At 43.2% G+C, this 70000-nt stretch overlaps 3 protein-coding genes across 5 annotated transcripts in view; all 3 read right to left on the bottom strand.

Annotated features, from left to right (window-relative positions):
- The window catches only part of LOC134462909 (ATP-citrate synthase), a 37264-nt gene extending 33863 nt beyond the window's left edge, over positions 1-3401 (bottom strand). For both annotated transcript variants that reach the window (XM_063216166.1, XM_063216167.1), the window contains exon 1: positions 3264-3401. The gene's annotated coding sequence lies outside the window, so the exon portion shown is untranslated. The remainder of the gene's footprint in view (positions 1-3263) is intronic.
- A 40222-nt stretch (positions 3402-43623) lies between these two features.
- cldn19 (claudin 19) lies at positions 43624-54238 on the bottom strand. 2 transcript variants are annotated; one of them, XM_063216165.1, is made up of 5 exons: positions 53346-54238; positions 49316-49480; positions 48462-48546; positions 47969-48115; positions 43624-45361 (listed from the first exon to the last, which is right to left on the bottom strand). In XM_063216165.1, the coding sequence occupies exons 1-5, from the start codon at positions 53566-53568 to the stop codon at positions 45325-45327; spliced, it is 657 nt and encodes a 218-aa protein (XP_063072235.1). In that variant the 5' UTR covers positions 53569-54238; the 3' UTR covers positions 43624-45324. The 2 variants fall into 2 exon arrangements, with proteins under 2 accessions (XP_063072235.1, XP_063072234.1); XM_063216164.1 differs by having other exon boundaries at positions 43624-44756.
- A 14035-nt stretch (positions 54239-68273) lies between these two features.
- p3h1 (prolyl 3-hydroxylase 1) overlaps positions 68274-70000 on the bottom strand; it is a 13022-nt gene continuing 11295 nt past the window's right edge. The window contains exon 15 of the mRNA XM_063216629.1: positions 68274-69385. Within this exon, the coding sequence (XP_063072699.1) occupies positions 68783-69385 (603 nt within the window). The 3' untranslated portion in view covers positions 68274-68782. The remainder of the gene's footprint in view (positions 69386-70000) is intronic.

Below are 70000 nucleotides of genomic sequence, written 5' to 3'. Positions count from 1 at the left end.
CTCCCCCCACCCCACACTCTCTCTCTCCCTCCATCTCTACAACCCCACTCTCCTCCTCCCATCTCCCTACAGCGCACACAATCTCTACCAACCTGACCCCACCCCCAACTCTACTCTACTCTACCCCCACCACTACTTCTCCCCATCTCTCTCTCTCTCTCTCTCTCTCCTCTCTCTCTCTCTCTCCTCTCTCTCTCTCTCTCTCTCTCTCTCTCTCCTCTCTCTCTCTCTCTCTCTCTTCTCTCTCTCTCTCTCTCCTCTCTCTCTCTCTCTCTCTCTCTCTCTCTCTCTCTCTCTCTCTCTCTCTCTCCACCTCAACTCCCAGCCTCTACCCTGCACCCCTCAGATGGAGATGGATGTGGCTGGTGGCTACTGGCTACCCAACCCTCCCTGTGTCACTCCAGGGCTGCAATGACAACGGCGCGCACAAGCACGCACACGGGCACCCACGCACGCACACGCAGCCACTCTGGCTCTTGGAGCAACAAAAATCAATCAGTTTAAGAGGCAAACACCCCCCCCCCCGCCCCCACCCCCCGCCCCCACCCCCCCCCCCACACACACACACACACACACGCACACGCGCACACACACACCCCACCACAACTACCTCAACCCCCTTGCCACCTGCCACCCTTTCTCCCTCACACACACACTTCCTCCTTTTTTTTGGTTGCACACCAACCCTCTCTCTCCTTCTTGCACGTGTGCGCACCCCCGACACCATTTCTGCCAGAGAGAGAGAGAGAGAGAGAGAGAGGGAGAGAGAGAGAGAGAGAGAAGAAGGTGAGTGCCTGGATGACAGTGTGTGTGCGAGCGTGTGTATGTGTGTCTGGATGAGAGTGAGATGGTGTGTGTGTGCCTGGATGACAGTGTGCGATGGCTTTTTATTAGGAGTGAGATGGTGCGTGTGTGCGCAATGGCTTTTTATTAAATGAGGATTCGAGTCCTTCCTCACAACTCTCAGCTGCTGCCAAGATTCCAATTAGACCAGACAAGTGTGACTCAGAGCAATCCATCAGATCACACACACACACACACACACACACACACACACACACACACACACACACACACACACACACACACACACACACACACACACACACACACACACACACACACACACACACCTCTAACCCAGAACAGAGTAAGCTCTTATCTGTTTTATGAGCATCACAATACAGAAGACCAGTCAGACCATGGCAGTGTGATTAAGAAGAAACAATCTGATCAATTGCAACACTAACCAACCCACAGTAGTGTACATCAGTGGTTCCCAACCTATGGGTCGGGACCCCCCTTATGGGTCGCCAAAGATCCAACGGGGGTCGCGGAGCCCTCTTGATTTTAAGGGGTTTCGTTTTAAATATATATAGCCCATGTTGAATAAAAGACAAAGCATTTAACTAATAAATGCATAGACGCAACAAATTGTAAGTGCTACATTAAACGTTTATTCTATATTTGACCAAAGACGAATTGAGGAATAAAATAACTAAAATAAGTTATCGCAGGAAACGGAGGGCATCTTGTGACTCCGTCTCGTGCGGGCGCTCGCGTGGTTGGGTCACCAAAGCTTAAAATAGTAAAAACATGGGTCCCCTAAGAAAAAGGTTGGGAACCACTGGTGTACATGACCAATTACAACATAACACATGGCAATCAAACGTTTAACTCTGTATCCCCTAAATCAGACTCGTCGGTCCACTTTACCACAGAAACATCATCAACTGAAAGCGGCTGCGTCATGGCGATTGCACTAGAGCTCATTATCAATGCGCATCGAAACTCAAGGAGGATTCTCGCGAAGTGCCGGCTGAGCAGGAATTACCTTTAAGGGGGAAACATGTAAAGGAAGGAGGAAATCTAAACCTCAATAATATAGCTATAAGGAAACGGATGAATCTCAATTGCAGCACTAAATCCCAAGTCTCCAATCGGAGTCTAAAGTCTACAGCTGACTTCAGTGCGCCGGGAATGGGCAAACTAAAGCATCTCTCCATCTCTCTATCTCTCTGCTCCTTCCTTCAGCTGTGCCATTAGACGTCGTGTCATGCTGCAGTCGCCCCGGGCTCCGCGCAGCTCCGGTACTCTCCCGGTAGAGAGCGAAAGAGCGAGAGGGGGAGAAGGAGATGTATTTCCGGGGCCTTTTTGTGGAGCGGAGTGCCCATTAACCGGACACGACATCCGTGTCGCTATTCATCAGTCTCCAGTCCCCCGGGCGTCGTCGCGTTGGCAAACAGCCGCCCTTTCAAAAAGCCCAACACCAAAGCAGGAAACGCAGACTTTATGATAGAAACATTTTGCAAACTAACTACCGAAACAAAAATGTTAGACTAATAACGACACAGCAAACATAAACACGGATGCGCCCCATCTCCAATTTGGTCACGCAAGTTCTAACAGGCTAGTGTGCAACTTGTGACCCCCAGTCTTTTTCAATTGATAGCCTACTTGGCCCTGATTTTTCTCTGGGCCATGTACAGTGACTTTTGACACTACTGGATACTTTTTCACCTCTTGACTGTTTGGCTGTTCTGTAGGCTACCACTCACGATATGGCTATGTGATGGACTCGGCTACTTCTCGTCACCAACCACAATGTGTGTGTGTGTGTGTGTGTGTGTGTGTGTGTGTGTGTGTGTGTGTGTGTGTGTGTGTGTGTGTGTGTGTGTGTGTGTGTGTGTGTGTGTGTGTGTGTGTGTGTGTGTTCTGTCTTTGGCTAAATGTATACACGCGTGTACAAGGCTGCTGTATGGTTAATATATGTGCAATTATTTGTGTAATGTCTTGAGTATTCTGTATTTATGCAGGTGTATGCTCCTGGACACTACCCACGGGTGTCATATTCTACGCTACTCTAAAATGAGACATTGTTAATCATATTACCGTGCGGGGTGCTGACCAAACTGCGGACACCAAAATAACGTGAAAAGTAATAATCGTGTCGTTGACGTGATATCAAAAAAGTTACACCACCTACACAAGGCGCAAGCTAACTACAAATCTAGCGTCAGCGAATTCTGCGCAGCAGAGAAATAGATTTCTGAGATGGTCCTTTTATTTGGGGGGAGATAGCCTCCCTCCCCGGCCGACAAGGGAGGGTGCTGCCTCATCGGACAGACAAATAGCCCGGGTAGCTAGCTAGCTTCGGGAAGAGCCGCTGGCTAACCAACCGGAGACAGGACACTCATTGATATGTTTTAAACCATCCACGCCCTGCTCAGTAGGCTACACGTTGGCCTATTCAAAAGTCTTACCGTTGAGCCGCTTTCTTCTCCGGAGGGAAAGTTGTCGTCTGGTCAGATGAGAGGCCGGTGGTGAGATAGAGTTTGCTATCTATCAGACGCGTCACTCGTCTTCAGCTGACTTCGCCAGAGATACTTCACCAACAGTCCGGGGCTCGGAGGAGTGTCGGTGTGGCTGATTCACAAGCGAGCTCACCTCACGGATCTCACCATGCCATCAGTCAAGCTCTGAGCGCTGCCATTGGCTGAGACGCCACATGTGACCGGCGCACAGGAGTCTAGACTGACATCTCTCACCACTCGACCAAGCGCGTGAGGAGGGCGGGGCTAGCCAGATCCACTGTGGAAGCGCTCCCATCTGGCGACGACTTGATGTTCTAGTTCTATGGTTAGGAAAATGCATTTAAAATAATAATAATAATAAATCTGTAAATATCATGCAATGGGCCAGGCACAGCAGCACCCTCTGAATAACAAACAAACAAGCAAACCGGATGATGTTTATTATACGACGTTTATTAAATCATATGTCAGCCTAGTGCATAGTAGGCCTAGGCCTATAATGGCTACTGTGACAATAAAGGCTTTCTCTTCTCTTCTCTTCTCTTCTCTTCTCTTCTCTTCTCTTCTCTTCTCTTCTCTTCTCTTCTCAACTCAACTCAACTCAACTCAACTCAACTCAACAGGAAAACAGATAAAAAAGAATTGATGGGCACTAAGGCTGCGGTGTAGTGGGTGAAGTGGGTATACTGTATTCGAGCATTTTTTGAAGTGGGTATACTGTATATATTTATGCTATTCTAAACAATGGATCAATCAATTTTAAGTGGGTATACTGAAGTCCCTAAAATGTAGAAGTGTATACTCTGTATACCTGCGTTCTACGTAGACTACACCACTGCACTAAGGCTAAACAATTTTGCATATTTACAACACAATCACTCACCCTCACACAGATAGAGTATTAATAGCCTGATTCTAATAGTGTAGACTAGAGTAGGCCTACTTGTCTCGAAGGAATTAATAGCCTTATCTCTAATACTGCCCCTACAAAGCAAAAAGGCAGTAATTATGCAGAATTTGCAACTGAGTACAATGATTTTTTTTTTTTAATCCTGAGATAATTAGTTTTAGGTGGATTATTGACATGTGACAGCAATCATTTTATTTAACTGTAATCATTCGTATTCAACAGCATAGCACCTACAGCCTTTATTGCTAATTGCTCTGCAGGGCAGAATAATAATACCACCAACTTACTTACTTACTTACTTAACCCCACCATTCGGCGCATAGGGCAGAAACAAAGTTGATCTGTCTGTAGCCAACTTCCTGATGGTCCCCCAGCTTTGATGGTGCTGCTGGCAGGGGCGGTGACAGAAATATTGGGCCCCATTGAATTTTGGGCCCCTTAAGAGCCCCTGTCAGTGCTCTCAGTGTTTGGGCCCTTGGAATCTATAACCCCCCCCCCCCCCCCCTGCGGCACCCATGTCTGCTGGAGCTCCTTCAAAGGTCTGTGTAATGCGGCTCTAGGAATTGTCTTGGGTTCCATTCTGAGTACATGGCCAATCCAGGTCCATCTGTACTGCATACCTTCTTGCTGAGTGATGTTGAGGAGTTTACCATTGGAGATGGTTTTGGGGCAGTATTATGTAGGATTTTGCGCAGGGATGATGTATGAAAGGTGGAGAGTTTTGCAGGTCGCCTTCTGTGGTTTTCCAACATTTTGCACCATATAGCAGAATGGATATCACACAGCTTGGTAGAGTCAGAGAGTATTGTTTTGATTTCCATATCTTTCTTCTTATGAAGCCTGCCTGCTTTGTTGATGCATTTCTGAATGTCTCAACTGGTTCCCTCATCGTTATGGATGGTCCTTCCCAGGTATATGAAACTGTTTGTGTTTTCAGCGCTCTGGTCCTCTATTGTACTTTGGTGTTGATGGACATGTCTGGTTTTGCTGGTATTAATAAGGAGCTCAACTTGCTTATTTTGCAGAAAATTGGCTAGGAACAGAGAGAAGTGTGATGCCTTTCCAGTTGTTATAGTCAGATTGTGTGCCTTTCTTTGGGACCCTTATGATTACTCCCCTTGTCCATTCTGATGGGATTTTTGCTTTCTCCCAGGTGTTGGTAAATAGCGGATGGAGGATGCTTGCAGATAATTGTGGATCGGCTTTGAAGAGTTCTGCATTCAGGTTGTCAGATCTTGAGTGCTTTGTTACTGTTTCTGTAGTAGCATACAATGCCGGGGTGCACATTAAAGTGATCGGGAGTTTTCCCGGCCCAAACCATCGACGTGGCCCACGGCGACAACTAATTTTAACTTTTTTTGTGTCACTTCTTGTGTCTTATTCTTGCATTAATATCAATTAAGTTGCAACCGCCAGCTGCATCATAGTGGATTAAATAGGTCCAGAGCCCCTTCCTAGAAAATCTGTGGTTCTACTACCATGCAGCATAATTCCCCCCGACCCCTCCCACGTGTTTCAGATGGTTTGGCCCAAAACTCGTCTTTTTAAATCACACTGGCGCGAAACAGAGCGTCAGTGATGGAAAGCAGAAAGAGGGCTAAAATAAAAAAGAAAGGCGGTGGCAGCCAAATGTGTCAAATTAACTGACATCTTCTCAAGACAAGCTGGTAGGTTACTGAAAGAGATATAGATAATTGGCCTGGTTGTGAATTTTATCATATAACGTGGCGAGCGTTTGCAACTGTCACAACTGTCAACTTACTGTCAACTTTTAAAAATGTCACAATGTAGGCTATAGGATTATCTATGCTTTAAAGTGCATTCCTATTTCCGTAGAAGAACTGAAAACGTGTTGCTTTACATGCCAGTTAACCATTTTGATTAACAGATTCCCAAACGCTTCATCATACTTTATTGTAGCATACCACCAGCGCGCACAGGTTCACGCAATAGACTCTAGCCTATGCAAATAGGCTATAACGTGGCGAATGTTTGCAATGTCAAATCAACTGTCAACTTACTGTCAGCTTTTAAAATGTCACAATGTAGGCTTTATGGCCTATGCTGTGGTTGAAGTGTATTCCTATTTTCATAGAAGAACCGAAAACGTGTTGCTTACATTAGGCTACATTCCATTTGATGAAGAGAGTTGCCAAACGCTTCATTACGCATTGCCTTGCATTACCACCGGCGCGCACTATCAGTTGTTAACGCAATGGATAGGCCTATATCAAACAGGGGGTATTACATGTGTTGTTAAATAGGCTATTTGTTTGTATTACCATGTTGGAAAACGATGCAAAATGTGAGGACATGTATGTGACTTTTATGTAATTCTTTTGAAAAAAATCAATAAACACAATTAAAAAAAAATATATATATAGGCTATTTGTTATTAAATGCACGTCAAACATGCTGTTTAAATCATTTATAAGTGCTGTATACCAATATTGCTCTTGGTTCGCGCGCACAGGGACAGTTTAGTTGTCTTTCTAAAAATTAATTACTGGAGAGTTTGCACGTTCTATCCGCGGAATCAGCATCGTGAAATCCCTCAGCGAATGACCATTCATTGTAATGTGAGCCGAGACCCTTCACGCTTGCCTACATCCCGTGCTTGCAGTGTGTATCCTCAACGAACGGAATCCTTACATTTGCCGTTTTTGATAGACAGTTTCAAAGTCGCCATCATGCTCTGCAACTGTAGCCTATTTCGTCTCGCTGTTATAGCGTGCAGCACTTCCACAGGTGCGCAAACATCAACTCAATATGAAATGTCTTCTTTAGCCTATGGAATGCTTTCTGGCATCAGCGCAGCAGATGATCCAGATGAGGGCAGGAGTAGGCTAGGGCCAGGTAGAGGAAGATAGATGTTATGATGATAGGCCTATAAAATATGGCATAGTCTACAGAAGAAAACCATGATATGTGTAGGGTAAAACGTGTAGATGATTTAACAAAGCCATAATTAAATAAGTAAACAAATAGGCCTAAGTGAATGAAAGGACAGGCTGTATGCAGAATGCAGTAGGCATGGAGCCCAGGACAACAGTGGAAACGGGTAGCAGGATTTAAGATGAACTAGGCCTAATTGCTGAAAATGCATCAAAATAAGACCAAATGAAACAGGCAACCACTGTTTAATCAATAATTGTCTATGAAGCCTACATTACTTTTTAATAGTTAATTAAAATATTTAGGCCTACATTTAATTTAATTGTTACATTTAATTAATAGGCCTAGGCGATTGGGAAGTCAGATGCTAAGAGGGAGGTGTGCATTTTGTCCTCCGTATCAGAGTGGCCTGAATTTGAATTAAATTCCCGGACTGAGAAAAGGGTCCACTCCGGGCCTGGTAGCATATAACATTTTTTACAGAATAAGGTTGCTAGCCTTATGTCAAACCACTGACCATACTGTAACTGGTCAGATGTGGGAGGGTGGAGTTGGTTTGTTAGTCCTCTTCCCCAAGGTTATTGCCCTCCAGGTAAAAGACTCACACCACATGAGTGCAGGCAGGTTTAGGGCTGTGTAAAAGCTGCCCCAGCACGTCAAGCCCAACTAACTCCTGCTACCATGTAAGTGGTAGTCGCACAGTGATCTACCACTACTTTTTTTTCAAACATTTCTTTATTGAACTTTTCTTATGTTACACGTCTCAACCCACACCCACCCCAAACCCAAGGCACACACACAAAAGCAAAATACAAATAACAGTAAAGGTAAAAGTAAAAAAGCAAAAACAAAAAACATAATAATCATCCCAAAAACAAAACAAATTCCCATTCAAATACCCACTGTCTCCCAGTAATCTACTGTAATATTATTACTTAAATCATAAAACACATATCTAATTTCCCCTGTAAAGTATAACTGATTCTTTCTAGAGCAAAATAAAAACAAATTCCCTTCACCCATTGCGCCAACACACACGGCTCTTCCGACTTCCACTGTCTAGCCAAACGGCGTTTGGCCTCCAAAAGACAGACATTCAGGAGGCGTTGCACATCGCCTGAGGGGGCAAAGTCCTCCGGGTATATGTGTAATAAGCATAGTTTGGGTTTAAGGGGTACCTCTTCCTCAATAATCTGGCTAGCAACCTCTAACACTTTCTTCCAAAATGATAAAGTATATGGACATTCCCACATGCAATGAAACAAAGACCCTTTTCCTGTTTACATTTGAAACAGGTGTCTGCAGGCTATATTGGGATTAAATTTATGTAGCTTGGTGGGAGTTATATAGTCTATTCAGCCATTTATATTGTAGTAATTTTTTAGAATTTGTATTTATGGTTTGTGAATGAGCTAACGTGTATGCTTCAGACCAGTCTTCCTCTGAGATATCCTCCTGTAAGTCTGTTTCCCAAGCTCGAACGATATTGTCTGATGATTCTGAGGATTTACTTACAAAGAGGTTATACAATAAGGAAACCCGTCCTGTGGAGTTTAAGAAGTTGAGAGTGATTTTTTTCTAAAGTAGGGAGAGGGGGCAGCTGTAGAAAACATCCATGATGACTTAGAATAAAGCTTCTCAATTGTAAATATTTTTATTTAAAACATTTTTTATTATTATTATTATTATTATTATTATTATTATTATTATTATTATTTTTATAATATTTAAAAAAAATGTTTGGAAGGGATTGCGTAGGCCTACATGGACTGAAGATCTTCACATGACATGAAGAGATTTCTATCAAATAGGTCAGCCACCTTGGCTGTACCTTGAGATGCCCAGAATTTAAATCTTGCGTCAGATCTACCAGGTTTAAAGGTATTATTGTCATAAATGGGGGGAAACTGTGATAATGCTTGTGGCTCAGCTAGATGTGCACAAACTATAAACCAGACTAAAATGGTATTTTTAAAGTAGGGGTTCTTAGTCTTGCTAATTAATATGTTCTTACTAGCAGAGTACATATGCCTATATAAGTTTGGAGGGATGTTGATTTGATGTGATTCAATTGAAATCCAAGATGGAGGATTATCTATTTCAAAATAAAACATACCTGCCCTGATTTGAGCTGTCCAATAATACCATTCAAGATTTGGAAGTTTTAGTCCACCTCTATCATAGGGTGTCACAAGAGTGTCAGTCTGAGCCTGGGTCAGTGATCTACCACTACTGGCAGCGCGAGACAGACTACCATCAACACATACATCTAATTCTAAAAAAAATCTAATTTCAATATCTAACTTCGATATCTAGTTCCCATTTCACTATAGTATTGAATATTCATATGATGAGTTCAGATGCAAAACCCCCTAAGTGCCTTTTCAGAAACAGTTCTCAATTCATTTTTATATAATACAAATCTATCAAAATTGCATATTTTTTATTTTATTTATGTAATATAACTATTTATATGTATTATCAAGTACATAAATGTAAACCAAACCAACAACGGGGTTCCTTAAAAATACAGAAGTGCAGGTCTTCAGAAATGGAGTTAGGGGGTTTTGCATCTGAACTCTTCATATTAGATATTGATTTAGGTAGGCCAATTGGAGTTAGGTATCTACAGTATCTAGATCTATGTCTATGAAGTCAGTTAAGTATACCAGAGATGGGACCAAGTCACTAATTTGCAAGTCAAAAGTAAGTTTGAAGTCCTTCCAGTCAAGTCAGTCAAGTCACAAGTTGACACATTTGACCATGTCAAGTCTAAGTCAAGTTATACCAAAGCCAAGTCAAGTCCAAGTTCAAGTCTCATTTTTTACCAAGTTCTTAACAAGTCACCATGCAGTCTACGCACAATCTTGACAAGTACTTTCAGTCATTAATTCATTAGTTCTCCACACTGCTATGCATGTCCCCCATGCCAGTCACGTTCTTAACAAAAAAATAGGCCTAGCCTACTGGTACTGGTTAAGGACAAATCATATATATAAATGTATTTTTTTTCATGTAGTATTTTCACATACAATGCAGAAAATGTAATATATTTAGACTCACCATGCCATTGCAAGTCATTCCAAGCTTGAACTGTCAAGTCTCAAGTCAATAGTGAATAGTCCGAGTCACGTCACAAAGTCATTCATAATGTTGCCAAGTCAAGTCTCAAGTCATCAATTTGTGACTCAAGTCCAAGCCACAACAAGTCACATGCCCACATCTCTGATAGTCTACTATCTTAGATAGCCTATCTTTGTTAGCTAGGCCTATCTACTAATTCATTCTACATTTGATTCAATATCTAACTCCAGCATCTTGTGAATGTAAAAGCGCACCTGGGAAACTTTGACATTATGAAACAGCATTCTACAGCACACCACAAAATTGCATATGTGCCTAACCCGTGCAGCCCAAATCAGCAGAGTGGCTACACTGTATCGTGTTCAGGGTACATAAGTCATGGAGAAGGATAATGGTTTTACTCCCCCAATCAACCTGCCGGATCGAGAGTTGAACCAGCAATCTTTGGGCTACAAGTCTGACACCCTAACCGCTTATCCATGACTACCAATCTAACTTCCATATTTAATTTAGTTAGCAACTTATATGTTACTAATGGGAGATTGCGTTGCTAACCAGTAAGGAACACAGTGTCTTGCCAATGGGAAATTGCACTGCAACCAAGTAAGATGCTAGAAAAATGCACCACAAGTGTGTGTGTGTGTGTGTGTGTGTGTGTGTGTGTGTGTGTGTGTGTGTGTGTGTGTGTGTGTGTGTGTGTGTGTGTGTGTGTGTGTGTGTGTGTGTGTGTGTGTGTGTGTGTGTGTGTGTGTGTGTGTGTGTGTGTGTGTGTGTGTGCGTGTGTGCGTGGGGTTGAAAGTGTCCTCTAAGCCTAAGGACAGTCACACTGGTGTTGAGATACTTCAGGCTTTGTCAGGAAGTGGTGTGTGTGTGTGTGTGTGTGTGTGTGTGTGTGTGTGTGTGTGTGTGTGTGTGTGTGTGTGTGTGTGTGTGTGTGTGTGTGTGTGTGAGAGTGCGTGTCTGTGTCTGTGTCTGTGTTTGTGTGTGCGTGCTTTAAGTGCTGTATGAGAATTCTAATGAAGTCCTGGCCCATCAACCTAATGCAACAGAGAGGCAGAGAGCCAAAACACACACACACACACACACACACACACACACACACACACACACACACACACACACACACACACACACACACACACACACACACACACACACACACACAGATCTAAAATTAGACCTGGTCAAGGTTCACATCCTCTCGCACATATGCACGTACAAACGCACGCACACACACACACAGCCCAGACAGCAGTCTGATCCACTCTGCAGATTATCCTCTGACAGGGATAAGATTTGATTTGTGTGTGTGTGTGTGTGTGTGTGTGTGTGTGTGTGTGTGTGTGTGTGTGTGTGTGTGTGTGTGTGTGTGTGTGTGTGTGTGTGTGTGTGTGTGTGTGTGTGTGTTGGGTTGAAGTACGTTATTATACAGATTGTGACAACTGAGAATGCAGAATCATCATTGAACCTTTTAGTGTGTGTACCTGCAGTGCATCTGCGTGGCCCTCTGCCCTCCTCTCATCTTCTCCTCCTCTCTCCCCTCCTCTTCAATTTTCCTCCTCTCCTCTCTTCCTTTCTCCTCTTCTCTCCCTCTCTATTATCCTCTCCTCTCTCCTCTCCTCATTTCTCTGCTCTTCCTCTGTCCTCTCCTCTCCTCTATTCTCCTCTCCCCTCATTTCCTCGCTGCTCTCTTCACTTCTCCTACCCTCTTCACTCCTCTCCTCTTTCTTCTCTCCTCTCCTGTCCTCAAATCTCCTCTTCACTTCTCATGTCCTCTCCTATCTCCTCTTCTCTCCTCTCCTCTTCTCTCTTCTCTTCTCCTCACCTCACTTCTCCTCTCTTCACTTCTCTTATCCTGTCCTCCTCCCCTCTCTCCTCACTTCTCCTCTCCTCTTCTCTCATCTTCTCCACCTTCTGTTCTCTTCTACTCATCTTTTCTCTCTCATCTCCTCTTTCTCCTCTCCTCTCTTCTTCTCTTCCTCTTTTTTGTCATCCTCTCCTCTCCCGACTCATCTTCTCTCCTCCTCTGCATGAATCTCCAAGCCTACTGTAATACTGTGATAACTGTAACCCTACAGCCGATGGGAAACTGTTGCTCCAGGGTCACCATGTCAGTTTTGTTCCAGGGTCAGATACAATAGAACAGGGGTTCCCAGACCCGAGATCCAGTAGCTTCATTTCAATAGTCAGTTCCCACCCAAGCCTCCTCTAGTAGCCCCTCATTCGTCAGTCAGCCCAGTACGTCTTCTTAACTTTTCTTTTGGATATCAGCATGTTCACTCTCTGGCTCTCAGTGGAGGCGGACGCACTTTCTGATCTCTCTCCCTCCCCTATCTTTTCCCCTGCTATACCAGTCTTGTTTTGTCCTGTTTGCCTTCAGAGACTCTCACTATCTTGTTTTTCCAAATGGAATTAAACATGGATTTGATCAACTGGGTTCGGGAGAGCCCAGAAGTCCAGATGGGACCACAACGACAGGTGATGTGATGGACGCTTTGGCGGTGTAGCGTGTCATGTGCCACCATCTAAGTTTGAGCAGGCATGGAAAATTGTGGAATGCAAGCGCTCAACCCAAAAACCCAAACAACCCTTATCTGTTTTGGCACCCCTACAGTGGCCTAGGCCAAGGTCAATGCAGGAATGTAGCGAATGGGAGTAGAGTTGCCCAGCTGGGACTTGAACCCAGACCTTCTGGGGTAGTAAAACGGGGCTCTGACCGCTACACCAAAGAGCCAGGCTCATTGGTGTGACAGTCAGAACTCACAGTGATGGTCACTCCATCACACTGCCTTCCCCTTTGGGAAGCGCACCTGTGCGTTTCACACACTCATGGTGTCCCTCACGCAACTGCCCATGATGCTTCTCCCTATACAGTGCGCCCCATCATCAATGCTTCACCCATCACTGGGGTCCCTCACATTGGGGTCACCAATCCTGGGGGCCCTTCACATGAAATTACAGCTCACACAATGGGTGCGCTTCTGATGGCCTCACGGTAGCCATCCCACTTCTGACACCATTTGTAGCTAAGGGGAGTAGAGTTGCCCAGCTGGGACTCGAACCCAGTCCTTCTGGGGTAGTAAACCGGGGCTCTGACCGCTACACCAAAGAGCCAGGCTCATTGGTGTGACAGTCAGAACACACCCACAACCCTAGTGATGGTCACTCCATTACAAGGAACAAACAGTCTCCCTGGGAGAACAACATAATGAAGATGCTCTACCCCCCACCCCCACCCCATTCAACGCCTCCACTGTTGTAGTGTCTTTATGTTGTGTTGTCTTTAAATATGCTGATCTGCTGAGGTTTTTTAACTTATGTTTCCATATTGTGCCCACCATAATTTGAAGGCATGACTTTTTCCCCCTCTCCCCTCCCTATGCTGTTATTATGCTTTCTTAATGCCGCCTGTCTACCTGCCTGGTCCATGTCTACCCTACCCCTCCATTCCCTTGTCTTATACTGTATTGTGCATGTAATGTACAGGTGGGTTGACGGGTGTGTTCTGGGCACTGCTCCTGCTACTACTACTACTACTACTACTACTACTACTACTACTACTACTACTACTACTACTACTACTTCCTCGCGCATGTCTGTGCTACAGTATTAGTCTGTTTACAGCATCTAAACCTTTCTTGTCTTTTCTTGGACCTTGTTCTATCCGTTGTGAATCTGGTTACTACCCTCTTCGACCCTGATCATTCTTCTAAATCTGGTGGATACATTCTTTCTCTATTTTTTAAACAGTAAGTTTATCTACGTTTTTCAATAAAGGTATATACAAATAGACAAGAAAAAATGGAAAAAAGGATGATTGAAAAGGAATTACAGCAAGATTGAAATGGGAATATGCACTACAAATCTTTTACAGTATTTCTCAATTGGTTTTGTACATTTCTCGAATCTCTCTCACAATTTGCAAAACATAATATTCATTCTCAAAACAGCTTTAACAAATGGCAAAACATGGTGGATAACCTGCAAAACCTTCTTGCTCAAAACCCTTATATGTCTTTCAAAACCAAGTTTTTTGTGTCAATAAATGTATCAGCGCCAGCAGAATGGTTAGTCATTGTGTCATAGTGTATGGACAAGCTAGTCAAATCAATTTTCATGTTGTCAGTTGAATAGTAGGCCTACTTGAGGATCTTTTCTGAAGTGAAATGCTGTTTAGATTGGATGGGAAATGTTGTAAATTCAGTTTTATATTACATTGATCAGATAAGATTGAGATAGTTTCATGCATTCAGTGACAAAGCTTTTTGAGTGATATGACAAAAGCAATTGATAATGAAATTGGTACGAAATCACTGAGAATTGTACACAGCCATGGCATGGTGGACGAGAGCATTTGCTATATGCCGAAAACAATGAGAAACTGATTTGACCATGTGCAGAGGTAACACCAGGAAGTCACAATTGAACAAAGACTTTTGAGAATCATTATTCTGTTGTGAGAAATGTACAAAACTAATTGAGAAAAACTGTAAAGCAACTATGCCTTTTTGTTTCCAACCAGTGTTCACGCTAGAATTCTTACTGGCCGGACAAGTGGCCGGCTGCATTGCAGAATACCGGACATTTAGAATATCTAACGGACCTTCCCTCATATAGCCAAACACACACTCCCTAATGGATCAAAGTGGATAGTAAATTGGTCTTTTCTACCAGCAAAACTTAAATTTCACTAGCATTGGGCCAGTTGGCTGAGCAAACGCGCACTCTCTTTCACATACCCGAGAGCTCGAAAGAACTGAAAGAAAGAAAAAAACAGCCAGCCAACGTGCTGCGCGTATAGGCATATCTAGCCAAGTTATCGACTGAAAACATCGTGTTTTATCAGCAAACCCGAAGAGGATTTCCCTACTCGAATTGGGTAACGATGTGATGACTGTAATGGTTGTGCAGTAACGGTAACAACGCTACTGAAATTTGAACTGTATTGCGTTGTGTTCCTGCGCTCTCAAGGGAATTGACACCGACACGTTCCGTACGATGCTCTATATATGTGGGCGTGTGAGATACATCCACTAGCCATTTTGGCCGGTGATGAAAAAAGTGATAAAGCCCTGCATGCACTTTTACTGGGACTTCTCATGAGCATATCGTTCACTGAAATGTTTAATTTGACCCTCGACTGTAGCCTAGCCTACTTGGAGATCCACCACCATTTTTCAGCAGAGGTAAAAGTGAAAGTGATTCGATGCTGTGCATGCCATCGCATTGGGTCCCAGGCTTGACTTCGCAACTGGGCATGAAACGGTTTTGCAAGCGCAGTGTCCTTTGTGTTTACTGATAAAATAAAATAAAAAACCCTGAATTGTTCCTCGACATCAGTCAGCGTGAGTCAAGTGATAGGAAAGCAACTTGATTGGGGAGAACGCCGTGGGGGGAACGCCGTGGGGGACGAGAGCGCAAGCAACACTATTGCGTGCTGTTTAGACTATGACACGCACTTACATAGGCTATTCATAACTGTTTTCGGCTTTGTTCAGTTTCATATCACTGGTGTTTTGTGTAACATTCAGTATTTAAAATGAGCTAATATTATTTACTGATTCATTTTAGTGATTTTTTGTCGGACATTTTGGCCGGTCACATTTTATTTTGCCGGTCATTCATGATGCATAACGGCCAATGTCCGGCCACAGCCGGCTAACGTGAGCCCTGTTTCCAACTGTGAAAAGTTGCATCAGACAATAAAGGTGGAAATGCATGATTATGCCACACAGGGGTATTACAGAGGTACCAGATAGCACACTTCTTAATCTGTTGCCATTTTCTCAAGCAGTTCCGAATTATTTGGTTATTATATATATTAAAGGGGGGTCCACGCGCACCCCCTGGCTTTTTTTCTGGCACCTGATTTTTTTGTATCTTTAAAACCCCTTAGCGCAGCAATATGGCTCTCTGTTATGTCACAGCAATGTTGTTAATGATGTAGTTAAGCATTTTCAGCAAGTGATTAGGGTCGCTGGCGACCCCTGCTGCAGAAAGAGGTTAAAGTGTCTACTTTAAGAATTTGACAGGTACCAAGCTGAAATAATGTCCCATGGCCTTCATTTTTAATTATTTAATGCACCTGACTCGAACACAATAGATTGAAACAATGATACAGAATAGGTCATAACTTTTGAAGTAAACTACATACAGAGACAAATTAACACATTTTCCTATACAATGTTGACCTGAGGAATAAAATTAAGTTGTTGTTTTTGACGTTTGAAAACATTTAAACAGCATATCGTCGCTGTCCAGCAAAAACCACTTATCTCCACTTCTCATTGTTTTTTATGTATTGATTTATAAAACCACATTTTCAAAAAAAAAAAAATCATTGCAACATTGAAGTTGGCTACTAAATTATTTATCATACACATATACCCATGGAGACTGAGCAGTAGTACTGTCTTTTATTTTATAATAAATAAAGAATGAACATAAAAAACTAAAAATGGTGGAGATAAGTGGTTTTTGCTGGACAGCGACGATAGTTGGTCATAAACAGCAATAAAATGACTCAAAATATGTAGACACAACCTCTGAAAAATGAACGTCTTGTCTCAAATTGATATGGGTAGATGACGTGACATGTAAATTTTGCTGTCGCAAGCTCTTAAAATTAAGTAAATTCATGCTTTCAAAATTGTCAATGCTTTAAATGATTTAACTAATGACGTTGTTGTGAAAAAGTAATGTGTAATAAATCCAGAGCTTAAATAAGTATACTTAATTTTGAGTCAAATGTCACATTTGTCGTATGGTGTGACTGTCGCAAGCCTGGTTCTCCATATTAAAACATTTTTAAATAAATAATCAAAGCTCAGTCATTTGTCTAAACAACCCTGGCAAGGTGTCTATTTTAGTAGACAACTGGCAATGCTTAATTATTTTCCTGTTTTTCTGAGACCGTATGGACTTATGAAACTTTGTCACAGAAAACAATGTCCTGTGGTGTGACATCATATTTTTGGTTAATTCTGTGGATAATTATCTATTGTTGAAGCTCCAGCGGTACGTCAATTGTGACTTTAGACCCTTAAGAAGCCAATGGCAAGGGTGGATTTTAGGTTTTTCTCTTGATTCTCTTGAGTTCTTCAATCAATCAATTATGTTTTGCTACCACAAGATGTATTAGTTTTGCAGTACTTTGGTGTGACAGACATAAAATACATTTTGACAATAGTGTATATTTTTCTCATTTTTTTCTTATGTAGATGTATGAAAATGCATCTTACTAAAGGTGAAATTGTATTTCATTTGGCAACGATATGGCTTTAAATTAACTCAAAAGCTCAAAAGTCCTATGGTGTGATGGTAAAAGTCCTATGGTGTGACACTTTGAAGTATTACACCAACGGACAAACAGGTCACATCAAAGGACTAGATATCTGAGAAATAGGTTTTAAAACAACTGATTGAACATTTTTTGTTTATTTTGTTGTTTGACTAGATAAATATTGTGTATTCAAATTACTCTTTCCTTTATTGGCCATTGGAATTTATACTTTGATGCATTGTTGATGAATATTTGCTGTTGATTCTAGATACTGTCAAAGGATATAAAATGTCTTTAATGGTGCTTTGAAAACATAAAATACAACGGTAACAGTGAATGAAAGATGAGTGAGAGAGTATAGAGAAGTATAGATGAATAAAGTATGCCGTGGAGAGCTCAATATAGCATAAATGTGCTGTCCAGCTTGAGATACCAAACAGGCACTGGCCACTACACACTACAGGTTCAATGGTGTGGCAGTCATAGCATACCTACAATTTCAAAGAGGGTGAGGTGTGATGGTCATGCCAACGTCACACTTCAGTATGAGTCTTATGAGCTCTGCAGGTTAAATTTAATGATCGCATGGCTGTCATTAAGTCAAGTCAAGTCAAGTCAAGTTTATTGTCAATTTCTTTACATGCACTGGTCATACAAAGAATTTGAAATTGCGTTTCTTGCTCTCCCATGCAGACATAGACTAATCTAGGTAAGGACATAGACAGTATAGACATAGACAGTACTCATACATGGACATAGACAGTATGGACGTAGACATTGCTCATACAGACATTTAAAGTGCAAGACTGGACAACAGAAGACTTGTAGAGAACATACATTAAGAGGAGGTATTTTGTTGTGCTTTTTTTAAAAGTCCTTTATAGCGTTCTGACATAGTAATAGTAGCATTTGAAGAAATTAAATAATTAAAAAAGGTTTTATTAAATACACCAGCAGCAGTATGTGTGTGTGTGTGTGTGTTTGTATGTGTCATTAAGTGTTACGATAGGCTGATAATCTATGACTTAAAGACTTATAAGCATAAAGTGTAGGTCAATATTGACTACAACATTGCATTATGATCAAAAGACAAAATAATCATGTTGATATATTTGTTTCTGGCTCAGTTTTGCATTTCTGTCCTTTAGTGTGACATGAATGTCCTACGGTGTGACATTTTTAAAACACTGAAATATTTGTTTGAACTTAACAATACATTTAATAAACACTGAATATATCATTAGGGAAGAACAATTTATCATCACTGAAATTTTAGTATAAATTTGGACAATTTTGAACATTTAAAAAGAAAGATATCCCTATATTTCCTCGAAAGTTTCTAATAAGCTCACCTCTAATGGGAAAAAAAATCCTTAAATGGTTATTTTTCAGTAAATTAAGACTTTAAAAAAATGCAATAAATATGAAGAGTGTAACAATGTTCATAAAACTCCATCAAGCCATTTCTACATTACTTAATATATTTATTTCTTAATGTCACACCAAAGGACATATTTTCAGCAAATTGCTTTATCAACGTAAATAAATAATCAATTAATAGACCAACATTGTGACCACTTGGATTTTTTGAAAGATTAATTGCTGCACTATGTAGACATATACTTTTCCCCCTCATAAACAATGTTTTGTAAAAAAAATCTTTTTTTCTGCCTAACTGTCATCTACCCTTATACTCTCTTCTAAATAGGCAATTTTGTTCTCAAAATACAAACACTAGCATCATTGTAATTCACATTCATATGAAGTACAGTAGACCTTATTTTGGTCAGTGTTCCGCTTACTGAAGAGGTTATCTTTCTGTTGTAAAATATGGCAATATTGTTTTTAGACTCAGAGTACAGAGATGTGTGGTAAAAAATATATATTTTGCATATTTTTCTGTCATTGAAAAAAAAATACTAATTTACTGTCAAATATTGGCTAACCACATGAAAGTGATCTCTTGTATTACATATTTTGGATATCAAAAACTAAACAAATGAGTGTTCTCACTGCATCCACTCATGTTTTCAAACTTTTCAGCAATATCAAATGCAATGTCTGTCCTTATGGGGTTATGATTTCAGATTGTAAGCAGGTAGGAAGAGAGTTTGCCCATGTGATGAGGAAGTGAACATAGTATGGCAGTTGATTTTAGTATTTTGAATGACAGTGAGTTCCATGCGAAAACCAGGGATTTTCTTCATGAAAATTGTGTCTAATCCAGAGAATTGTGTGCAGTGTTTAAGAGTGTGTTTAAATGTGAGTGTAAGGAAGGAATTGTGCTTATAGTTCAGTGACATTGGTTAGGGGAGTTGGGAAATGGGTGAGATGTTTTCAGAATTGTACCAGAATTTGTGCGGAAACAATCGAGAAAAACTTTTAAAAAATTATTTATATTCACTTATTGTTACTGGTTTATCACTAGTCAATCACTGTCACTCACCAATGTTAAATGCTCAGTTATTATTTATTACTTCATCACTTAACTGCTGTTGGTATATCATTGTTACTTGTCCTGTCTTGCACTTTGATGTCAGTCTGTAAATGCCAGTCCTGTGTATGTCTATGTAATTTCAATTTCCATGTATGACCTGTGCATATGAAGACAATAAAAGATGACTTGACTTGTCTTGATATCGTGCCTACCTTTTTGTCATATCACCACTATATTTCAGCTTCTGCTGAAGAAGAAAGTCACCGGAGCATCTTCAGATATGGATAGTTTGCTGTTTTATTGGGCAGGTGCCAAGACTAGTTTCAACGTTCCCACGTCTTCTTCAGAGTCTGAAGGAGTCACAGGGATTGAACGAAGTGCAGCATGCTGGCCTCAGTCTGAACATGTGGAAGGCCTTTTCTAAAATTCTCTGTAAGACATCCCTCCCCAGCGGGGCCTTTGTAACGGGATCAAGTAGATCAAACACATCCTGAAGTCTTAAGCAAGTGATTGTTTAAATGTGTTGTTCCAAATGACCATTCATTCATTTGTGTTTATTGATGTGATATTCCTTCAGTTATTTACTATCCAAGGCTCTGTAAGTGTGTTACAGTGTGTTAAGGCCCTCTACTGGACACTTTTGGTAATATGGGCTGACCTTTTGACCTGGGGAGTTGGGCCACTAGGCTTAACTGAAGACTATAACTGACATCTCGTTCATGTTAATTTATCCCCCTAGGAGTGAGAAATATATTTTCTGATGACATATTCTTTTTCAGCATCCTCTGTATGACCGGAGAATGAAATATAAATTCCACAAATATTGATCTTTTTTGCTTGTAATGACAAAGGCCTTCTTTATAGCCCTGTCAGGCCCTGTCAGACATTCCCTCTGTCTCAATCCACACACTTGTGCACTTCGGGCACTCGGGCACTTCGGGCACTGTGTTTCAGTGCTTAGGGCACTCACGCTAAACATTTCGGTTGAGCCAGTGCACAGAAAGTGCTAGGATGATCCTCTAACAATGGCGGGAAAACGCAGTGCTTGAATGATGGACACTGCATGCACGAAACGGCCGCCATGTTGACAATGACACAGAGGAAACGTGGCGTTCAGTTCAGTAGAAGAGTTTAGTCAATTGTCTCCTAATTCTGTGAGTAATATTGCTGAGACATCAACCTTTTCATGCCAAACCCAAGTATTGTATGTGTGATTGTTGCCCTTTGTAAATACAAGCACCAGACGCTGTGCATTGTAAACAGTAGCCAACCGATATTTTGGTGAGCTAATGCCATGCTCAGCCATCACTTCCAGCGAGGGCACAGTGCATAGTGCTCAATTTTTTCCATGACACTATGCACTAAAGACTTCAGTGCACTGTGAGCACTGTGCACTGACTGTCAGTGCACTGACACAAGTGTGTGGATTGAGACATAGGGAATGACTTTGCGTCCCACCACCACCCACCCTTGTAGTGTACAGTATATCACGGAAGTGAGTACACCCCTGCAGTTTTGGCAGATTTGTGAGTATATCTTTTCATAGGAAAGCATAAAAAATTCCACTTTGACACAATGTTTAGTGACCTTTTAACCCTTTGGCGACGGCACGCTCAAATATGGTTCGATTTCGAACCACGGCTGCCTCGTCGTGTTGAAGCTATATATTTTGACCTCACCAATGAAATAAACATCAACACATGTTGTCATCAATTGGCCATATTGTGTATGATGGCTGGCTTGCTTACTTGCAGGTTTGGGGATGCATGAATACTGTCAACATTGGCAATCTGAAATACACCTAAAAGAAACATGCATGTCAACATGCACTGTGACTACTGAGGCAGATCATGATATTCTACATAGGATTGCATTCAAATCTCACACCAATCTATTTAAGCCAGGTGCACACTCAAAATGTAAAAGTTCAATGCAAAGAAAGGTTGAAACGCACCCTGATGACCTCCCTTTTAATCCCTTTTCATTTCGAGATGATTCGAGCCAACACGGTCCCTTCTTTTTTTTAATCTGGGGTGTACTCACTTTTGTGGGTACATGTTCAAACATTAATGACTTTTGTTTTTTTTCTGAGTGAACAAGAAATGTAAGTGGTTAAATATGTTGTTAAAAGGTCACTAAACATTGTGTCAAAGTTACATTTTTTATGCTTTCCTATGAAAAGATATACTCACAAATCTGCCAAAACTGCAGGGGTGTACTCACTTTTGTGATATACTGTATGTCATTTGATAAATACCTCCACCTGTCAGTTGTGTGACAAACAGTGGGAGAAAGCAGAGCAAGAAGCCCCTACAGGAGAGAGGCAAAGGAGGAGAAGGCAACCAGGCTACTGGGTGAACTTGATTCGAACCCTGTGCTGTGCGCCAACAGAGCGTCCAAATTGTTTAAGCTTGTGGGTTGGTGGGACCGTATCTCATTCTCCAAGATGACTCACCTCTTTTCTGCTGATTACAGGAGTCTACCCACAGGACCGCTTCCTCATTTTCTTGCCTAGGTCTACGCTGTTTGAAGAGGGGGGAAGTGGGAGAAAACGGCCTCCTCCTGTCACCCCGGGCACGCGGCACACAAGCCCCTTTTTATGGAAATGGAGATATCATGTCAGTTGCCCCTGTCAAAGTTTTAGATGCAGCTCATGCACGGCACCGTGTGCATTATAAAAATCTCAACCCGATACCCTGCTTTTCTTTCAAAACAGCACTGACAGTGTTTGGAATTAAATTAGAACAAATTTCTAAGCCTTCTCATTCATCAAAGTCTGTGGCCAATCGTGATTCTCTGTAGGCCTACTGGACCGCTTGGATCAGTGGATCTGGTCTGGTTCTGCCCAATCTCATTCTGCTCTCCTGGCACTCAGGGAGGTAGAGGGATGATTTAACGATCTCGTTGGACAGTATTCATTCTCAGTCAGTTCCTACAAGAGAGAGTCCTCCTCAACCTTAAGCAAGGAGAGGGATCTCAGAGAGAGAGAGAGCAGAATGTAGTGGGATACTGCCCTCTTCTGGGCAGACTGAGGAAGGGACTCAAGGCGGAACATTTTAAGTTTTAAGTAGGCCTGATAATGGTTTGGAGTAATAATGATACTTATTATTTGTGCATGTTGCAATAACAGAAATTGTTAAAGTTTCTTTTCAAAGTTCAAAAGTTCAAAGTGCTTTATTTGCCATTTGTGCATAAACTAGTAGTACAAGCACATAGGAACTCTTGTGCAGGCCCTAGTCAAAAGATACGTAGAATTAAATAGAAAAAATAGGAAAAAGACAAAATACATTAAAACGTGATCAAAATCAAAGAGATCAAAAGAATAAAAGGTGGATCAAATGTTCTTTTTTGCCATCAGCTTCACTGTTGCTGGGAAGAAACTGTTAAAAAAAACCTTGCTTTTTTGGTAGGAATGCTGTCCGCTCTACTGTCTCAGTTTGTATGTGCAGTTCATGTGTTTGAGCAGAGAGTTAGCTGGATGGAGTGGGTCTTTAATGATTCTCTCTGCTCTCCTATGGCTGCGCTGTACATATATGGAGTCCATAGAGGGAAGTGCTGTGCCTGTGCCTATAATCCTTTCCGCAGTCTTGATTATTCGTTGAAAAGACTTCCTTTCAGCCTGAGTGATGTTGCCATACCAGACACTGATGCCTGTTGTGAGGATGCTCTCTACAAGTCCTCTGTAGGCCTGGGTAAGAGGGCGGTGATTCAGTCCAGCCTTCCTAAGCATCCTAATAAAGTACAGCCTTTGCTGGGCTTTTTTCACGATGGATGTGGTGTTCAGACTCCAGCTCCGATTTGATGTTAGTTTGCATGTCTAGGAATTTATGACTTTCAGCCCTCACCACCTCTGTCCCTTTAATGTGCAGAGGCTGTAGGGGAGGAGGATGTTTTCTAAAGTCCACTATAATTTCCCTCGTCTTGTTTGTGTTGAGGATGAGGTCGTTTCTCCCCATAGTCAATGATGTAGTTCACAACAGACCTGTATCCTGACTTTACATAGAGTACTGCATTTGGAAACATTTTTCTCACCACTTATCCAAGTAAACACACATGGCTTCATACAATCTGCAATACCAAAGCAATAATTAGAAATGTATTTTAAAATTGATTAAATATATTCCGAATGGTCACAACATGCAGCAAACAGCTATGCTTTTCTTCACAGAGTGTAAGCTGCACACATTGACCACAGAGAACAAATAAGAGAAAGAGTTGTCTCAGTGTAGAAACGAGTATTGTCTTTGAAAAGAAATTTTTAATTATTTCAAGTTCAACATTTAATTTCAAGACAGGCTAGTCATTACAAATCAAATGAGGATTTTTTTTTTAAAGAAACCTTTTCTTTGCTCTCTCGACTTTGTCATCATGTCCTTTACTGAGGTTTTGATTCCTTTGTCTTCATAATAAGTGATGAATTAGGCAGGTTAAATAGATGATTTTCCCAAGACAAAAATAATCTAACCCAATCTAACCAACACGCATTGTTGAAAAAGAAAGATTTGAGTCTTACTTTTAAGGTGTTTTAATGTGTTGTATAATGTGTTGTAATGTGTTGCTAAAACCCAGGTTTATTGTTACGTCCTCCAGAGAATGGAGCCCCTCATTGCTAATCAACTTAATCTTCCTCTTTTCAGAATTAGAAAATACAAGAAGGACTTGATGCGATTACCTGATATTTTTCACTCTATGCCAAACTGAATTACATAGATGCCTTTGATTAGTTGTGGCATGAGGGCAGATGTGAGTACATTGTTATTCGTGTCGTCAATATGTTTGTCACAAATTATTAACATTAGCCATCATCAAAATGACACACACTTCTCAAACCTAACCACTAGAGGGCTAGCCAAGGTTCCTTTCAACATTTTCAAAACCATTTTCCATTTATGAAACTCCGCAAAGTGGAATTGAGCCACAATTGAAAATTATGACATATGAAGTGACAAAAAAGTAATGTTTTCAATTTATGACCCACATCCGATCCCATCCTACCCTGTCCTCAAACAGGTCATGCCTCACCCTGCCCTGTCCTAAAACAATTCACATGCAGTTGGGCAATGACAAAAGTGCATGTCCAACAATCCCAATTTACTGTGAACTCTTCTTTTTAAAATCTGCTGTATGATGTCCACTATACTGGTTATTAGTTTTGCGGCTCAATGATTGGCATTAAGTGTTCCGAAGACAAAACTGTAGGGATATTTAATTTGAAATGATTCGTCATGAGCAAAACATGTTTACACAGATTTTATTTGTTTAGAGTCATAGCACAAGGCTTGCATTCCCCTGGCATTTGCTCTGCATTCAAAGCATTTTATGGTTCTGACACTCATCCTCACCGCATCCGAAGTAGATTGGTATTTGTTGACTTGGCTTACATCCTTACTGACCTCTTGACGTGGCTGGGCTTTTACAGAATATTTAATTGATGGCCAAGGCCTGTGGCTGTGAACTTGATTTACTTGCAGATAGGTCTGTCCAGGCCCGTCACTAGGTTTAAGAGATAGGGGGGGCTTAGCCCCAGAGGAAGAAACTGTGAGCACATAGCGTGCGCCGAATTTTTTTCAGCTCACCTGTTAAGGTTTTGTCTATGAATTCATTATTTTAAGAGCAAAGAATTCCCGCACACTGTCCATTCCACCAACAAACTTTATTACATTGTTTCGGTCATCCGACCTTCTTCATGTTGTATTAAAGTTTGTTGGTGGAATGGACAGTGTGCAGGATTTCTTTACACTTGAATGACATCCCCACTGGGATAATATCCTACGCACCTGCCCACCTACAGAGGTGTGCAAAAGCGTCTTCTTGAACAATTATTTTAAGAGCACCATACCGATTTTTAAACACTAGTTTATTTAGTGGGTTTTTTTTTTATTCACATTTTAATGAACATTCCTCATATGTAAGCTAAACAAAACATTTCAAAATGTTTCAACTGATGAATATTATGTATGAAGTTAAAATGATTAGATAAAAATGCAAAGAGCATAATTTACACAAGGACTAGGAACTTTAAGGAGTTACTAACTGCGCATCTCCAGGAGAAGCAGTGGTCAGGAAGCGATTCATTCAAACAAGTTCCTTACTTAGAAAACTATGCATCCCTGGCAAATATTAGGTCATTTTTACTCCATTAGTAGCTCTTTCAATCAGTTCATGTGTGTTTTCAAAATGTTAAGACAAATATTAAAGCTCCACTATAATTTCAAGACAATGTCAAATGGATTTATTACACGGGTATTGTGAATGACAACTGGTATTTTGGGTCGGAAGATTTCATCCGTGTAAGTAATTACACTTTTCTCGAGGTGTTAGTCACAAAGCACAATCCTCTACCTGTTTCCCCCCCGCATAACATATTGCTTTGCACCCTGCTTTTGTTGCTGTGCTGTAGGATATAAGTGGCATTAAACAATAAATATGCAAACAGGAACTTGTATTCAGATTAACTTGCCTTCTTGGTGGTTCGTATTCAGTGCTTTACTGCATTTGTTTTTGGATACATGTAAAAAAAAAGGTTGTTTTTTTTTTTTTGCAAAATCGTTAAAGGGGGGGCTAATACTAATGTAGAGGGGGCTAAAGCCCCCCTAAAATAGGGCAAATGACGGCCCTAGGTCTGTCTGATTTTTTGGCTGGTTGTCTTTTGGACCCACTCCTGTGCAACACTTTAGTTTGGTCACTGATTGATCCAAGCTACAATTGTGCAATTATAGTTAATTAAGCAAATTTCATGCTATCGATATTTTCTGAAAGAGATGTGTGGAAGTTTTATTAGTCCAAGATAATCACGGCTCTAGAGATTATATACTGTATATATATATATTCGTTTGTATAATGAGTCATACTACTTTGACCTTTCCCCAGACACCTTCTTGATATAATAGCACACTGTGGCTGACACAAACCAATTTAGTGATGCCAACTCACACAGGCAAACTCACAAACACAGCCAGCAGACATTGCGCTGCTCTTACCACCTCCTACGTGAAGGAATTTTAGTAATGAACTTTGGATCAAAGCCAAGCCAAGTTTGCTGAGGCACAACTGACATTTTGCATTTTTCCGCAATTACACACAGACAGGGGGTAGTAGCTCTGATAGCCTCACTGGGAAGAGTTTGGACAGGGTGGGATGGAGGAATGGAGGGAGGAATGGAGGGAGGGAGGGAGGGAAGTGGTAGATACGGGCTGGCATGCAAATCAGTCACTGATCTGCTGGCTGGCCAATACCACAAGTCCAGCATGGCTTATTGACATTCTCAATGCTGAGATATTGTTTATGCCAGATCATGCCAAGACCCTCAGGGAACCATTTTTAAGTGAGACTACAGTCTACAGCAGGAGTATTCAATTAAATGTTAACAAGGGCCAGTTTTTCAAATTCCTCCCCGTTAAGGGGGCGAACTATACGTACATGTATTATGGTTGCCATCTGTCAATGAAAAAAATATGGGAGTCTTCATTGAAGCGGAGGGTCTGGGGGTCCTCCCCCAGAAACTTTTGCATTTCTTAGATGTAATTTCCTGCATTTTAACGTCCCGTGTCCAGTTTCAGCACGATAAAGGAACCCATACTTTTATCTCTAAATTCCCCCCAAAATAGATTCTGTATTTCAAGGGGCTTGTTCAAGGGCTGCATCTGGCCGCCATTTGAATAGCCCTGGTCTACAGTGTGTTAATTGATCTGGAACATGGCCCAGTTAAAGTTGTATGTAGTTCACTGTCTTTTGTACATGAAACTTTTTTACACTAAGCCTTTTTTTCTGCCTGCTGAGATCTTGTCTCCCTATAGCAGAGTGGTGGAGAGCGCCACCCTCACTTGGCTATTGTCATCCGTTGGACACAAGAGCATCTGTTGTCATGTGTGTTTGGTGGCCACCCCCCGCACCCAGCCCCACTCCCCGCCACCCCACCAGTAGGCCTCAGCCGTGACAGCTGACCTGAGGACACAAGGCTCACCCACACAATGGAGGCACTTGTGAAGTGCATGTACTGTCCGACAGGCAATTGGATGGATTTGTGCTTTGAAGACCTCCAAAGGGCCACCAGAAATCTTGTTAGGCTCAATAGGATGAGGCCTGTTTGGCCTTGGGTCACAACACTTCTTTGAAGTGACTTATCCAATCCAACCAAAATGTGATGGGTTTTTCTTAGGGTGGGAAAGAAAGGGCAGTGTGGTGGCCGGAAGGCGTTACACCATACCACATACAGTCATAATGACAAGCTCTTGCTTAACTTCAGCTTTCAATTTAAACAGAAATAAGTTAGAGAATAAAATCTATTTTAGCAATAGGTCATTTGCATGTACGGAGCCTCTAAAGGGTCAATGAGGAGAAAAATAATTGAGATTGTCAATAAAGCGAGAGCAAAGAGTGGCTTCAATTTATGAAACTGGGTGTTTGTGCCCACCTTTACTTAAATCGTTGAGTTACTGAAACTGCATGCTTAGTACCAATCATTTTTGACCACCTTTTTTATATCATGAGCACAATTTACTACAGTGTGGGCATCATTTATAAAATGTGCTAACATTACTGAACAATCATGATTTATTCTTTGCTTTTAAAATGAGCATATTTACAAATTGTGGATACTCTCATGAGCAGGGCTCTAAATTAACTTTTTTCCTCACCAAAATGTCTAGTAGATGTTGTGTTTGTTGTATATCATTAGCCACACATACACTCACTACCAGTCAAATTGTCTAGAAAGTTTTCTTTTCTACAGCCAAACTGAATTTTCTTCAGCATTTAGCTGTTTGGCAGGTGTTGATTTTAGAGCCCTGCTTACAAGGCATATGACATGGGCACGACTAAATAGCAGTGAGCGCATTTTAGGAACAGCAGCGCATGACTTAATTACGCGAGGACATGCTTTGCAAAGAGAACGCTGCAAAGTGAGCGTGAGAGTGTGAGAGACCCCCCAACCCCCCCGAAGAATATCTTATTTGGTCTATGCCGGCCTCCATAGAAGATTAACCCACAAAAATGTCTTACTTTATTTCGAACCTTGGAATGAAAAATATACATCTTTCCCCACATAGTATTTCAGGCTATATAGCCTACTTTATAATGTATAGGACACACAGGATTCTTTTAAGAGAGGAACTCCTCTGGCCAAAGCAGTTTATAATATGGGTTTTTATTGCTGTAGTCTTTCTAGAACCTGAGGGGTACCATAATGTATGGCAGAGGACATTTCCAAGAGTTGTATTACTTCCATGCCAATACACTCAAAACAGTAGGATTCGCACCTGCACAAGCCAGAAAACCCACACGGTCAGCAAGATGAAGTTGGGACACTTGGTAAACTGTGAATAAAATCAAAATATCAAAACATTAAAATAAATAGTTTTGGGGGACATAATGTGTTCATCTCAAGTCTGATAACTGCAACGTCTCAAATAAGTTGGAACAAAGTACCAGTGAAATGCAATAAACATCGGAATAAGCTAAAATAACACAAAGAAGAACATGTCAAAATGAATTATATTGAGTGACAACATGAATGTCAAGGTATAAAACCATCACAGAGAGGCTGAGTCACTCAAAATTAAAGATGCAAAGGAAATAATTACCATAGTTGTTACATCATGTTTTGATTTCCCTTTGAATTATTTGATTTTGTGTATATAAGACCTATTTATGTCATTAATATAATCATTATATAGGTTAATGAGATCTTCTATGCACCCGAGCACTTCTTCTCAAACAGACCTCAGGCAGTGAAGATTGGCAACTGCTCCTCTAGCATAATCTCCCTCAGCTATCCACAGTTCCAATTCCATTGTGAAATTTGCAGATGACACAGTGGTGGGACTCATCTCCAACAACGATGAAACAGCCTACCTAAATGAGGTTGAGATGTTGTCATCCTGGTGTGCAGAGAACAGTTTAGAGCTCAACGTCACCAAAACCAAAGAACTTGTGGTGGACTACAGAAGAGGAAAAGATCAGAACTATGCTCAACTGGAAATCTTTGGTACCCCTGTGGAAAGAGTGAGCTGTTTCAAGTATCTAGGCGTCAACATTTCTGAAGATCTGTCTTGGTCACCTCACATCACCACCGTATGAAAAAGGCCAGGCAGCGTCTGTACCACCTCAGGAGGCTAAGGAAGTTCAGAATTCCATCAGACATGCAGAAGTCCTTCTATTCTGCCACAATTGAGTCAGTAATTACAGGAAGCATTACAACGTGGTATGGCAACTGCACAGCTCAGGATAAGATAGCCCTGCACAGAGTAGTGCATGCTGCAGAAAAAAATCACTGGCACCATCCTTCCAGGGCTGCAAGATATATATGCAAGAAGGGCAAAGACACAAGCACAAAGGATTATGAAAGACACATTCCATCCTAGTCACTCCATGTTCTAAAGGCTGCCCTCAGGGAAACGACTACGTTCCATAAGATGTAGAACAGAGAGACTGCGTAAGAGTTTTTTTCCTGAAGCCATCCGCTTTTTGAATTAAGACAATAACTATTTTTAATTATTTTTTATTTTATTAAGCGGGCTTGCGGAGCAAGGACCATGCAGAGCATGGCCCTTGCAGAGCAAGGCCCGTTTATAGTAATCTCTAAGTCCTGTTTTATTAAGCGGGCTTGTTATTATTATAGCTTGGTCTTGTGCAGGGGCAGTAAAAATAGAAAATGGATCTCCTCCTAGGCCTTTCGAGATAGAGACACCGTTCAAACACTAAAACGACCGGCTCGGCTTAGAGATGGCGTATCGTTATAGGCTTCTCCGTGTCTCTTGTCGTTTTCCCGTTTTTGGCTATTTTGTTAAAGCCTGGGTCTCCATTGAAAACTATGGTGGAACCTTCATGAACCAAAGTTCCGCCACTCTAGAGATTAGAGTGTAGGAGGCTTTTTCGGTCATAAAACATCAACACTTTCACCTAGAAGTTTAGTTGACGCGTTGTTAGCGAGCTCTAATGGATGTCTCCAAATTGTGAAAGCTTCATCTCCCAACTCCCAATACTTTTTAAATGGCAGGTTTGTAAAAAAAACAGGCCTGGCTCTATGGAGAATCCCATTCTTTCGAAAAGTGCATTTTTCAAGAGATCAGCGCATGTCCCACACGGAGGTCCATTTGTGCCTGAACCCTTTCACCTATAAACTTCATTCAAAGACTGTTAGAGAGATCACAAGCATGACTCCGATCTGTGAAAAGGACACGTGCCAACTCCTTTTAGTTTTTTTACAACGATGTTGTAAAGACAAAAAACTCATTCTCATTTTCTCCCCAGTTTAGAGCTCAATACTAACTGTCTTTCAGTCAATCACAACAGGTGCAGCCAGTGAAGGATTCCATTTCAACTGTCACTGTCTCAAGATTCCATTCTTAACGAGCAGGTGCGAGCAAGCATTCTAGAAGTCTATTGTTCAGCTCTGCAATGCAATGTAATATAGTCTTGCTGGACTATGCATGACAATTAGCTGCTTGGCTTAGTGGTAATGCATGCTGCTGCATTAGAGATATGGAGGTTGAGGGTTCGAAACCCACCCGAAGCCATGTTGATTTTCTAAATTATATCATATGCAGCGTTCCTTGGCCGACTTAAAATGCCATGTATATCATTTAGTATGGATGGCAAATGTGCTGAATTACAGATATTGAGGTTGGGGGTTCGAAACCCAGTCAAAGCCATGTTGATTTTCAAAATTACATCATATGCAGTGTTCCTTGGCCAACTTAAAATGCCATGTATGTCATTTAGTATGCATGGCAAATGTGCTGGATTACAGATATGGAGGTTGGGGGTTCGAATCCCAGTCAAAGCCATGTTGACTTTCAAAATTATATCATATGCAGTGTTCCTTGGCCAACTTAAAATGCCATGTATGTCATTTAGTATGAATGGCAAATGTGCTGAATTAGGGATATGGGGGTTGGAGGTTCGAACCCCAGTCGAAGCCATGTTGATTTTCAAAATGATATCATATGCAGTGTTCCTTAGCCAACTTCAAATATCATGTATTGTATGTCATTTAATATCAATGGCAAAGGGGTTGGATTACAGATATGGAGGTTGTGAGTTCTAATCCCGCTCGAAGCCATGTTGATTTTCAAAATTATATCATATGCAGTGTTCCTTAGCCAACTTAAAATACCATCTATGTCATTTAGTATATCCCCAAAACGCAGAGCTACAACACTTTCAAGATGGCTGAATCCAAGATGGCTGAATTGTTTGGCCCATAACTTCTGACTGGGTGGATGGAGTTTTTCCAAGATTTCTTTTAGCTTTGTTTTCTCAATAGTACTTTGTTTCATCTCTGCCCCAAAAGGCAAGCCCGCTTCCAGCATTTTCTGTGAGAATGCATTTCTAGTTTTATTTTATCATTGTTATTTTTTGCCATCCAACACAGCACAGAGCAGTTGCAATCCCCATTTCACTGCCAATTGTGCTTGCACAAGGAAGCATGTGACAAATAAAAATCTTGAATCTTGAATCTTGAATCTCATTTCAAAAAGACCCAGAGGACATGGGAAAATGTCCTTTTGTTACAGAAGGCAAAAAGTCATTATTTTCTAACATAATACAGTAGTGTCTTTCAAATCCTGTGCTGCAGTGAAAATGGACCATCCAACTTGTTTTACAGCTCAGTCAGAAAGTCAGCATCCATGATCAGGGGTGGATTAAGAAATTATGCCCCCCTGGGCCAGACACTGTCTCGGCCCCTCAAACCAACCCAAAAAAACGCACCTTCACCCTGCTAATCGGACATGCTGAGAGAACTATACACAATGCTCACAGCTAGCAGAAAATTGTACACTACGACACAGACCAGTTTTCCCATGCTAGAGAGTGGGACAGAACTATATACGTACGGGTCGCCTGCATGGTGAAAAGACGCGCTAAGCCCCACACCACCGTGTCCGAACCCGATGGGAAATGTCCCATGGGTTACTTAACTATGACACCTTTCAATTGTGCCGTGCGTCAAAGCGCTCCAGATGGCCTGCTGGCTGTCAGTGTCAAGTGTTTTCTGTGGAGTTGTTTAGCTGCCTGGATACCAAATTCGGACAATTTGTGAGGCCAGAACAGTAGGCCTACCTTTGTACCTCTTCACATCTACCCAACCTCCTCAACAAGGTGGCCCAAATGCATACACACTTTAAATCATTGCAAAGAAGGTGTTATGTCTGTTTCAGAGGATTTACTTTTACTTTCTGAACCAGAGGTTTCCCTGGTTTATGCTGCAAAATGCTGGAACCAACTCCCTGTCCAAATTAAAAACGCCCCAACAGTATCCTGTTTTAAAAGGAAGTTAAAACAGCTTTATTCTCATCTGCATTTTGTGGTAGTTAGTTAATTACACACTATCTATAACAGTGGATTTTTTTCTTTTTCTTCTCTTTTCCCTATTCTTAAGCACATTGAATGACATTTATGTATGATAATGTGCTATATAACTATTTTTTGTTTGATTTTGATTGATTGTAATGGGTTATGTCATATGTCAATGGAAAACTGTTTGCCATGGAGGGATGGGTATGTCAGTGTTTTACTCACTCACCAATCTGATATGAAGATCTGTTCTACAGAGTTTTGGAAGCCGGGGGAACTTCTCTTTTTTGGAACTTACTGTTTGTCAATGTTCAGTACACAATATGTTGAAAAATGACCAGGAATGAGAAAGCTCAGCTGGCCTGGCCTCCAATTTCAGTGTGACATATAAAGAATCATGTGATTTCATAATTTAGAGATTAAGAGTTTTATCTTTTGTCAATTTCATAGAAATGTGTGCACTGCAAACATGTCAATTCATGACTTACATTCACAAAATCACACATATGATACATGCATGCACTGGTCTCTACTGAATGGCAGCTGGCAATTGCGGCCTATGTTACAAATTTGTTACTAGAATGGCAATGACCAAGTCGTAATATATTGCATAATGTTGTAGTTTTCTACTGTGATAGCATCCCACTGGTGGGTCATACTGTGAGCATGACTTGACATAGGCCTAACAGCTTTCTGTGCAGTGCTCTCTCTGAATGGCACTTTGCAGCTTAAGGTCACACTTACATGGACCTTAAGACACATTAGATTAGTGGCCCGATGTCGATTTACAGAGAATTAATGACAGATTTGGAATCTTGGAACAAATCAGGCATGAATAATGGAAAGGTACAGTGCACCAGCCTGGTTAAAGAGTGCTGGACCAGGGTCCCTTGATTTTCCCATTGCTATTTTGAGTCTCGTCTTCGGAAAAGGACTGCGCCCTGCATTCCTGACGTGAGGATTTGTAAAAGCGGTCACAGCCTACAGAGCCACCTCTGACCTTGTCAGAATGGTAATGGCAGATTAATTTGCCGGTTTCCACACCAGTGGCCTAGGAACAACAATTAGCCCTGAACTACACTGCTCTTTAGATGTGCTCTACGTGCTATAGGACATTTTATAAGTTAAGCATTAACCTTTCATATTGAAGGATTTCCTGAACATGGCTACGTAAGTGAGTAGTAACCAACATGTTTTACTTTGTTCCTCTCGAGTTGCCTTTGTAGTTGCACTCAATCCAGTGCAAAGTGAATGGATAGCACTCTGTCCATGGTGTATTCGTAAAATAAACTTGTGATAATAGTTACGATGTTGCAAACCAGATTTGAGTTAAGTATGAAACCATCTGATACTGTGTACTGTAGTCTCTTCTCTATGTCTTTTCTTACCTCACTTTTTTTTTGCAGAGAACTGAAGCTACTGTAAAAATAAGTGGTAAGGGTGGGAGGTTGTCACCATGCATGCATTTCTGCTTCATCTTGAGGGTCTCCTGTTTTTTCCTGTAATCTTTTAAGAGGTTTGGGGACTCAGAACTGAGCTTCCCCTTGCTCCTATTACTAACAAATAATGTTGGTCATGTTAGCCCTTTGTCATTACTCTCACAAGTGATCTAATGACTTCATATCCTTATGGATTTGTTTTCTGTTCGCCGTTGGTGTGGTTATGTTCAGCTCTTCCTGGTATTTGATTCCCTCTTTAGCTCAGCTAAACTCCCAGGCGGGGAGTAATGTAAAGCCACACATCCACATGTCTGTGGACATAAACATGAATATGTCATGCACTGAGATGGCCTACACACTGTAGCGAGCAATGATGTGATGAGTTGTGTCGTAAACATGACCCCCGGACGACCCCACCCTAGTTGTGGTTCATCATAGTCCTGAGGCTTCACTGCCCACTCGCTCATGCACGACGCGCTTTCATGTATCATTCCCACAGATGGACTGGCCCCTGCTGGGCTGATGAGATCACCCCGTACGGAACCATCAGAGGGTTCTGGGATTAAGCTGCCACAGAAGATCCATATGGGGCATGCACTCTAACAGACCACTCAGTTTAAAGGGCATAGGGTACACGATGGCGGTGTACACAACTTTTGTCTCATGTGGCAGAGAGCGCAGGTGGCTGAGAGTGCACAGTGCACTGCACGTACTGCACTCACACCTTGCTCTGCCTGAGTGCTCTGGACACTGTACGCCAATAATCCTTTTAAATAGCTACCCTTCCTTCCACATCAGACCTTGGAATGGCATGGTTACATAATTGGGGTGTCTTTTATTCTTCTCCTCAAATTGCTGAAATTCTGCCTGTGTGTTTTGATTCTGCCATGTCCACTCATTCCTTAGAGGTAGTGCCAAAGATTTTCTAGGTTCTGCCTGTTCACTGTCTCTGGTAGTGCTACACCATGCTCGTTGTTATCCAAGATCGTTGAGCAATAGAGGTGTCAAAAGTAAATTCATGATATTACATAGATTATTGATATTACACGCCACTGCCTGTAGATAATGTAGCCTATTAGCACCTTTCCCTTCTAAAACTAGTATAACTCCTCTGAGCACATCAGATGGCCTTGGAAAATAACAATCTTGACCACCACAGATTTGAACACTTGATTATAAGGCTTGACTGTCATGAGCACTCTCTCTCCCTGGTAGCAACCTTAATTGCATTCAATTCTCTGCCACTCTGCTCACTCTCTCCCTACTCTGCCTAACGAGCTCCACCTGGCTCCGCCCTGCTCTGCTCTTGTTACCTGGCCAGCTGCACTGCATTTCCCACTCACCATCCTCACCTTGCCTCACTCTGTTCTAATTACTCTGCCAGCTGCACTGCATTTCCCCACTAACCTCTCCCAGTATATCAAGCCCTGTTTTTCAGCCAAGCCCTGTCAGATCGTCTTCAAACCTGGACCTGTAACCTGCCTGTCTACGCTCTGACTCCTGTCTGATTCCGATCCTCTTGACTGCCTCCCTGTTCTACTGCCCCGACTATCCCGACCTGCCTTCTGGACCTCGACTACTCTCTGATCTTCAGCCCCTCCGGTAACTCGATTCTGCCTTCTGTCTCTCACCACGATTATTGCCTAGCCCTGGTCTGTACTTCTGCCTGCTGTTCATATTGCTGTTGTGTGTGTGTTCCCCCAGTTCTCCGACCACCAGATGAGCAAGCCCAGACGCTTCACCACCCTCAGCCCGACACGCCGCTCGACCACTGGGGGACACACACACTAGGCACTTTGGACTGGAAACCCCCGGACACTTGGTGACCCCCGGAGCCCCAGGTAACCCACAGGACCCTGAAATACCCCAGAGCCCCAAGAACCCCTGGAACCCCTGACACCCCTGGCACTCCTAGCACCCCTGGAACCGGAACATCCCAAGACCTCACGATCATCTCACTCCTCTTCCCCCCTGAAACCTTTAATAAAGAACTCTGAATTTGAACTTGCGCTCTTGGGTCCTCTTCTGTCCGTGACAGAACGATCTGACCATCATGGACCCAGCGCACTCCCTGACCACGATGGAAGAAGAGCCAGAGATGACTGCCCTACAGCGACTGGAACGCTCTGAGGGAGACATAAATCGGATGGCTGGCGACATCGCTTCCCTTCTCCAGCTAGGCAACCAACAACAACAGCAATTCAACCAGCAGCAACAACAGATCCAGCAGCAACAGCAACAGCTTCAGCAGCAGCAGCAACAGTTTCAGCTACAACAGCAACAGTTCCAACTGCAGCAACAACAGCTAGCCCAAGCCCTGCAACTACTCTCAAACCCGGCTACTCCACCTGCACCCCCCCCTGGTCCTTCTGTTCCTGTACCACCGACACTCCTTCATCCCTCCGCTGGAGGTCCCAATGCTGCAGGCCTGGCAGTGCTGCCACCAGATCCCCACACTCCTGAACCAAGGATTGGGAACCCGGAACGTTTTGATGGCAACCAGAAGCAAGTAAGACCATTCTTGAGCAGCTGCCGAATCCAGTTTGCACTACAGCCCAGGACTTTCTCAACAGAGGGAGCCAAGGTGGGGTATGTCATCACACATCTCACCGGTCGAGCTCGGTTGTGGGGAACGGCGGAATTCGACCGGCAAACCCCAGCCTGTGCCTCCTTCAGTGCCTTTGAGGAGGAGATGTTAAAGGTCTTTGACCTAGGCTCGCCAACAGCCGAAGCGTCACAAGCTCTGCTCACCATCCGTCAGGGCAATCGGACAGTGGCAGACTTCTCCATTGACTTTCGTACCCTGGCCAGTCAAAGCTCGTTTAACCCAGAGGCACTGGTGCAAGCCTTCCTCCATAGCCTGGCGGACTATATCAAAGACGCGCTTGTTTCCCATGACCCGCCCTCAACGCTTGATGCCGCCATTGACCTTGCCGTCCGCATTGACCGCCGTATACAGACCCGGGGGAGGGAGAAGGGCCGTCTCAGTCAACCTGCCATCCGCACTCAGGTCGATACCGCCTCTGTCCAGCCCCTGCCTGTCAAGTCCCAAAGCCAACTCAATCAGCCTGAGCCCATGGAGATTGGCCGTGCCTCTCTGACTCCCGAGGAGCGTCGGCGCCGTCTAAGCTCCAACCTTTGCCTCTACTGTGGTGGTGAAAATCACCGTGTCGCCACTTGTCCGGGAAAAGCCGCAGCTCACCAGGTGTAGGGGAGATCCGGGTGAGCTCAACAAATCTTCAGTCTCCCTCCATCCGAAAAACCCTGCTTCATCTCCGCCTTCAGCTTTCTGACAAGACTCATACATTGGCCGCCCTTGTGGATTCCGGAGCCGAAGCAAACATCATGGACCCTGAGCTTGCACGGCAACTGGGCGTGAACCATCATCAACTGACACAACCCATTCCTGCACGAGCCCTGGATGGGCATCATCTTGGCACTGTCACTCATATCTCCACCCCTGTGACAATCCTGCTGTCAGGAAACCACCAGGAGTCCATCCAGTTTCACCTCCTACACTCACCTGGCCAACCACTCATTCTTGGATACCCGTGGCTCCGTCAGCACAACCCCCACATCGACTGGGAGACAGGAACAGTCCGTGAGTGGGGAAGGAGTTGTCACCAGACCTGTTTAAGGGGGGCCACCCTGCCCGTTCACCGGGAAAGACCTAGCGCTACCCCTGACATATCCAATGTTCCGGCCTGTTACCACAGCCTGAAAGAGGTGTTCAACAAATCCAAGGCGACATCTCTACCCCCACACAGACCCTATGACTGCGCGATTGATCTCCTGCCTGGCACAGCACCTCCCAAGGGTCGTCTGTATTCACTGTCAGCCCCGGAAAGAAAGGCCATGGAGGACTACATTAATGACTCTCTTGCCGCCGGGATAATTAGACCGTCATCTTCCCCCGCAGGAGCGGGATTCTTCTTTGTCGGCAAGAAGGACGGTTCTCTTCGTCCATGCATAGATTACCGGGGTCTGAACGACATCACGGTGAAGAATCGCTACCCACTGCCCTTACTTTCGTCTGCCTTCGAACTGCTGCAGGGAGCCACTGTATTCACAAAGCTGGACCTTCGCAATGCCTACCATCTGGTGCGGATGAGGGAGGGAGACGAATGGAAGACAGCGTTCAACACACCAACCGGCCACTATGAATATCTCGTCATGCCCTTCGGCCTCACCAATGCCCCAGCAGTTTTTCAAGCCCTAGTGAATGATATCCTCAGGGACATGCTAAATACGTTCGTATTTGTGTACCTTGACGATATTTTAATATTCTCAAAGACTCTGTCAGAACACACGCACCACGTCCAGTTGGTCCTGCGCCGCCTGCTGGAGAACTCTCTTTTCGTGAAGGCAGAGAAGTGCGAGTTCCATGCCAAAACCGTTTCATTCCTGGGGTATGTGGTGACCGAGGGCAGCATTCAGATGGATCTCACGAAGGTGTCGGCTGTCACTTCCTGGCCAGTTCCTGAGTCTCGGAAAAAGTTGCAACAGTTCCTGGGCTTTGCCAACTTTTATAGGAGATTCATCAGAAACTATAGCACAGTGGCTGCACCCCTCACTGCGCTAACCAGCACTAAACAACCGTACCAATGGACATCAGCTGCTGATAAGGCCTTCAATATCCTCAAGACATGTTTCACTTCTGCTCCCATCCTCCAGATGCCAGATGCAGCAAGGCAGTTTGTGGTGGAGGTAGATGCTTCGGACGTGGGAGTGGGTGCAGTGCTTTCTCAAAGAGCAGCTGAGGATGGCAAGATGCACCCCTGTGCCTTCTACTCCCGTCGGCTAACCCCTGCCGAATGCAACTACGACATTGGGAACCGCGAGCTGTTGGCTGTCAAGCTCGCCCTTGAAGAATGGCGGCACTGGTTAGAGGGGTCAAAGGAACCATTCGTAGTGTGGACAGACCACAAAAACCTGGAGTATATCCAAACAGCCAGGAGGCTGAACTCCCGTCAACAGCGGTGGTCTCTGTTCTTTACGCGCTTCAATTTCACGCTCTCCTACCGCCCGGGATCTCGCAACATCAAACCTGATGCTCTTTCCCGGATGTTTCAGAAGGACGAGACCACCGCCATGACAGCCCCCATTCTTCCCAGCCACTTTGTCGTAGCGGCCCTCACCTGGGAGATCGAGAAGCAGGTCATGGAGGCTCTTCGGGACCAGCCAGGCCCAAGCACCAGCGCCCCCAACCGTCTGTTTGTTCCAGCAAATCTCAGGTCACCTGTGATTCAGTGGGGGCACGAATCCCGTCTGGCCTGTCATCCCGGCATCACTCGCACCCTTCATCTGGTCCGCCAGCGGTTCTGGTGGCGGCGGATGAGACGGGATGTCCGAGAATTCATCCGAGCTTGTCCCACTTGTAACCGAAACAAGACCTCCAACCAGCCTCCTGCTGGGTTGCTGCAACCCCTACTCATACCCAAGAGACCCTGGTCCCACGTTTCGCTGGACTTTGTTACGGGCCTTCCGCCCTCTGACGGACACACAGTCATCCTTACCATTGTTGACCGCTTTAGTAAGATGACCCACTTCGTGCCCCTTCCCAAACTACCCTCTGCTAAGGAGACCGCCCAGGTGGTCCTGGAACATGTGTTTCGTATCCATGGCCTACCCCAGGATATAGTGTCAGACCGGGGCCCGCAATTCTCAGCAACCTTTTGGAAGGAGTTCTGTCATCTCCTTGGGGCCACCGCCAGCCTATCGTCTGGATTCCACCCGCAGTCAAACGGCCAGACTGAACGCATGAACCAGGAGCTGGAGAAGGCACTGAGGTGTGTGGCCTCCCAAAATCCCCGGGCCTGGGCTCAACACCTGCTCTGGGTGGAATATGCCCATAATTCACTCACCAGTTCCTCCACCGGGCTCTCCCCCTTTCAGTGTGTCTACGGGTATCAACCTCCACTGTTTGCCAGCCAGGAAGCGGATGCCACCTGTCCGTCTGCTCTTGCGTATGCCCGCCGCTGCCGCCGCACTTGGGCCCAGGCTCGCACTGTGCTCCTGAAGTCTGGAACCAGCTACGCCGTTGGTGCCAACCGACGGAGGACCCCAGCACCTACTTACTGGGTTGGTCAGAAGGTCTGGCTGTCTGCCCGGGATCTGCCGCTGCGGGTTGAATCACGAAAGCTGGCCCCTCGCTTCATTGGTCCTTTTCCTGTGCAGAAAGTCATCAGTCCAACGGCGGTCCGACTTCAGTTGCCCGCTTCCATGCGGGTCCACCCCACCTTCCACGTCTCCAAGGTCAAGCCGGTCCATGAAAGTCCCCTGGTCCCTGCAGCTCCGGCGCCACCTCCTCCGCGCCTCGTAGATGGCGGCCCTGTCTTCACCGTCCGGCGGCTGCTCCGCTCTAGGCGAAGGGGTAGGGGTCTCCAGTACCTCGTTGACTGGGAGGGATATGGTCCAGAGGAGAGGACCTGGATCCCGGCCAGGAGGATAGTGGACCGGACCCTCATCACTGACTTCCACCGACTACATCCTGATCAGCCTGCAATCCGTAGGGGCCGTCCAAGAGGGGTCCCTAGCCGTCCTGCCCGCCCTGCTTCCTGTCCTGTGCCTGACCCTGCTCCTGTCTCAGTGCCTGTCCTGTCTCCCGGCCGTGGCCCTCCAGCTCCTTCTGAGGATGAGGATATTCACTCAGACCGCTCGGAGGAGTTCTGACCCGCCGCCTGCTCCCCTCCACCCTCCCGGCATGATGTTATTCTTGGGACTTCTGGGGCCGTCCCTTGGAGGGGGGGTCCTGTCATGAGCACTCTCTCTCCCTGGTAGCAACCTTAATTGCATTCAATTCTCTGCCACTCTGCTCACTCTCTCCCTACTCTGCCTAACGAGCTCCACCTGGCTCCGCCCTGCTCTGCTCTTGTTACCTGGCCAGCTGCACTGCATTTCCCACTCACCATCCTCACCTTGCCTCACTCTGTTCTAATTACTCTGCCAGCTGCACTGCATTTCCCCACTAACCTCTCCCAGTATATCAAGCCCTGTTTTTCAGCCAAGCCCTGTCAGATCGTCTTCAAACCTGGACCTGTAACCTGCCTGTCTACGCTCTGACTCCTGTCTGATTCCGATCCTCTTGACTGCCTCCCTGTTCTACTGCCCCGACTATCCCGACCTGCCTTCTGGACCTCGACTACTCTCTGATCTTCAGCCCCTCCGGTAACTCGATTCTGCCTTCTGTCTCTCACCACGATTATTGCCTAGCCCTGGTCTGTACTTCTGCCTGCTGTTCATATTGCTGTTGTGTGTGTGTTCCCCCAGTTCTCCGACCACCAGATGAGCAAGCCCAGACGCTTCACCACCCTCAGCCCGACACGCCGCTCGACCACTGGGGGACACACACACTAGGCACTTTGGACTGGAAACCCCCGGACACTTGGTGACCCCCGGAGCCCCAGGTAACCCACAGGACCCTGAAATACCCCAGAGCCCCAAGAACCCCTGGAACCCCTGACACCCCTGGCACTCCTAGCACCCCTGGAACCGGAACATCCCAAGACCTCACGATCATCTCACTCCTCTTCCCCCCCTGAAACCTTTAATAAAGAACTCTGAATTTGAACTTGCGCTCTTGGGTCCTCTTCTGTCCGTGACATTGACGATAAGAGCAGTGCTTTTGTATACTGTGTACATTTTTAATTTAACGTGGAGCCAGTCAAATTTAACACGCTTCTGAGTGCATTTGGTCATTCTAAGTTTTGAAATACACTAACACTGCAAAATTTTCCTTGGGTAATAGTTGACGTCTAGTGGCTTGGACTGAGGCTACCAATGACTTTATGTAGGCCACTTATTTGGCAAGTCAAGCCACCTTGGCTGAGGTCAAGGCCCATGCTCACCAGACTCCTGACCACTTGGGTCTATACTCTGCATCAATATATTATCAATACATCACTTAGGGCTGCTGTGTGCATCACATCCCACCACCAGTATACAGTATAGCTCTTGGAGCCTACATGTAGGCCTATTTATATCATGTGCCTTTTTCCTCTAGTTTAAGGCCCATTGCTCTCTTTTCTGTGTTTGTTTGCATTGCTGTGGGTTGGGGAAGATGCCAGTTGAACTGCTTTTTATATGTTCTCTACACAGTACATCTATACTTAACATTTGAAGAATCTGTCCTGATAGTTATACCAATACATCACAAGCAATTTAAAATACTCTAGTTCTACAAGTATTGTTATTAAACTGGATCAAGTCAAGTTGGCAAAGGTTGGTTATTAATCTCTCTGCACTTCTACAACTTTTTACGCTAGGGACACATATATAGGCAAACAAGTGAGGCGAAGAGAGGTGAAATTCAGTGTTCCATTCTGACAGCTCAACCATCATCAGGTCGTTGCGGCGAATCAAATGGAATGGAACAGTTATGTTGTTGATTTGATTGGCCGCCGCAGGCGAAATTCGCTCCTCATTTGCATAATATTAAACTTGGTTTAATAATTTCGCTTCGCTTCGCTCCTGTTCGCTTGCTTTCGCCTCCCTCATAGGAATGAATGGCGAAGTTCGCTTCACTTGGCCAAATTCACGTCTTTGTGTCCCTACCGTTAGAGGTATCAGAGAATGTCTTAAACTTATTTATTACCATTTAGTTGTTCTTACATTTAAACAAACTGTTAGGCCTTCACACTCAGCCCCTGCACTCAATCAGATGTCAACACATTGTTTAAAAAAATGTTTTCATTGAAAATGAAAGATGGGATGGCGATCACATGGATTTAAAGGTTAGAATAGTCTCATGCTGAAGAATATTTACAGGGATCTTTAATCTTACTCTTGTCTATTGATGGCTACATGACAGTATTGTGTTAATTATTATTTTCAATGTCAGGATTATTTCTATGACTATGCCGTTATCCATGTTCTACTGATTTATCATAGTATGTTACTGAAATGTATCATCAGAAATAATTGGTTAGATGTATTTCTAAAGGCAACAATAACTGAAATCACAGGACACTTTTTCTGTATTTATTTATGTCAAAACAGATAAACAGAGATGATAACAGTTTATATGAGATGATACATGAAGGTGAATATTAGGAAGGATATTCTATGACAACATATGCAACTAAAATATCTGGGATTACATTCCACAAAATATTGCCATTACATTTTTTCAACCCCGCTATGTGACAAAGCTTCTCCGGTCAACAGTGCGTTTCAATGCATGCTGAATGCAGTGTACCATTCATCAACACAAATCATATTTGCACTATGGGACTCAATGTAATAATCAAAAGGGGCTTCTTTAGAAGTTGGCTCACTTGTTTGTTTCTTTAATTCTTAAACCCTAAATCTCAATGTGTGTTTGACTACACTCTTCCAACATGATCTATCAAATTAGCTGCAATGGATCTCTGGTGTTTCTATTTTATGCACAGAAAGAGCTTGATTATAGTTGCTTTTAACAAACAAAAAAAGAACATACGCTCCAGAAAGGCTTTACAAATTCTGAGAGATGGCAATTAGCAAAAAAATAAAAAGTAAAACAAAACATACAAAATAAACATAAAGAACCAAAGATAACAATTTAACTCGATGTGAATTAAAATATACAAGGAAATAACAGAACATAGTTGCATGCTTGTTTCATCACTGTTTACCCTGAAAGAAGTTGCACCCAAAATGCCATGAATCTTTACATTTACCAAGCCTCCAGAAGGCACCTATATGTCAGCCTAATTAATATCTATGTATATATGGAGTTACAAACCAAATAAACATTGCATATACCACACTTTATTGACTAATGAGTAAACCCTGCACCATCAAAGTATGAATTGGTTGTCAAGCACATCACTCATAGAAAAGCAATGTTGCGCAGTACAGTACAGTTGTTTATGGAGTGGCTAAGCTTTAACAACATACATGTTTGGTAAATGTGTTTATTGCAGAAGTATACTCCGTTTGTGGTCTCTCTGTGGCACATATGGTGTTGTTACATCTTACATTTTCTCTTTTGCCATTCTCTTTTTTTTGTCTCCTAGAGAGAGTGTCTCTAATAATGTGTGACTCAGCGGTGTCGTTCACTCTCCCAAACTATAAGTACTCCTCTCTTTTCTCTGGTGGAGAACTTTTAACATTTGGTCTGCAATTTAGAAGAAAAGAACATGTTTAAGGACAATTGTACACTTGAGACTGAAACAAAAACTTTAACAAATGAAGACACAAGAAGCCGAAAAATCAAAATAAAGTCACGTCTGTAGATGTTCACAAGACTTAAAAATTAAACAAGCATACATAAACATGAAGTAAGGTCAAATAAATCAAACAAAAATAAACACACACTTTTTTCACCAGTCATGTGTACACATGCAGGTAAGAATGTCCTGTCATACAGGGTGTTTGCACAGATATATATCCTAAAGAAATCATATTTACAGAGGCAGGACTTGCGGGGGGAAAGGTGAAGATTATTACAGGTGCAATAGGGACAACATTTTTTTCAACCTTATTTAAATATCACATGTGGCTAAAAACAGAAAATACATCTCAAGAAGGGAGAAGGAGCGAACAGAGTTTTCTCTAGCAGGAGTGACAAGGCTCCCAGTTTTGGGTGAAGGTGGGAGGAGGAGGAGGAGGAGGAGCAGAGGGGGACGAACGGAAACAGACAGTGGAGCTCGGAACAGTCTTCGAAAAAAGGCTGGGGGGTTTGGTCAGTCGGGGAAGCTAGTCTCACTCAACAACTCAGCCCTGAATTAGAGAAGAGGAGAAGACAGGAAGAACAGCCAAACAGAAATGAGAGAGGGGAGGGGGAAAAGAGAGAAAGAGAGAGAGAGGAAAAAAGAAAGAGAGAAAGAGAAAGACACATGTCACAAGATCTTCTTGATTCCATGTTGTTCCTGGTTAATAGTGGTTAGTTTGTTAGTTAGTTCAGAGGTAAAAGGATAAAGAACTGTGAAGTTCTGAGTCAGAGTCAAAGGTGTTAGTGGGAGCCGGTGAGTCAAAGCTGTTCAAGGATGCATAGTTAGGTGCACCAGATGACATTTGTGACATTTTTGAATAGTTAATGAATATTTTGTTTACTGCCACTTCCTGGATGTGGCTGCAGGGTGCAAGAATCAAGACTGTCCCTGCCCTCGGCTTCTGTATTTACGATACATGCCCCAAATGGCTGGTCAGCAGGTAAGGTGATATTGCAGTGAGGTATCTCTTTGCTGTGTAGATAACTAGTTCAGCCCAAATATGCTGCATGTCCTATGGTGCAAGGCATCTGCTTTTCACTGAGGTATAATGATATTGAGTACACGCAGTAGTTGACCTCAACACAACTCAAGTTATTAAAAGCCTTTTGCTGTGCAAAAGTCATGTGAGTGCATTTTGGTTAGGATGTGGGAAATCATATGAATGAATAGCAACAGACTATGCAGCATTCATACACAACCAGCTGACTGAGTTGTGTGTTTACACCCTCTCCCAGGTTTTGCTTTCTCTTCCAGTCAATACTATCTGTCTGCATGTGCATTTGCATGAAAGCCGACATTCATCCTGCTCCCGTGAAGCATGACCGTATGGATTACCGGTAACTTTGGAGTAGAAATTGGGAGAAACTGAGATTGACATCTGCTACATGCGCTATAAAAATGTGAAGGCTCCTCAAGAGCCTTCAGTTAGGGAGAACCTAAATGTTCTCAGCTGAACCCTGAAATTTCTCTGAGGAACTTCCAGGGAACCTTGAGGGGTTCTTCCACAATGACAAGGGTTCCTCAAAGAACCATTAGATTCCTAGGTTCTCTGAGGAACCTACAAGAGAATCTTGAAGAACTAAGACCTTTTAGCTTTCTATGAGAACATTTGAGTTCCTCTAGTGACAAACCAAAGGCTCTTTGGGGAACTTTTCAACTTTTATACTGAGTGTGTGAGTGATTTTAGCCACCTTGTGCTAAAATGATAGTAGGCCTAATAAAACAGAAGGGGTTCATATGGATGTGGTTAGGAGAGGATTCCCAAGTCATGCGCCTCATTGACTGGATATGCACTTAACAACTCAACCCCAGACTGTTGCTTCCCTGTACTGTTCCTGAAAAGACACAGCACTAAAGTAGCTTTGTGAGGATTGCATACAGCTAGAAGAGTGCCCCGTGTGTGGAGAGCCAGACATAGCAGTGCTAGTGCTGTGCAGTGGCTGAAGGCTCCCTAAATCACACTGTCATGGCTGATGAAGTCGCACGATGGGGCCCGGCCGCAAATGCAAGAGTAGACTAGTATTTCTGGAAGCTGAGGCTACAGTATGTGTTCCATATTACATTCTCTGGCATCGAACCTGAAGTGACATATCTGGATTTGTTTTTGATTTTCAGCTATTATAAGCCGTTTTGTCTTTTCAAATTTTCATGTACATTGTTGCCCCAAAGTGTATCACCATGGAGTTACTTATCAAAAAGAAACATTGTCATAACACTAACCCACCACACCCCTGGGACAAAATCAAATGTTGTTAATGGCTCCTCTGGAATTCTGCTGGTGTCAGCCAAACCCTTATTCCCACACTTGAGATGTGAAAATCCCACTTCACAACTCAACAAGACTTTAATTTATATCGCCGTTCACGGCATATGGCCCGCCTCCACACTCCAGTTGCAATTTGTGGACAGCAAAAAAAGGCCCGAAGCCTCCATCTTGGCCCCTTTTGTCCATGGCTGGCGTAAAAAAGAAAACATGGGTGCAACCGACATCATCCCCAAGAGACTGGATTTTAGAAGTCTTATTTTGACTCATTTGTGTATTTACAATAATGTGTGCACTCATCTATATACAAGGTGGCATTTTTTGGTGTGCTGTATACAGTACCTAAGTTTTTGTCTCTCTCCTTTTCAGTATATGTATTAATAGGAAATGCTATAAAGCATTTTGAAGGATTAATATTCAACTCACCCATGAAGCACATCCAATGACAATAGGCCATTCAGAATGGATTAAAGATAAATAGGCTACTCTAGTACTATACCATCGAAATCCAGTGCAGTTTCACAAAACTCCTGTTTTTTGCCTTCCATTTTTTTGAAATCCCTCTTATAAAACCATATCACAGATTGTGTTTGTGTGGACCCCCCAATAGACCTGTTGGGTCTAACAACAACAGGTACACTCTCTGGTAATGTAAAACAATCCATTTGGTGTAGAAAGGATAGAGGTAAAGAGAGTTTTCAGACACTGAGAACAAGGACGTGTTCGTTGTTAGAGAGGAAGGAGCTCTGTCACAAATGCCCTCTGGTCTCTTGCTTTGTTTTTTTTTTGTTTACTAGTTTTTGTTTGTTTGTTTGTTTGGTGGTGATGTTTTTTTGTTTTGTTTACACGTACTCCCTGGCTGTAGAGGGCTGTGATTGCCGGTAGTACTGCTGCCCCCTTCTGTCCTCGTTGGAGCAGGAACAGCACAGGAAGGAGCCACCCAGGATGGTCAGGCTGGCCGCTGCCCATCCCACGAACAGCGCAGAGCCAAACTCGTACCTGGAAACCAAGGAGTGGCATGTTAGGTCATGTAATAGTCATTACATTTACTCTAGCTTCAGGTGGGATTTAAACTTGCAACCTTCTGATCTTTACACCAACACCCTACTCGCTAGACCAAGTATTTTAGAATATTATTCAAATCTGACAGAAGAGGAGTTGCACGTTAGGCTATGCAAAAGTCATTACATCACATTTATTTTTAGACAACATTTCACTTTTTTCCATAGTAAATCCCCCCTTATAATACTAGGCATCACATTGAACAGAAACCAGGGAATTCAATCAAATTCAATATTGCTATTGTTAGCTCCACACCCTAGACTCAGTGCTGAGAGCCACTTACCTGGCATTGACAGGTGTATTGGGGTCAAAGAAGTGATAGGAAACTTGAGTGGCGTACCAGGAGACAGATACGAGTGTACACAATCCTAGGGGAAGAGAGGGCAGAGAGCTAGATGTTCTTGAATTGTAACTTTGGCATGTTCTACAGCATTATTTAATGTGAAGAGGGGACATGTCAGGCCAAGTGAGAGTCTGGTATTATGCTGCTTGTGTATATCAGTAAGAATGTACAATATGCTATGTAAGCTACAGTAAAGGTGTTTATCTGGTAGCCTCTTACTGCAGATGGGGTCGCCGGCGGGCCTATTGACTATTTGCTGAAAATACTCAACTACGTCATAACAACATTGCTATTACAGTACTGACAGCCTTAAGTACCATATAAAGACATAGCCATTACAATTTTGGTGACAGTAAGGTTATAGCATAGGCTCTGCGCTAAGGGGCTTAAATAAAGGAAGAAAAATCCGCACTCACAAACTGCGTCTCATTATTTATTTATATTACCACCATGTCCAAAAAGCAAACGCGTTCGGCTATCAAGCCTTCATCAGTGCGGATTTTTCTTCCTTAAGTTGATACATTTTATCGCGCACCCAAAGACTTTCGTTTTTCCAAGAAGTTGAGCGCGTCCTTTGCCAAAACTTGAAGGGGTTTAAATAGACAGACCTATAGCTCATGCAGGCCGGCTGCCCATTTTCTAATAATCTCTATAAACTCTGCTTTGAATGAGGAGATTTAATGAGGGTCATCCATTTCTGTAGTGCCTCAGATGAATAGTAAAAAACAGCTACAGGACTTGCATTGGAATGTCAAACAAATGAAGACAAGAGCCATGAGGGAACTGAAACTCACCAGCCAGAAGGAAGAGAGCTCCTCCGGTGATTGCAATGCGGCTCTTTGTGGCTGGGTTGTTGTCGCCCACCTTGGTGCACTTCATGCCTACTACGCTGACGATGATGCCAATGAAGCCCATCAACACCGAGATGACCATCAAGGCACGGCACGTCTGGATGTGCACTAGAGACATTGGGAAGGGGGAGAAGAAGAGGAGGAAGGGAGTGGAAATCACATGCACTGGGTTAGATGAGAGATGGAGGCCAGGGGCACATAGAGTAGAGTGGAGTCATTGGAAATGGAGCTTAAGCCAGATGGATCCAGTAGCTGTCAGTTTCCTTATGACACTCCCTGTGATTCCGGCCCATCTGCCTTCGATTATTTTGTTTGTTGAAGTTCCCTCGTAGTATCAACCATAAATCTGTCACGATGCTCAACCTAGTTTTCTCTCTCGGTTGCGAGAATGAGGTGGCTGAGGCCGGCGTGGAGAGAAGAACATTAAAATTGTGACTGCGCTACGGAACAGCCTCAAATGAGAAGACACCACAGTACCACACGTCTGCCATGTTTTTTTTTCTCCATTTGAAAGACAGAGAGCAAGCCCCACTACTCAGAATTCCATGAATAACCCACACGGACGTCAGTGCTGCATGATTCCGTAGGAGTGACACATTTTTACATGTTTGACACAAAAGAGATTAGTGTGATTGTGCTCACAAAGCAGAATTGTTTTCGCATTTGTGTCGCCTTTTATTAAAGAGGCCCACATACGTGTCGTGGAGCTCTACAGCACCACACCCATCAATATCATGTGTTTTTCAGTGTGTTGTATGTATATCCTTGATATCACTATTTATTTCACCATGTAGAGTATAATGACTGTCAACGTAACAGCAGACCAGCAGGTCTACAGTACAGATGACTATTTCAGGGAAATACAAGCTGAATTGTTACTTTGTGACCATTGAAAAATGAAGGGTCGAGGTCTCAGCTTCTAACAGGCCCCTCATACAGTCCGGACAATCAATCTTAGAGTTGAAAGAAAAGTCAAAGAAATGTCGGGGAGGGGGGCATCTGAGGAGGACTGATTTATGGGTCGAGAAGGCATCTTTTGATGATGAGCTCTTTTCTTTATAAGAAAGAGGGGAGTTTTATAGCAAAGAAAGTGCTTTTTATTCGCCAAGTACTTTCATCCCCCTCTCTGCATGCCCTTTATCCTTTATCTGAGCTTTTGTGAGGTGGCTATGGCCCTCAAGTCTCCCCTGTGAGACCCACCTCACACCCTGGGCTCTGGAGCCGTTGTAGTGGCCGCCAGGGGAGAACAGAGCTGCCACCCACAGGCTTCCAGTGTATGCATTGCCAAGGGTGGCAGCACCAGGCACTGCCCAGTCAAAGGGCCTGTTAGAGAGGCTGACAGCAGATTTGAAGGGTTATGACTGTTTTTGACATGTATCTGGAGGTCATTTGCAAACACTTTCATACATCATACAGTCTTTCGACCATCCTGTCTTTCTTTTTCTCACTTTCTTTCCTTTTTCTTTTTCACTTTCACTCTCTCTCTCCATCTCTTTCACTTTTGTAACCACAAAAATCCAGCACAACTTCATTCAAATTTTAAACTACATTATTATTTTTCTTCAATATTATAACACTATTGTTGCTAAGCTGAAAAATGTCATATATGGGATGGATAGAAAAGATAGTCATTTTAGTTTTGCGCTATGTATTTTTTTAAGTGTCAGATTTTGCAAATACTTTGAAAAACTTATATGGTGTAATTTTCTGGTGGCATGGTAGGTCTCTGCTGCATGGCCGGGTGAGGCCATACTGCCTGTCCTGTCCCCCTCCCCTCCACAGCTGGTGCTCTCAGACACAGTGGCGTTACTGAGCTCTGCCCCGTCCCCCTCTTCCCCACCAGCACAAAGCTCCACTGGCACCACACACATAATAACAATTATTCAAGAGAGGGAGACATCAGAGCTCGGGGACGGCCAGGGAAACAATGCGGGTTTGTAGGAGGGCTCGCTCCCCGTATATACATAAGCACAGAACATTGCTGTCACTATCGCGGCGGATGACCTCAGACTGTGCAACGATGGCGCGCGGGGGGGGAGGGGGTATGAGGGTAGTGGGGCGAGGGGCGAGAGTGAATCAGTCAAATCACCCTTTGTGGCCTCCACCATGGCGCTAGAATCCACCCTGAGTGGAACTCTGGTTGCATGTTTGTTCTCTATTTCTGACTATATTTCTCTCTACTTCCCTCTGCTTCTCTCCTTCTGGGTATATTCCTTAATATCCTTCTGGATCAGTAAAGTATCTCTACTGTACTATTACTGTACTATACTGTACTACGTCCACTGTTCTGTACTGTTCTATTTTGCTCTATCTTTTCCTTTTCATCTCCTCCTGTCTTTGATTCTGGTTGCTCCTCTGTATCTCTCTCTGTGTCACAATATCCATTTCTTTAGTTTAGCTGTTGTTTCTTAGTTAGGTTGTTGGTTTGGCTGTGAATTTTAGCGGAGGTGTACAGCTTCAGCTGCAATAGTTGCTCCATTCCAGAGCAGAGCAGAACTGTTCCTTCAGCACCACAGTCCTGCACGTCACAAATATCCGCCTTCATTCACCCACTGCCATGGTGGAGCAGCCCACTACAACACATTTCCATTTATAATGTTCCAATATCAATTTTGGGGAAAGAAATAGACATACATTAAAATTCATATCAATAGGACCTGAAAATACCACCAGCAGGGACCTTAAAAGTATTTTCTGACTAACTATAATATTTGCCAATAATATCTATGGCAGGGGCTGATTAACATGTCAAGCAGGTCATTAGCCATTGACTTGAAGCTCACTCACTGTAAAAAATACAGTTCCACTGACTTTACAGTGTTATATCCTTGGCCTTTTGTCAGAACAGGCTTGGCCTGGAGCAACACAAAGGGTGATTATACTGTGTGGGGGGTAGATGCACTTAGCATACTGAAAATGTCGTTGCCCAAACAGTGGTCTTTTCTTTCGCCAACAAGTGCCATTCACTGAGAGAAAACAATATGCTGTGTCTTGCCTGCCACAGTGGTAACTACAATGGGATAAATTTACAGTACTTAAATATGTCACCACACTAATGTGTGCATGCAAAAATTATGAAATTGTAAAACCGATGATCACTCTGCGGTGCGGTTTTGTCTTTGACCATGGACTCATTGGCATCAGTGTCACATAACTGGCCACAAACAAAAACAATTTTAACGGTCTGGTTTGGACAATTAAGTCTGTTTCCGGATCCTCTCTCTCCGAAGACAGCTCAGCAGCCTTTACACTCACAAGGGCAACCTCAGTAAACAATGGAGGATAAACAAGAACAGAGAGCAGAAGCTAATTGAATCGGTATCAGCACGACTCCACAAGTATGACAGTTCACTAGGCGCGTCATATTTCATAAGTGACTCCTAAGAGTCATTTCCCCCATCACTGACAGCCTGTTTCAATCAGGGCTCCTACCACTACTTGGGGGAAGGGGTGGGGGGAAGGAGGGCAATTAATTCCTGTCAGCTCGAGAATGTTTTAAGGATAGTGTTTACGGCATTTAATCAAACCCATCTGACAGTGATCTGTTTACGTTCTGAGCCTTTCTATTTCACATGTACTATATGCGTTTAAATGACACAGAGAAAACAGCAAAGTTTGCCAAGCCTCCCACTCACAGCAGGACTTGTTTTCACACTGTCAGTAGTATCACATAGATTCAGACTCAGGGAAAAAAAACCCATGCGTTTGGTTTAAAGCATTGAAGCAAAAAAGTCACTTGGAGTCAATGAACAACAACCATATATACTGTACATTGCCACATGCAAGAGAAGAAATAAAGGGACATTCACATCTAAGAGAAGAAATGTAGGGACATTGATATCTAAGAGAAGAGCTACTGTATAGGGACATTCACATCTAAAAGAAGAGATATAGGGATATTCATGGGAGTGGTGGACGACACGGCTGTCCTCATGGGTGAAGACTCAGACTACCAGTCTCACTCTACACTCACCATCCAGTGATAGAAGGGAGTCGAAGATCTTGCACTGCACCTGCCCCGTGCTCTGAGAGGCACAGGACATCCACAGGCCCTCGTACAGCCCCACCGCCATGATGATGGCATCTCCCGCGTAGGACGACTGTTTCCACTGGGGTAGAGCTGTGGTGGAGATGATGCCAATCCATCCTCCTAGGGCCAAGAAGTAGCCCAGGAGCTGAAATCCAGAGTTAGCCATTCTACCTGTCTTTTTTCCTCTACCTTTTCACTTTTATAGTTTTTTTTTCCTTTTCACTTGTTTTTCTCTCAGGCAGAAGAGACCTTTTACTCACCCTTCAGTATGTCTCTTTTTGTTTCTTCCAAAGACACCTTTATATTGTCCACTTCTCAGGGAGCAGTCAATTAGAACCCTTTCTTTCTGCCCAGCTGCACTAAAGGCAACAGACGTCCAGAATACAGAGCAGGCCTTTCCCTTTTCCTGTGGTCAATAAACAGTTCTTTACAGTTGTTGAGTCCCTCAAGCTCACAATCTTTCCAGTAAGCTGGCTCCTTTCAGCGTTGTGCGTCGACGCAACAGTTCCTGTCATTTGGAGGAGTCCCTGATCATCCCTTGGACCTGTCACCAGCAGCAGGACCACACTCCCCACTCTACTGAGGATGGCAATGATGGTGGTGGTGATGATGATGATGATGATGATGATGATGATGATGATGATGATGATGACGGGCGAGACAGGGATGCAGTCGCTGCAGGTTTCACCGTCGCCTGGAGGGTTGTTTAGAAGAAGTGGTTGTGGGTGGCCTCGTATGCCGTTAGGCTTTCGCTCTGGGCTGAGCTCCAGTCCACATAGTTCTCCTCCTCACACTCCAGTAGGTCTGAGCTGGGCTTGGGGGGGATGTACAATGACAGAGAGAGAAGGGGGGAAAGGAGGGAAAAAACTTCTCAAACAAAAAAAGCCTTGACAAGCCATGGGCTCAAAATAAGAGAAGGAGGGGGGAAGGTTTACGATTGGCTCTTCCAGCTGCAAGGCAACGCCCCCATGGAGGGAATAAGTGACTGTTCTAAGGAGCTTTAGAGGGACAAATTCAAATGTGGTACTCAACTCACTCTAATGTAAGGTGTTTCGCTTTATTACATTAATTAATATTCTCAAAAATTCTTTACTAAACCCTATACAAGAACTTAGTGTGTGTGTTATAATCTACTTTAGTCTTTTTTCTGATCATGAGAAGCCACCCATGGCCTGATTCTCCTGTTTTCCTCCCACTCAGAGGGCAGATGCTTCTTGCTTGACCTAGTCTGAGGGGTAAGACTTTCCTCCAGAATCTTCACAAACATACATAAATCAGCCCGTAAACTGCAGTTGGCTGAAAGGAGGTGTCGCAAGCACACAAAACCTCCTGTGCCTACTGGAAATTTAGGGGCTGGCCTATCAAAGGCCTTGGAGGTCACCATGGGAACTCTCACAATGGAATCCTTGAGACAGCTCATGGGGATGGCAAAGGGGGAGAGAGAAAGTCACTCACCACAGTAAGGTGTTGCTCTTGGAAGTAAGTCACAGGGATGAGAGAAACATGCACAGTCTTATTTAGTGTATAAAAGGCCACATCTATAAAACGGTTTTACCAATAACCTTTTTTAGCGAGAATATAACTTTGGTTAGCCTAATTCGTGTCTTTGGGTAGACCTGCTCTGTGTAATGTCTAGTTGTTGAGACTGTGTTTACAGTTTGTTCAGTGTTGATCTTCAGAATCGAAAAACAATGTTCACCACTTTCAGAAATTACATTTTCAAATTCAGACAGCTAGATGTCTCCGAGAAAGACCTGTAATCACAGCTTAGGGCAAAAATGTCTCCAAAACAAGTGATTAAAGCTCTCATCTTGAAAAAAAGAGGCCCGTGTTTTCAAAGCGGTTCCTCTGGGGCGTTATGGATTAGGACCCATAAGCCACGCGCAGACCGTGGCAGCAGGTCACGCACCCCTGGTTGCAGTCCTTAGTATAGGGGATTCATTATCTAGATAACTGTCTGTTTTCCTTTTTTTTAAAAGAAATGCCCAAGTTCCCCCATCCCAACCCCAACTCCAAGCACCCTACACGCACGTACGCACGCATGCTCACACACGCACGCGCACGCGCACGCACGCACGCATGCACGCACGCACGCACACACACACACACACACCTCAAGCTGCCTCCCTGCACTCCTTTTGGTTTGTCTGTTTACATCTGAGTGGAGCCTACTGAACTGTGGTGCTTGGACTGGGCCCTTTTGCAAACACTTCTCTGAGTCTGAGTCTGCCACCCCCCCAACATGGATTAAAATACCATGCAGCCATGCCTGAGTGTGTGCCTCACAAAGCTCTCTGTGCTCTCAAGGCAGACCCACACGGCCGACACACACACACACACACACACACACACACACACACACACACACACACACACACACACACACACACACACACACACACACACACACAGTGGTGGCCCATTTCCTCACCTCCTTCCCCCTTCCTCAACTCCAGCATGTTGCATGTCACTACACATGTTCAAGGTTGTTTTGTGATTAGCAGGGCTTTACTAGCGACTCTCAAGCCTTCTCTTGTGGTCAGCATTGCCTAATGGCAAACCTAGTTACGCCAGGGACACTTACAAGTGAATTTTGTGAAGCGAAATTCTCTGTTCATTCCTTTGAGGCAGGCAACAGCAACGAAGAGGGGTGAAGAGGAGAGAAAGTGTTTAATCCTATGTAAATGATTTTCACCAGTAGCAGCCAATGATATCAATATCACAAAGGTTTCAATCGTTTTGATTTGCCGTTGTGACCTGTTGGCCTGTCAGAATGGAACTTTAAATTTTGCATGCTTTGCTTCACTCATTTTCCCTCCAGGTGTCCCCAGCATTAGAGCTCACACAGTACTGCCCTACAAAGGCAAAGTGCAGTAACTATGCCAACATTGAAACTGATAAAAATGCCTTCAAAGCCTTGGTACAAGGTTGGATAAGTTACTGCACATTTGACATAGCAATACTTCACACACAGGACACGTTTGGACCATACAGACATCACAAGATAAAGAAGGTGTTATGAAGACCATTTTCAGTCAACTCAATTTTCACAAAATATAGTTACTGCACTTTGCCTTTTTAGGGCAGAGTAGCTATGATGATGGAACTGTTGATATTGGGGTACTTCCAAAACACTCAAGAAATCCTTCTTTTTCTTCAGCGTATCTGTCACATGCATAAAACTGTTGGTTTTGGAGTTGCACAGGGTGAAATACTGTATAGTAACAGAGGCACAGAGGTCACTTCTACTTCTGCAGACCATAATTTACTCAAGGCTTTACCTTGATCCCTCTCCTCTCCCTCCCACTCCTCACACCTTTCCTTTCCCAACATCTATCTTCGTCATAAAAACATCACTTTAACAATCTTCTCATTCATTCATTCATTCATTCATTCATTCGTTCATTCATTCATTCATTCATTCATTCATTCATTCATGCAGTGCCCATCCTCTTATCATTGGTTCCCATGTCATCTCAGAATTTTTCTCAATTTGTTTTGTTGTCTTTACTTTATTGACAGCTATCATTATGTAGGCCTACATCTTGATTTTGTCTTGATAAGAATTCAGGAACCAAATTTGTCTCACGTTGTATTAATATTGTGCCACTGTGTCACTAAATACTGAAATTGGTTCCTCAATGGATTTTATATAGATTCCATGAAATCAAAGCAACCTGTCATCACAAGTACTTACAAGTCATTTCAATCGAATCAGAATTGAACCAACATTTCCCATAGTCTGCATAAACTGTCACAACCAACACATGTTTTTGGGTAAGTCATGGGTAAGCAGGGGGCAGTCATGGGTGGGGGGCAATCACTATTCCGACATAGCGCTATTCCGACATGCCGCTATTCCGACACGTTTCATCCCCAGGGTTAGGGTTAGGGTTAGGTTTAGGGTTAGGGTTAGGGTTAGGGTTAAGGTTAGGGATGTCGGAATAGCGGCATGTAGGAATAGCAGCGGACGGTGGAAAACGTGTCGGTATTCCGACAATAGACATTAACGTCAGAATAACGACATGTCGGAATAGCGCCACGTAACCACCACGGGTAAGCCGTTAGGGCGTCAGACTTGTAGCCCAAAGGTTGCTGGTTCGACTCCCGACCCGCCAGGTTGGTGGAGGGAGTAAATAACCAGTGCTCTCCCTCATCCTCCTCCATGACTGAGGTACCCTGAGCATGGTACTGTCCCGCTGCACTGAGTTTCCCAGGTGGGCTTTTTCACTTTTTCTTTTTTTATCCTCTTGTCAAAGTCAGTAAAGATACAGTATTCATCTGACCTCAATGGTCTATATGATGACATCGCTCGCGACCCAACAGGGTTTCTGGGCACGAAACAGAACAACAGAAGTAGTAGCCTCACACTCCTATCCCCTCCCCCACCCAGCCACACTTCTCTCAGGTCAGTGGAGATGGAGGCAGCCCCTCCCAGCACCTAAGAGGTGGAGACTCAGGAGTTTGCTCTGTGCAGCTGAGCATTGTAAGCGGGCAGCGGGAGACATCTGGACGAGTTCAACACTGGCTAATTAGTCCTCAGACATCCCAGGCTCTTTTTTCTTACTTCGTCAGAACACGGGAGACCTCATGCCTCATGCCTCATGTTGGTAGAACATCACATACAGCAGAGATAAAAGAGAGGACAGAATCGCTGAACTGTGCTACACTTGCTTGGGGTCGGTAATAGGTGAATGATGAAACGCAAGTGTTCAGTTGAGCCAGATGAAAAATAAGATCACTCACATCCCACTTGTGTTCTGTTCTGACTCTGAATGGAAGAAGTAAAAGACAGTACTCTCAAGGTTTTTTTTTCTTATTTATTCACTCACTAATGTTTTGGGCTAGCTCAACTCTTCAGCGTGTGATGGGGACCGCCGTTATAGTTTGGTTTGATTCAGATCTCAGAACCCACTTCTCGTTTTATGACTGAGGACATTGTGACAGTGACGCAAAAGTGTTTGTTAGTGTTCCTGCTACTTGGCATGTAATTGGCATGTAAAGCCCCTTCACAAGAAAATTTGAGATGTGTGTGTTTCAAAGTTGATTACCTTATTTGGTGTGTTTGTGAGGTGCTGTCTACTTCACATGAGCACTGAGGGAAATCATGAGACTCCTCTCATGTCTAAACCCACTAAACAGGAAACCAGTTAATGAGGTGATGCTGCACTAACCGAATCAGTGCATTAAAAGATTGTCATGGGGCTGTCTGCACCCACCAAACTGACTGATGTCTGAACATTGGCTATTGTGTAATGACTATGCAGTGTTCAATAGTTTTGATGTCTTGGCATTGAGCAGAAGTATGGGAATAAAGACACAATGGTAAAAAAATAAATATTAAAAATAAGACACTGGTCAACTTTCATTTACTGAATGTTTATTCTGCTGAACAACACATTTCATGAACCTGATGAAACGGAACTAAAATGTGTTGTTCAGAGTAGACATTCAGTAAAGCCTCGGAAAGACATCTAAATTTTCATATGCAATTAGGGGGTTAAAGTTGATATCTTTCCCCTTTGCTGGTATTGATTGTCTTTACGGTTTTTTTTTCTTGGAGATTGTTGTTTTTTGCTCGTGGCATCTGAAATAAATTCATCAAATCAAATCAAATCAAAAATCAAATAAATGAACCCATAGCCCTTTAATACACACTGTTCCACCCGTGGAATGCTGTAATAGACATTGAAAAGTTATCTACCATAGTACTACACTACAAAGACATAGCACAAAGGCCTTTAGTAATACACTACGACTTGGTCATTTTCATTCTGGTAGCAGCAAATTTATAACGCCCAGTTTTATTACATTCAAGAAGATAATGGATTCTGAGATATGTTGTAATTTATAGCCACTGATCTGCAGCTGAATGTGAAATAGCTTTTGAAGTATACTATGTGGTATCTAAGTTTTGTGTTATCATGAAGTATAAATTATATGATTCATCATAGACTGTACTTTTCTACTGTCAAGTTGTGTCAGTGCTTCACTTTTTTTTAGATGTTAGAAGTAGCCAATTTGTGATATTGTGAACACATTGTGAAGAGGGCTTTTCAGATTGAAAAACTACAAAGTCTTTTGTGAGGAGTGCCTCTCAAACTGCTTAGGATACTAATTGAGTGATTTTGTGAGTTTCAGATTGTTACTTTGACTTTGTGTGAGTGCTGTTCACCCTGAATGTACGTATCTTGGTTACATAATGCTCCATTAAAACTCGCTTTAAACGTAAAAATGTAGGCCTATTTCTTTAAAAGTGAGAACAGTGTAATTCCAATGGATATCCAGTTGGAGAAGCATTACGTTAGTAAGAATACGGACCAGCACTTCCAGTTTGTTCCAGAGTCTTCATAGTAGATACCCATGTGACCTGCTGTTGTCACCTGCACGGCCCCAATCCCAATCATTTTGTGCGCTATGTCTACGTCCCTTAATTTCAGTTTTCCACTGATGACCATCAAGCAGGTCAGCGTGCCACTCTTTGGAGGGCCATGGGGTTGGTTGGTGGTGTGTGGGGTGCATGTGTCGTGTGTATGTGTGTGTGTATGAGGGGTTGTTCCACCAGCTTTTCCACTCCTTCCACCCCAGCCCTTTTCCACCACTAAGCTGAGCTTAACTTATCAGCTGACTTGATCAAAGAAACAAAAGTCATATCCTATCTAACAGGACTGGAGTGTTCCCAACGCGTAGCCCGGACCTCCCGGACAACTGGGCGCAATGTACGTGCTCCGACATGGGAAAGGGACGACTTTTGTTCCCAGAGCCTGAGTGTGTGTTCCCGTTAAAAAAGGGTTGTCTAATTACTTTTCCATCCCATGCTCCCACTCCCACAGTCTCTACACTCACTCGTTCCAACGGCATTATAATGACTGAAGCCATACCAGCCAATTCTCTTCAGCAGGACAGTGGGATCCTGTTGCTTTCTTGTCCTTTTTAGGTAGGTCCCCTCCTGTACTGCACTTTCTTCCCCTGGAGTGTGTACCTTTGCATCCATTCCTTTTGAATGACAGGAGGGCACTCAACGATAGCAGCCGCTAATGAGCTGAGGAGGTCAATGGAGAGAGGGGAGGGGGCCCCCTCCTTATGCTGTGAGGCACAGTGCACTTGACACAGGCCGGATGGGATGGAGTACCTCTTTCGGGGTCCCCCTTTTCCTCCCAAGTGAAAAACACTGGACGGCCAGAGGCGAGGGTGCCCCTTTTGAAGAGCATCCACCTGGGCCCGGTACCCCAGCAGGAAGAAAAGGGATGGAGGAGGAGGAGGAGGAGGAGGAGGAGGATGGGGATGTAGGAGAGTGGGGATGCAGGAATAGGGTGGGAATGGAGGAGGATGAGGAGGAGGAGGAGGGGGGGGGGATGGGGGGAGACGGAGGGAGATAACCGCAGCTGGAGAGGGCCTGAGGCAGCACAGCTGAGCAGGACAACGAGGAGATTAGAGTGAGAATGCGTCCGGCTAATGCGGCAGTGTGCCGTGGACCGGGTCCAGTCAGAGCACCAAAGGAAGCAGAGGGCCCATCAGCAGCCAATTTTTCTGGCCTTGCAAGCAAGCACAGAGCAATATCAACATAGGTTGTCATTGCCATTGCCTTCTAGTATTAGACGAACCCTTGGGGCAGAAAATGTTTTTTGGCGACTGTTGGTTCCACCTGCAGCCTTCAGCTTTGCCAGTGGTGTGGTGTCAGACTATTCACTTCCGGTGATGGGCAAAATAGATTAATTAGTTATACAATCCAGTGCCACATTCCAACTGACTTTGTTTTACCCGTCCAATTTAACTAGGTAACCACTCAACCAGCCTGGTCAATCATTCACCTGAATCTGGGATCTAAGTATGAGGAATGATTGAGTATTTTGAAAACAGTTTATCACACATTTTTTTGCAGTGTGACTCTAGTGTGAAAAAGTATTCATAAGAAAAATATATTTTTGAGTTTCACAAGGGGGGAAAAATCAGAAACCGCACCAACATGAAAGAAAATCCTATCATTTGGAATATGTGGATCTAGGTTGTAAAGAATCCATTTTGCCCATCACTGTTCATTTTGTGTTATGGTATGGCTTGCCAGGCTAATGGGTTAGTATACCAGTGTATACCAGCGTATACCAGCATAGCCTGGGAAATCCCATGATGCGTTCTGATATTATTACATTATTACATTACATTACATTACATTACATTACATTGCATTTGGCAGATGCTTTACAACCAAAGCGACTTTCAAAAGAGGACATAATCATAGCCAACCTCACTATAGCGAAAACAAAGTGTATAGAAAATATACAGAATAACAAGTGCAGATGCAAAGAGGGGTTAGTTTTTGTTTTTGTTTTAAACGAGTACACATACAACACACACACATACACACACATCATGTCAAGAGTCTGCCCTGGGGCTAGGCCAGCTCATGCATTAGTCTAGATCAGGGGTCCCCAAACTAAGGCCCGGGGGCCGGATGCGGCCCCCCAGGCCTCTTTGACCGGCCCTCCACCTCTCTGCATCTCACCATTTGAACTGGCCCAAAGAAGCAATCATCACAGAAAAAAAGATTAAATATATATTTTTAACAGGCCTTCCTACAGTTCAATTTTCACTAACTTAGTGTGAATCACCAGATGGTTCTTGTCTTGTCTTTCTCATCTCACTGTAATATAAACAGGCCTACCATTTCTATTGTATCACTCCTAAACTGTCAATCACCACCTTTCCTTGCTATTTTCACATGGTTATTGGAAATTAAAAGGTATACCTGTGGTATTTCAAATTGAAAAACATGTGAAGTACTGACACTTCTTTTGCAAATCACTTGTAATGATGCGCTATTTTGTGCTAGAAATGATGAATGAAGGAAGCGAAGGACAGCACTCTTCAGATTTTTCTCTTCGCCTACGACCGTTTCGGGTAGAGAACTTCTTCAGTGTGTAATGACGATTGCCGTGCTAGAAATTATGGATATAACAGGCAGTGGCCTAGTATACAGCCCACATGATTGATCCCGGCCCCTGATTTCAGTCAGGAACGATAATGTGGCCCCCAGTGAAAAAGTTTGGGGACCCCTGGTCTAGATACTCACAAAAGAGGTAAGTCATTACTTGTTTCTTGAAGGCTGCAAGAGATATAAAAGACAGCATGGCAGCTGCCTTAAGCGAGGGAGCCTGAGTGAAGGAGCCAATCAGAGAGCGATGATGATGAGTACACTTGATAAATGGTAGCTTGCAGTATGTTTGAAAAGACAACTAACACGATTGGCCATGGGCTACATCTATGCCAAATGATATATTCCTAATGCCCAATAAACAGTCATGGGCAATCGTAAACCACACCCTTCCAACTAGAAATTGCATAGGTAGTCTCCAGACTATCTTGCTTGTTTGGTGCTAACCACACAAGCTGTGTTGTACTCCATTCATAGCTGGCAGCAACACTAGTGACCCCCCTCGCAGTATTCACTAAATAAAGTCTGTTCTATTCGCCCACATTTCATAATTTTCACACTCAGTTCCCACTAGATTATCATTTAAAATCAACATCCATCCTGTTGCACCACCATTTTTTGTTTTCCAAATTTTGCTACTCAAATAGTGACAGATATGATCTATATCAGATCTCATGAGGTGACTTGACATTAAGTTTTTGTTCAATCTTCTTTCAAGCATTCATCACACCTCTCTAGCACTACAAATATTAATACCGATCCTTATTATAGTACTCATTACTGTTTCTTGCATTATATCACATCACCTATATCACTTCCATCCGCAATCCAGTACAATACTGTCTGTCAATGGTAGTCCTGTACCTTCAAAGGTGCATGAGGGGGAGTAAAGGGGCCGCAATTCACATCTCCCCATGTCGATTACTCTTTTAGACTGTGAAGAAAAGAAATGGAAACTGGTCAAGTGCAATAAGCAACAGCTGTGAGAGTAAATCGGAGGGTAATGCTGTTTTGAGTCAGTGAGATATGTGGATAGGGTGGTACTGTACATGGCTGCTTCAGGCTTGGGTCCTCCTCTCTTTTCCATCCCATCTGTTGCTCAAACATGGCAACAGGCCAGTTCCCTGCCCTGTCGTTGGCATGGCAACATCGACTAATGACATCTTTATTTGACATCCCCACCAACAGTGAGGTTCCTGGAAGTGTTGTTCTCCTGGGGCCCCTTCGAAATCGTAGATTTTTCACATTAAATGGGAAACTGCCCAAAGATGTAGGTAGGCTAAATGTGGATCATTTCCTGAGAAAAGTTTTGAATGAGGTGTAAATCAAACTGACTACCAGCCTGGGAACTGACTTAACCATTAATGAAATGTGTACTGTTGGTGTCAAATGGAAAGATAATTTAAAAGTTTTGTGATGTACATTGTTCAGTGGAAACGAATGAATGAAGTTAGCTATAGAAATTAGCTATGAGCTAGCAAATCAGCAAATCCTCCTAATACTCAAAACAACAAATGACAAATTCGTTATTCCTGTCAACTGCACAGAGCGGCTTTAATTCATGAAAACTACTACTTATCACTAATATACATCAATGTACAGGAAATCTATAATGGACCATTGGCTTGCCCATCAATTCCAGGGGACAGCAGCGACAATGCAATGGCATGGCATGACATGACACAACAAAAGGTCATCTAAGCTCATCCAAACCAATGGCCTTTTTCTCACACTCCCATGGGACCTTTGCCTGGTTGGTAGGGTAGGGTAGGGTAGGGCAGGGGGTGAAGCCTGTGACCAGGCCTCTTCCTACCCCTCCATCTCCCAGGCCCAGCCTGCAGCAGCAGCTCTCCGTCCAGTCCGGTCCTTCCCCCCACTCTGGCTTGGAGCCTGCCCCAGGCCGGCACGAGAGTGATCCCAGTCTTAAGGGGGAATAAGGAGACAGTTCATCGCCGTACCCGCTGAAGTCATCATCCAGGCATTCATCAAAAAAGCTTCACAATGCTGTCCATTGTGGCCACTGACACAAGATTTGCTTTACACTTGAGGTTACACATTGTCACTGTTCCAAGACCTATGAAAGTCCACATGTTAACATCAGCTGATGACACATCCACTAGAGGTGTTCTGATGTTTTTTGGTGGTTTGGTGGTTTTATGTAATGAGGCTACAGACGTATTAGGGTAGAGATATGATCTAATAGATGACCTTGACCTTAGCAGGTTCCTTGTTTAGAGTTGATAAGTCTTATAATGATCACAGTGATACTAGTATTGTTTGTTCTCAACCTGCCTAAGTAAGAGGCTGACTCCTGAGTCCGGCATCATGGAAACTTCAGCAAAGTCGATGTCAAGTCTCGTTAGCCTGCTGTTTTATTTTCCTGGCCACCTTTTCAAGTCAAAGAGTCGGAATTCATTTCGTCAGGCCGCATCCCGCTGTGTCCAGACTAATCCTACCCCAGGAAAGACATGCTGAGTCTGTCTCCCGGGCAACCGCTAATGGCTACCCCAACCTCTACACTTTCATCCAGAACTCTTTTTTTCTCCCCTCGAAAACCAGGAAGAATGCTTCTTTATTATGCTCAACAAAAGAACTGGGAAGTTTTTTTCTTTCAGTTGATGACTCGACAGGTGCTCCTGTGTTGTCTGAGTTGCTTAGTTAGCAAATATTTTCCAATTGTACCGTTGAAATAGCAACACTAAGCAAGATGTAGGCTACTTGTACTTGTAAGTTTAATTGCAACTCTTTTTTAGTGACTGGCAACATGTTGTCGACCACTATATCATCTTGGGATATCACACAGGTAAACTTGATCACACAAACTAGTTCAGTAGGTAACTTTTCACACCTGTCTATGTTTCTGCGATCTTGTCAATTGAGCAAACAGATGTTGTATAAGTTGTGTGTCCATGGGCTCTATGTCCATGTGGCCAAACTTAGAGTGAGAAGCTGTGATTGGAGTAGGCACTTTCAATGCCAACAATGATACCACAATGATTTAAAAAAAATCTTTTTACTGAAAACCCCTGGTCATGATATGTTGGAGATATACTGTATTTGCCAAGGCTTTTGTATATCACAACCGGCCTGTGCTGTTAAAGGAAAGGCATTGCACTGCACTGCACTGTACTGAATGCATGGCTTGGTACACAGAGTTTTTTTTCTTCCTTTCACATTTTTTTCTGCTCCTCTGAGAACAATACATAGACACATGCAGCACACTCCCAGGAGGGACAATGTTTTCTGTGTTCTCTCTCTCTCTCTCTCTCTCTCTCTCTCTCTCTCTCTCTCTCTCTCTCTCTCTCTCCACAATTCAATTAAACTAAAGACCCGTGACGCAAAGCCTCTGCACCAAGGCAATTCTAACTTCAATGTGCAAATACTTTTCTATTTCAGTGTGAAAATGGTTTCACTGATTTTGACATGTGAAAAATTCACATGTCATGGCCTGATATGTGACTAACAGAGTGGCTGATGGAGATCCTCCTCACCACAACCATCTGCCCTTTCTGGTCCTCATATAGGCACTCATGTCATTGCATGATGTGCTCATGCCATTGCCACACCCATCAGAACTGCTCTGATGCAATGCGAGGTTATCACCACGTCAGCAAGGGTCAATTAAGACAATCACACTTTCTTTTAGACGCAGTTCATATTTTGATCCCAATATATTCTTTATTTGCACATAGCCTATGTAGACACTGCACCACGTATCTGCACCACGTAACAAGTCGCCGAAGTAGTCTTTTGTGCTTTCCATAGTAAAACCGTTTCTTGAATTTGTTCTTTAGATATTATCCATTTTATAGATATTTTCTCATATCAGTGTCTATTCCCTGTCTATTCCATATTACTAATAACTGACTAAACTGTTTTATTCAGCATTGAAACATTATGTTCTTATTTTTCAGACATGTGCCATGTGTTGAATGAAAACTTGAATGTTCTCATTGTGACACAGTATTATTTATATTATTTCTGAAAGTAAGAAAACACTTTCTGGTTGACTTGACTTTCTGTCTCTTGGGAATGGCCTTAACTATTGGAATGCCAGTTTAGTTTTTTGTGTGTGTTCCAAATCTTATCTGTCCGAAAGGCTGGCTGAGTGCAATGTAGGGGAGAGATAATGATGTTTCAAGGCATTCTGCTGCAACCGAGTGCAATAAATGTGGCCACGATAGTCACTAATCCAAGCAGTAACACTGTCCTAGGCCGTCCCTGACATTCTGCTCGTGGCTGCGTCCACCCACACTCAGAGAAGTGGGACGCGGAGGACAGAGAGGGACTGTTTGCACTGCCGTCAGAGATGGAGGGGTTAGGCTTCATACCCCATGCAGATGCTCTACTTCCCGATGCAAATCTACCTCAGCAATTCAGTGATATGTTCATCTGCATTTTCTGCAGATGTGAAACAGTAACTGTAACATGTTTCCACAATGGCTGCCCATGTTGGTGCGTTATTCCAACAATGATGTCATACAGTGGTCACGCAAAATGTTCTTTAAAAATTGGGACAAAAAGCCGTTTCTGATTTTTTCCCCCTTGTGAAACTCAAAAATATTTTTCTCTTATGAATACTCTTTTCACACTAGAATCACACTGCAAAAAAGATGTGTGTGATAAACTGTTTTCAAAATACTCAATCATTCCTCATACTTAGATCCCAGACTCAGTTTAAAGTCCAGTGCTGTGTTCTTTACTTCTATCTATGCATGTAATTGAGATAGCTGGCTCTACTGTTTTGAAGTGCCCTGTATTTAAGGATGGCTGTAGAAAAAGAGAGGCGAACGTGCCTCAGTTTAGGTGCCACATTCACTGATCCTAATATAACTGCCCAGTAAGAGGCTACAGTATAAAAGGTTTGTGTGCGTGTGACAGGCTGTGATGCCTTTTCCCCAAGTTCAAGTTGTCAGCCGTCTCAAACTACTGCCACCTGGTGGTGGAAAATGAACAAACATTCAAACAAACTTCTCCATTTTGGGACAATTGTTGGTGCTGGGCTTGAACACAAGCAAAGTCTCGGCAAAGAATGTTTGCGGTCAAGTATCCTGTGGAATAAAAATGTTGACTGAAGCAGAAATGCAGGACATCTGCATTATCCAAAAACATTTTCTCATTTCTGTACCTCTGTACAGTATACATATTGTCTTAAAGGAATAAAGAAAGACATGTGTTCAGATTTTATACACACTAGCTCTTCAAAGACTTGTCACTGTGGGCTTGTGCCATTGACATGCAAACATCCCACGCAATCTTTTGGTAGCAGTTAACTCCTACATGGAGATCTGAGAGTGTCTTGTGTTTCAAGCATGTCATAGCACAGCTATAATGTAGGCCTACCTTTAAAACCTACAGCTGAAGGTGGGAGATAATTATAAGATCTTTATCATGCAAATGCATAATATATTCTTCGTTTACAAATGCCTGAACTTCTGGACATAAAATAAATACGTTGTGGGGCCTGGATTTTAGGAAGCATACAGGGAATGTGGAAAATATCAGGAAATGTTCAAGGAAGTGAGCAATTGTGATGGGCACTATTTCAGAATGCATTTGATTCCTTTTCCTTTCGTTCATAATTCACTGTCTGTTTGTAATTGCACTTTGCCCCCTAGTGCACAATAAGGAGTATGACAAATAAAGTAGAAAGTATTTTTCAGTAAGGAACCAAACTGTTCTAGTGGACTGAATGTAGAATGAACATGTCGTAACACCTACACAATGAAACTCCCACAGACAGTCATGATTTCCAGAGTTCAATTCAATTATTTAAATGGCTAAATTAATTAAAACTCAGTTTTCAGGTTTTTTTTCTTTGTAACATTGGTGACCTTGTGGATCACTTCTACACACCAGACCAAAGGAATGGGCAAGACATACAAAAACTGTACAAAAATATACTGTGTAAAAACATAACCCTCTTTGAAAATCAACACAACATTTTATTCATTTTACAAATTATTGTCACAACTTGTGGTAGATCACATTTACACAAGGCACATACGATTGTCTGTACAGCTCAGTTTCTCTGTGGTATTTTCCTGAGGTGAATGTCCAAAACAGTTTTAGGACAGTTTCATAGACAGGCGATGGCTTATATTCTAAAACAGAAAAGATCTTTACCCTCTCAATATGAGGACTGTTTAAGACTTGCCCTGCTCCAGCTCGGAAAGACCTTTCACAGTGAAAGAGAGCTTGAAACTTTTTCTTCCCCCAAAAAAACATGTGAGTTGTGGGTGTGGAGATTTCAAGCTGCAGTCGACATTTAGGGGAACATGATTGCTCAGTGCTGTACAATTTCTCCAGTGGTGGATGTTTCCTTATTGCATATTTAAAATCCTCATTTAGGACAATACTGACCTTAATAACTCACACGGATCACATTTACATATAATGTAAAAATACAAAAATGCAAAGAGGCAAATACTCAAGGAATGAAAATGTATCACAACTCTAGTTTCTGTGGTTTAGAATCTGCAGTCTTCGCCTCTGCTTTCTTTGAATCAGGTGCTTTTTTCACTACTTTTTTTGTGGATGTGCTGTCTTTTTTGCCCACCTCCTTGGCTTTTGTTTTCGCCACTTCCTTGGCTTTTGTTTTGTCCACTTCCTTGGCTTTTGTTTTGCTTGCCTGTTTGGGCTTTGATTTGTCCACCTGCTTGGGTTTTGTTTTTTCTCCCTCAGTGGATTTAACCTTTTCGGTCTGCTTTGCTTTCGTTTTCACAGTTTTCTTTGGCTGAGTTTTTTCGTCCGTTTTGGACTCTGCAGTGTCCTTTACTGTGTCACTTTTGCCTTCCACTGCAGGTGCAACATCATTTGGAACAGAGGCACTTTCCGCCTGCTTTTCAGCGGGCTGTTCTGCCTGTGCAGTGGCTTTTTCCTCTTCCTTCACAGGCTGTGCTGCCTCTGACCCACTGGTCTGTTCTGCAGGTTTGGAGTCAGCTACTTCTGCCTGTGTGGCTGTACCACTGTCTGCTGCTGCTGTGCCTTGGAACTCAGCGTCCAGCGGCGCTGACAGCATGTTCAGGAGTTCCTGTGCTTGGATGCGCTCCTGAAGGAACAATTATGAGAATTACAAGTGATATTTCTTGGTCACATGCATAGGAGTCTTAAAAACTATAACAGTGAAACTGTCCGATGCACTGTGCACAGGTATGTGTGTGTGTGAGTGGGGGTGGGGGTGGAAAGGGTATGGTTGGGTTAAAGCGCCATGATGCCAAAGTGCTTAAGGTGCAGAATTAATCCATCAGGAAACAAAATATTTAAATATTATTCTGTTGGCATTTAAACATCTTATCCATCCACGATTGTTTAAACATTTCCCCCTGTTGCCATAACAACTGCAGATGAAGGTTAGACTGTTGACTGACTTATTTAAAGCATCAATAATGTATAATTATTAGGGCTGCAATGATGCACTCAACTCACAATTCTGTTTGTATCACAATTCATGACCAACGGTTCGATACACCCCACGATTTCACATTTACCAACATTATAAACTTTATAAATAAAAACTATGATAGTTTATAGGTAGAATAGGCTACAAGAGGCTACTAATAATTTAAAAATGGTTCTATATATAATAATGATGATGCTTGTAAGCACTATCACTTCATATCATGTGGTTGTTTTCTGGGCTGATGGGTATGAAAACGTTAAAAGG

This window comes from Engraulis encrasicolus, chromosome 14 (genome assembly GCF_034702125.1).
Source record: "Engraulis encrasicolus isolate BLACKSEA-1 chromosome 14, IST_EnEncr_1.0, whole genome shotgun sequence".
Lineage (NCBI taxonomy): Eukaryota > Metazoa > Chordata > Actinopteri > Clupeiformes > Engraulidae > Engraulis > Engraulis encrasicolus.
The sequence above is the reverse complement of the archived record's forward strand: the minus strand, read 5'-3'. Positions and strand labels throughout refer to the sequence as shown.

Coding starts and splice junctions, on each gene's coding strand:
- cldn19 (XM_063216164.1), bottom strand. CDS start 53,568: ATGGCTAACTCTGGATTTCAGCTCCTGGGCTACTTCTTGGCCCTAGGA. Junction 49,481..53,345: donor CTCCCTTCTATCACTGGATG/GTGAGTGTAGAG, acceptor CAATGTCTCTAG/TGCACATCCAGACGTGCCGT. Junction 44,757..47,968: donor CAGCCCTCTACAGCCAGGGA/GTACGTGTAAAC, acceptor TCTAAATTGCAG/ACCAAATGTTAAAAGTTCTC.